The sequence below is a fragment of the Salvelinus sp. IW2-2015 genome, linkage group LG1 (assembly GCF_002910315.2).
Source record: "Salvelinus sp. IW2-2015 linkage group LG1, ASM291031v2, whole genome shotgun sequence".
In the NCBI taxonomy this organism is placed as follows: domain Eukaryota; kingdom Metazoa; phylum Chordata; class Actinopteri; order Salmoniformes; family Salmonidae; genus Salvelinus; species Salvelinus sp. IW2-2015.
The window spans coordinates 50,690,008-50,762,096 of NC_036838.1; the positions used below are offsets into that span (position 1 = coordinate 50,690,008).

The 72,089-nt window shown below is 42.4% G+C and overlaps 1 pseudogene; it reads right to left on the reverse strand.

Moving 5' to 3' along the window:
* Positions 1-13,409: 13,409 nt before the first annotated feature.
* Positions 13,410-59,260, reverse strand: LOC111969492 (protein SHQ1 homolog; annotated as a pseudogene).
* Positions 59,261-72,089: the final 12,829 nt, after the last annotated feature.

Genomic DNA, 72,089 nt, shown 5'->3' on the forward strand with positions numbered 1-72,089 from the left:
GGCATCAACATGGAAGTCACACATACACCCAGGTAGTGAGCGGGCAAACAGGCCCAACCCCACTCTTACACTCGCCCAAGCCAACGGCATGTACCAGATGCTCAGCAGGCTCTGCTCACACTTACTGGCCTGAGGCCAAACCACGACAACAACATTGGACACTTTATGGAACAAAAAGCCTTCACTATATCATCCTGGAATATCCAAGGCCTGAGGTCATCTGCCTTCGGCCTAAAGAGCAGGAACCCGGACTTCACCAAAGAAATCGGTAATACAGACATTGTCATCCTGCAAGAAACATGGTATAGAGGAGACGGACTCACTGGTTGCCCTCTAGGTTACAGAGAGCTGGTAGTCCCATCCATCCAGTGTAAACTTGGCAGTAGAAAATCTTACAGTATTATTGACCTCTCAGCTTCCCTATCAAATCTAAAAATCTCAAATAGAAAACCGAAGAAAATAAACAATGACAAATGGTTTGATGAAGAATGCAAAAATCTAAGAAAGAAATTGAGAAACCTGTCCAACCAAAAACATAGAGACCCGGAAACCTGAGTCTACGCCTTCACTATGGTGAATCACTAAAACAATACAGAAATACACTACGGAAAAAGAAGGAACAGCATGTCAGAAATCAGCTCAATGTAATTGAAGAATCCATAGACTCTAACCAATTCTGGAAAATTGGAAAACACTAAACAACAACAACACGAAGAATTATCTATCCAAAATGGAGATGTATGGGTAAACCACTTCTCCAATCTTTTTGGCTCTATAACAAAGAATAAAGAGCAAAAACATATACATGATCAAATACAAATCCTAGAATCAACTATTAAAGACTACAAGAACCCACTGGATTCTCCAATTACTTGAATGAGTTACAGGACAAAAATAAAAACCCTCCAACCCAAAAAGGCCTGTGGTGTTGATGGTATCCTTAATGAAATGATCAAATATACAGACAACAAATTCCAATTGGCTATACTAAAACTCTTTAACATCGTCCTTAGCTCTGGCATCTTCCCCAATATTTGGACCAAGGACTGATCACCCCAATCCACAAAAGTGGAGACAAATTTGACCCCAATACTACCGTGGAATATGCGTCAACAGCACCTTGGGAAATACTCTGCATTATCATTAACAGCAGACTCGTACATTTCCTCAATGAAAACAATGTACTGAGCAAATGTCAATTGGCTTTTTACCAAATTACCGTACAACAGACCACGTATTCACCCTACACACCCTAATTGACAACCAAACAAACAAAACAAAGGCAAAGTCTTCTCATGCTTTGTTGATTTCAAAAAAGCCTTCGACTCAATTTGGCATGAGGGTCTGCTTTTCAAATTGATGGAAAGTGGTGTTGGGGGAAAACATACGACATTTTAAATCCATGTACACAAACACCAAGTGTGCGGTTAAAATTGGCAAAAAACACACACATTTCTTCACACAGGGTCGTGGGTGAGACAGGGATGCAGCTTAAGCCCACCCTCTTCAACATATATATAACGAATTGGCGCGGGCACTAGAACAGTCTGCAGCACCGGCCTCACCCTACTAGAATCCGAAGTCAAATGTCTATGTTTGCTGTGATCTGGTGCTTCTGTCACAACCAAGGAGGGCCTACAGCAGCACCTAGATCTTCTGCACAGATTCTGTCAGACCTGGGCCCTGACAGTAAATCTCAGTAAGACAAAATATGGTGTTCAAAAAAGGTCCAGTCGCCAGGACCACAAATTCCATCTAGACACTGTTGCGCTAGAGCACACAAAAAACTATACATACCTCGGCCTAAACATCAGCGCCACAGGTAACTTCCACAAAGCTGTGAACGATCTGAGAGACAAGGCAAGAAGGGCGTTCTATGCCATCAAAAGGAACATAAATTTCAACATACAATTAGGATCTGGCTAAAATACTTGAATCAGTCATAGAGCCCATTGCCCTTTATGGTTGTGAGGTCTGGGGTCCGCTCACCAACCAAGACTTCACAAAATGGGACAAACACCAATTGAGACCTCTGCATGCAGAATTCTGCAAAAATATCCTCTGTGTACAACGTAGAACACCAAATAATGCATGCACAGCAGAATAGGCCGATACCCCATAATTATCAAAATCCAGAAAAGAGCCGTTAAATTCTACAACCACCTAAAAGGAGCGATTCCCAAACCTTCCATAACAAAGCCATCACCTACGAGAGATGAACCTGGAGAAGAGTCCCCTAAGCAAGCTGGTCTAGGGCTCTGTTCACAACACAAACACACCCACAGAGCCCCAGGACAACAGCACAATTAGACCCAACAAATCATGAGAAAACAAAAGATAATTACTTGACACATTGGAAATAATTAACAAAAAAACAGAGCAAACTAGAATGCTATTTGGCCCTAAACGAAGAGTACACAGTGGCAGAATACCTGACAATGTGACTGACCAAACTTAAGGAAAGCTTTGACTATGTACAGACTCAGTGAGCATAGCCTTGCTATTGAGAAAGGCCGCCGTAGGCAGACATGGCTCTCAAGAGAAGACAGGCTATGTGCTCACTGCCCACAAAATGAGGTGGAAACTGAGCTGCACTTCCTAACCTCCTGCCCAATGTATGACCATATTAGAGAGACATATTTCCCTCAGATCACACAGATCCACAAAGAATTCGAAAACAAATCCAATTTTGATAACTCCCATATCTACTGGGTGAAATTCCACAGTGTGCCATCACAGCAGCAAGATTTGTGACCTGTTGCCACAAGAAAAGGGCAACCAGTGAAAGACAAACACCATTGTAAATACAACCCATATTTATGCTTATTTTTTTCCCTTGTGTACTTTAACCATTTGTACATTGTTCAAAACACTGTAATATATATATATATGACATTTGTAATGTCTTTATCGTTTTGAAACTTCTGTATGTGTAATGTTTACTGTTAATTTTTATTGTTTATTTCACTTTTGTATATTATCTACCTCACTTGCTTTGGCAATGTTAACACATGTTTCCCATGCCAATAAAGCCCCTTGAATTGAATTGAGAGAGAGAGAGGGAGGGGTGAGAGAAAGTGAGAGACATTGAGAAAGAGCGAGCATAAGAGAAAGAGAGAGAGAYAGCTCATGGGCTCCTGAGTTCTTCTGCAAAAAAAGATTGAATTAGAGTTGGATAAATGTAGATAAACTAGATTTTTTTCGTAAGGACTTGTACAGGATACTAACCTCAWCATTAAAACCTTCAATCGAAATCAAAATTCCATACCTGAAACTTTGGTTTTGGACTAAATTACTTGAATGGACTATTACTACTAAGAACTATCAAGAGAAAACTTCTAACAAACCAACACTTTTGCAGAAGAAACACAGCGGAACCTGGAAATACCATCCAACACAAAACTGAGTGAGTAATATTCAGTCTGATGCTACTTCTGAAGCCAAAAAGTAAAAGACAATATCTAGGTAATTTTGTTATATAAAGCTAAGTAAATAAGCATACTAAGCTACCCAGCTGCTATTACAGAACCGACCTGGAGGCACTTTCAATTAGCACCGAAGTGTGAAGTCAGATGTGTGAAAACTCTTGAGCCCAACAATGGCAGGAGAGTTTCACAGGGTAGAAACTCAGAATACTAGACATTGAGGAAATTGAAACAAGTCTGGGACAGAAATGTGCAGGGCATCCTCACGCAGTTTCAGAAGGACTTTTACCAGATCAAAGAGCAAGCACAGCAGGAAAAGAGCTCTCTCTGTGACAACTCCCCCATCCTGAGTCAGTCAGATCACACCTCTTCAAACTGTTCCGCAGACGAGGATAGTCACCCCCAGCACTGAACACACACAGACACCACAACTGCACTGCTCCTCCATAACTGAGGGATACATTCACAGAGCTGGAGAGAGACATTGTGGAGCTCAGAGAGCTAGTCCACACAATCCAGACAGAACATACCCACAAAACAGACCAGCACAACAACACCCCCCCAACAAGACCCGGGGGGCAGAAGGTGGCAATGGACGACAGTCTGAGAGAGCTGGCTGCTCTATGGACTGAGGTGAGAGAACCTAAAGAGGCACACATGGCACTGAAGGACGAGGTCAGGAAGCTGAGGTGTGACAGAGATCAGGACACCCCCAGACAAGCCAGAAGAACAGCCCACCTCAGACCCGGACCACAACGGGACAGACAACAAAGGACCCACCAACCCAACAGACCCCACCCCCTCCTACCAGCTCTCCTGACAACCCCCCCCCTGAGGACACACAAAAGCCAGAGATTGTGCTCCTCATTGACTCAAATGGCCAATACCACGCCAGAACCCACGCCAAGAGGACCTACACCCAGAGCACAGCATCACCAGCCACACCCCAAGCAAACCCTGGCCACACCTTATAAAGACCCCCCCATATCAGACTTATGTCCCTTCTGCCCACACCATGCCCCCCGCCCCTGCGACAAGGACCTCAACACGACAGCAGGATATATGCCCAGGGTGTGAGCAGAACAGGCCCAACCCCCGCTATTACACCCACCCAAGCCCCATCCTGCAACCTAAGAGGTATGTATCAGATGCTCAACATGCTCTGCTCACACCTACTGTGATTGTCCTATACCACAAAAAAACACTAGACACTATGGAACACAAAGATTTTACTATCTCATCCTGCAATTTACAAGATCTGAGGTCATCTGCCTTTGGCCTAAAGAGCAGAAACCCAGACTTTATAAAAGAAATTGGAAATACAGACATTGTAATCTTACAAGAAACATGGTATAAAGGAGACGGACCCACTGGTTGCCCTCTAGGTTACAGAGAGCTGGTAGTCCCATCCACCAAACTACCAGGTGTGAAACAGGGAAGAGACTCAAGGGGTATGCTAATTTGGTATAGAGCAGACCTAACCCACTCTATTAAATTAGTCAAAACAGGTACATTTTACATCTGTGTATCCCCCCCAATAGAATCCCAATACTTTAACGATGACCTCAACCCAGAGTCTCTTAGGGGTGTCAGTGGACTGACTGTGAACGCTCTATCAGATCACTGCAAAATCACACTCTACTTGAACAGAGTTATGCTCAATCTTTAGGCAGCAAAGCCAAAATAACTGAATAATATTAAGAAATCCTATAGATGGAAGGAACATAGTGTGGAAATCTACCAAAAAACAATTAGGCAACAACAAASTCAATCCCTTCTAAACAATTTCCTGGACAACAGGTTTCACTGTAATAAGGAAAGTGTAAACCTGGCAGTAGAAAACCTAAACAGTTTATTTAACCTCTCAGCTCAAAAAATTTCAAGTTGACAACCTAAGAAAATGAACAACAATGACAAATGGTTTAATGAAGAATGCAAAAACCCTAGAAAGAAATTTAGAAACCTATCCAACCAAAAACTACAGGACAAAATACAAACCCTCCAACCCAAAAAGGCCTGTGGGGTTGATGGTATCCTAAATTAAATGATTAAATATACCAGACCACAAATTCCAATTGGCTATACTTAAACTCTTTAACATCATCCTCAGCTCTGGCATCTTTCCCAATATTTGGAACCAATGACTGATCACCCCAATCCACAAAAGTGGAGACAAATTTGACCCCAGTAACTACAGCAATCTTGGGGAAATCATATGCATTATCATTAACAGCAGACTTGTACATTTCCTCAGCGAAAACAATGTACTGAGCAAATGTCAAATTGGCTTTTTACCAAATTACCGTACGACAGACCACGTATTCACCCTGCACACCCTAATTGACAAACAAACAAACCAAAATAAAGGCAAAGTCTTCTCATGCTTTGTTGATTTCAAAAAAGCTTTTGACTCAATTTGGCATGAGGGTCTGCTATACAAATTGATGGAAAGTGGTTGGGGGAAAAACATGACATCTTCCCCGCGGGCGCTCGAGGGCCGGGCTCCCCAGCATTACGCACTCCTGCCACCATCACTACGCACAACTGCCTTCCCTCGTCACGTGCATCAGCGATTTATTGGACTCAATCACCTGTTTATTACCTCCCCTATATTTGTCAGTTCTCCAGCTCTGTTCCCTGCTGCTGCATTGATTGTCATGTGTCATTGTGTACCCCTGTACCGACGCTGTTCCTGTCTTGTTACATGTCTGTTCCTAACTAAATGTTGACTCCCCGTACCTGCTTCTCGACTCCAGCGTCGGTCCTTACATGACATTATAAAATCCATGTACAAAAACAAGTGTGCGGTTAAAATTGGCAAAAACCACACACATTTCTTTCTACAGGGCCGGGGGTGAGACAGGTATGCAGCTTAAACTCCACCCTCTTCAACATATATATCAACGAATTTGCGAGGGCACTAGAACAGTCTACAGAACCCTACTAGAATCTGAAGTCAAATGTATACTGTTTGCTGATGATCTGGTGCTTCTGTCCCCAACCAAGGAGGCCCTACAGCAGCACCTAGATCTTCTGCACAGATTCTGTCGGACCTGGGCCCTGACAGTAAATCTCAGTAAGACAAAAAGAATGGTGTTCCAAAAAAGGTCTAGTTGCCAGGACCACGAATACAAATTCCACACTATTGCCCTAGACCACACAGAAAAACGATACATACCTCGGCCTAAACATCAGCGCCACAGGTAACTTCCACAAAGCTGTGAACGATCTGAGAGACAAGGCAAGGGCCTTTCTATGCCATCAAAAGGAACATACATTTCAACATACCAATTAGGATCTGGCTAAAAATACTTGAATCAGTTATAGAACCCATTGCCCTTTATGGTTGTGAGGTCTGGGGTCCGCTCACCAACCAAGAATTCACAAAATGGGACAAACACCAAATTGGGACTCTGCATGCAGAATTCTGCAAAAATATCTTCTGTGTACTGTACAATGTAAAATACCAAATAATGCATGCAGAATTAGGCCGATACCCGCTGATTATCAAAATCCAGAAAAGAGCCGTTAAATTCTACAACCACCTAAAAGGAAGCGATTCCCAAACCTTCTATAACAAAGCTATCACCTACAGAGAAATTAACCATGAGAAGAGCACCCTAAGCCAGCTGGTCCTGGGGCTCTGTTCACAAACACCCACAGAGCCCCAGGACAGCAACACAATTACACCCAACCAAATCATGAGAAAACAAAAAGATAACTACTTGAATTTACAAAAAAAGAGGAAACTACAATGCTATTTGGCCTAAACAGAGAGTACACATTAGCAGAATACCTGACCACTATGACTGACCCAAAATGAAGGAAATCTTTGATTATGTACAGACTCAGTGAGCATAGCCGTACTATTGAGAAAGGCTGCCGAAGGCAGACCTGGCTCTCAAGAGAAGACAGGCTATGTGCWCACTGCCCACAAAATMAYGTGGAAACTGWGCTGRACTTCCTATCCTCCTGCCAAATATTAGAGACACATATTTCCCTCAGATTATACAGACCCACAAAGAATTCAAAAACAAATCCAATTTTGATAAAGTCCCATATCTATTGTGTGAAATACCACAGTGTGCAATCACAGCAGCAACATGTGTGATCTGTTGCCCCAAGAAAAGGGCAACCAGTGAAGAACAAACACCTTTGTAAATACAACCTATATTTATGTTTATTTATCTTCCCTTTTGTACTTTAAGTATTTGCACATCATTACAACACTGTATATAGACATAATGACATTTGACATTTCTTTATTCTTTTGGAACTTTTGTGAGTGTAATGTTTACTGTTACTTTTTTATTGTTTATTTCACGTTTGTTTATCTATTACACTTGCTTTGGCAATGTAAACATATGTTTCCCATGCCAAAAAAGCCCCTTAAATTGAAATTGAGAGAGGCTAATAAAAGGGAGAGAGACTGGGAGAGCGAGAGACAGCCTGAGTTTAGAGTGAGGTACTAGAGACACAGCACTCATGTTATACTGAATGTGGATTATTATCAGAGTGAGATAAGCTCTTAGAGACTTACACAGAAAAACTCACAGCTGTAATCGCTGCCAAAGGTGATTCTAACATGTATTGACTCAGGGGTGTGAATAATTATGCAAATTAGATATTTCTGTATTTAATTTTCAGTAAATTAGCAAAAATGTCTAAAAACATGTTTTCACTTTGTCATTATGGGGTATTGTATGTATGTGGGTGTTAATCCATTTTTAATTCAGGKTGTAACACTTTCTGAAGGCACCATATATTTTTTGATACATATTTCACCACTTTTATAGGTACTAAACTACTTCCATATATACAAAACGTTGTGTTCGAGAGAGTCTCATCTGTCCATAGAGGGGTCATATTAGTTTGTTCGGACACTACAGGCGTTCGGACGCTAGACATTTTTGTGAGAAGACTGATTTTCGGAATTTTTTAGACATGGACTCTACTGTAGAGCTGATTTACAGTGTGCATGTGTGTAGAATCCGCTATCAACGCCAAAAGCCTGTGTTTAGAGTGTCAAGGGATCTCGTTTGCAGAACGCGTAGGGATACGTGTGTGTGTGGAGAGCCTTTGTTCCTGGTCTGTTAGCTACATGCTCACGTTCGTGAGGCATCATTAGAGTGCAGGCTGGTCTGTGCTGAGCGCAGAGTGTAGGGGAGAACAGACACGGGCACTTCAGAGTGGTCAGAGGTCACACCAGCCACAGAACAAACACAGCTCCTGCTATGCTGGCTGCCTCTGAAGCTGACATGTGACATGACCGCCCGCTCTTGCTCAGTGCTACAGCACAGAGTTTTTGCTTTGAGGGAGAAATATGTGTTGAAACATGTAAGCACCTTTATGATGATTGTAAATCTGGCGCTCGGCTTAAAATTAAGTGATACATCAAGAGCTCTTTAAAAAAAATAATATATATATATATATACGGCGCTAGTTCATTTCAGGACTCATAAAAGAAGCACTCTGTTCAATGAAAAATCAGAGAGGAGAAGAGAGAGAACATCGGAACAGCTTTGGTTTGTTGTTTCCACCTCAACACTTACTGGCTCCCCCAGCAGTATCTCATGCTAAAATATGACAGCTGTTTAAAACTATAAAAACAAATAAAGGATTGTAGTATTTCAGATAAAACACAGTGTCATCACCATTTATAGACTGGCTAAGATAAGGACTGGGAATATCAAAAATAGAAACAAGAGGGATATTATATTCAGTGGGGCAATATTTAAAACACTCCAGGTAGAATGTTAATGACCTATGACCTATCCTGGAGAAAAATAACTTAGCTTGCACCTCCATCTCATGTCTGTTTCTCTGGAACAGCCAGACAAAACATGGTGTTAAAGGAGACTGACAGTGTTGAAGGGGTATAATGATGAGAGAGGAGTGAGATGCTGTGCAAGTGCAAACCCGACGCAAGGCAGAGGTAATTTGCTGCATTAAGCGGCCTGATGAATCACTCCCCACTCTCAATGGAAGAGTGCTAACAGACATTGCTCACACAAATTAGGGTGAATCAGTGAGGCAATGCTGCGGAAGACGAGTGTATGCAGGCCCTGTCAAAACACACACACACACAGGATAGGGGTATCCTGTTTCCAACATTCCATATTAATCAAAATAAGTGCAATAAACATTACTTGTAGAAAGCCAACAGTTCAGTGCTATATCATGGCCTATACTGTATATCAACATTGAAGTATAGCATATTGGTATCACAGTGAAAACCTTGTGAAAGGCTACAGAATGGCTGAGGGACAGACACCTCACTTTCCTGAGGTCACATATGCTCATGTCAGTCATGTCTTGTGGGAATACAAAGCATGACAGAACGAGGTAGTTGACTGGACACCTGACTCCTTTCCTGTGCTCTGAAGCTGGAGCTGCACTTAGTTTCAGCGCCATGCAGCCTGGGGAAACATAATACAGTAGGCCAGGGTCACAAAGGGAGAACGGAGCCGCATGCCTGCCTGCCCACGCCACATAGCACCAAGTGAGCACAAAATAAATTATATTTGCACACCCATTGGAGGAGTCAAGCCCTGGAGACCACCTGATTCATTTCTTCTTGAGGGCTATTCATCTTTTCAAGCACCAGAATCACTTTGCCTCTCAGGAAGGGGAGACAAGATTGAGTTTTATATTAGTATGAACCAAGAGCCGCTGCTCTGTGTGTGGGAGAGAAGGACTGTGACTATACTGTCCTTGCCCCCCTGCCCTCCCATTGAAAAAAAGTGCTTTCTGTCAGGATAATACTTATAAGGTCGATTTCATGTAGGAATATCCACCTTTGCAGTGTGCTTAGTACTGAGGAGCAACAAGGTCTCAGCAAATAAGCTTTAGCAGTGACAGTAAGATGCTTCATCTGTAAGTATCCACCATTGGCAAAACATGTCTTCAGAGACATTTGACCCAAGACATCCATGATACTGTAGATCCTCTGTTCAAGCCCTGTTGACCACATACTCACACAAAGCCAACTCAGTGGCCTTGTGGTTAGAGTGTCTGCCCTGAGGTTGGAGTTCAAATCCTCGGCCGTGTCATACCAAAGACAAAGAATTGGACCCAATATGTCTCTGCTTGGCACTTAGCATTAAGTAGATAGATTGGGGGTAAGGCCCTGCGATAGACTAGCGTCCTGTCCTGGGGATGTAGGCTACTTGTACATTAAGCTGCCTCACACTACAGAAACAGGAGATAGACTCCTGCTCTGATGTGCCATTCTGGTTCGCCCAAGGCTTGTGTAAGGCTACTTACTCGCCAACTACATTCGGGTCTAATCCTATCTATCTTCAGCAGTGATGGATAAGTGGCAGGCAGCTACAGAGGGAAATCTCTGTCATTAGCCCAGAGAAGAGAGTAATTACTGGGGTGTGTTGACCTCTGGGGTCAAAGGGCAAGCACACTGCCACAGAAGGGGAAAGGGGACACCTAGTCAGTCGCACAACTGAATGCATTCAACAAAAATGTATCTTCTGCATTTAACCCCACGGCTGGCTGCCTTAATCGATGTCCAGGTCATCGGCACCTGGGGAGAAGTTGTTGTTGGTTGTTAACTGCCTTGCTCAAGGGCAGAACAGCAGATCTTAACAGCTCAGGGATTCGAACCAGAGATCTTTTGATTACCGAGAAGTAGGCCTAGTAATTAAATCTCTGTCAAAACACAGCATACACATTCAATTAATTAATGCCTTGTATAATTTATAAGACACATGACTTATACTGCCGGGGTAGTCCTTTGAAAAACTCCTGGGTGAACAGTATGAATTTCAGAATAACAATTCATCGAGCTCTGAGAAGGCTGCGGTTATGGGGGACACGCAAGCCACTTTAAGATGAAAAACAGCTATTGTCACTTAATCAATGTGTCACTTAATCAATGTGAAGCCCCAGTGGGGAGAAGCAGCCCGCAGGGCCCCACAGTCCCCAGAATGGAGGTGTCTTTAAAAATGGGCCGTAGTCTCATCCCAGTCACTGTGCATCGGTATGTATGGAGTGGTGGTTTGTCTCTGCCTGCTCTCTGCTCTCCGGCCCTCTGCTTCTCCATCTGTGCGCTGGCTCGGGGAGCTCTTTTCTCTCAAACTAACAGCTACCGTGCTCCGCTCCACACAGAGCCCTCATCCATCTGCCTGACATGTGCTTCCTTGTTTGTTTTCGCTCCACGCCCCCGAGACGCAGGCAGCTGATGGTATTGAGCTGTGTTGACGGCACTCCTCCATTCATGCCAGATGAATCAATCACTCCTCCTGCACGCTGCGGTGAGTCCCTCGTTTAGCCACCAATCTCCTCTTCTCCAATCAATATGGAGTTTCTGCAGGGGCTTACTGTACTGCTGCCTCTACGAGCAAAAATATAAAATCTCTTCCCTGCAAGTCACCCCAGCAGCTAAACGGTACACATGAATGAACAATGACAAGTACTCAATAAGTGCCTTAAAAAGCAAATAAGATCTAACTTTGGACATTTGATTTCAGACAGTAACAATGTGTGAACATATCTGAGTTGAACCCAAAGGTTTCTTAGTGATGACAGGGTACTAACTTTTTTGGGCGGGAAAGACACTGCATACATGAAAACTCAATGTCTCAAGATACATTTTAAAGCAGCAGCTGATATTTCCTGTTGGCGTCTGTTCAGTTTTGTTATCTCCCAACAACCACCACTATCTCTTTCCTTGAGAGGAAATGGCTGTGTGAATTGCATGTGCTAATCTAACAGCCTGCAAACAAAGTGCAACGCAATGACCGCGTCACCTTGAAGACACTTGAGTGATCTGCATAATTAAACACATACGTTGTATTATCAAAATGCTTAGCTTGGTATGAAAAGCCTTCATCAAAGAAACACCTGCACAGAGGCACAAAGTACAGAAGCTTTTTGAAACTCCTCAAGTAAGCTATGACACAACTAAAATGCCATGTATTCAATACAAAAAATGCAACATTTCCATGTTTGATGAAATGTCTGCATGAAGATAGAAAATACAAAATTAAGAATCAAATCAAATCATCAAATCTAATGTTAATGGTCACATACACATGGTTAGCAGATGTTAATGGTCACATACACATGGTTAGCAGATGTTAATGCGTTCACATACACAGGTCAGCAATTATGGTAACATAATGGATAGAGTTTTAATGTCACATACACATGGTTAGCAGATTTAATGTCACATACACAGGTTAGCAGATGTTATATGGTCACATACACATGGTTAGCAGATGTTAATGGTCACATACACATGGTTAGCAGAGTGTTATTGGTCACATACACATGGTTAGCAGATGTTATTGGTCACATACACATGGTTAGCAGATGTTATTGTCACATACACATGGTTAACAATGTTAATTGGTCACATACACATGGTTAGCAGATGTTATTGGTCGCATACACAGGTTAGCAGATGTTATTGGTCACATACACATGGTTAGCAGATGTTAATGGTCACATACACATGGTTAGCAGATTGTATGTTAATGGTCGCATACACATGGTTAGCAGATGTTATGGTCCATACACATGGTTACAATGTTAAGTGTCACATACACATGGTTTAGCAGATGTTAATGTCACCATACAACATGGTTAGCAGATGTATGTCACATACACATGTGTTAGCAGATGTTAATGGTCACATACACATGGTTAGCAGATGTTAATGTCACATACCATGGTTAGCAGATGTTTTTGCTCACATACACATGGTTAGCATATGTTAATGGTCACATACACATGTTAGCGTATTTTATGCGTCACATACACATGTTAGCAGATGTTAATTGCGAGTTTGTAGTGAAAGCCTTTGTGCTTCTGGTTCAGACAGTGCAGTAATATCTAACAAGTAATCGAACAATTCCCCTACAACTGCCTAATACACACAAATCTAAAAAGGTGAATGAGGATATGTACATATAAATATATGGAGGAGCGATGGCCGAGCAGCATAGGCAAGGTGTAATAGATGGTATAATATACAGTATATACATATGATGTAAGTAATGTAAGATATGTAAACATTATTACAGTYTCATTGTTTAAAGTGACTAGTGATCCATTTGTTAAAGTTACCAGTGATTGGGTCTCCATGTAGGCAGCAGCCTCTCTGAGTTAATGATTGCTGTTTAGCAGTTTGATGGCCTTGCGATAGAAGCTGTTCTTCAGTCTCTCGGTCCCAGCTTTAGAGAAGTCATCATCATTGATTGAATGCAAACAAGCTGTCATTCATGTACAGTACATAGAGGTAATTATGGCATATTCTCCYGGACGCCCATCTAATGATCATCATCGATATCATCCTCATCAAGATCATCACCAGTATCTGGTTTGACGATCAGCAGCGGGTTTCTGCAAGGACACTGCTCTAGGAATGTCCCTGTGCGGTTAGTAGCTGTGGCAGTAGCAGTATTGACTGTGACTGTAGCAGGCTGTGAACAGTCTCTCTCCGCCTCTCCCTGTGTTCTGCTCCTGGAATGCCTGCTGCCCATAGGCTGTGCAGAGATCCACAGCCCCTCCTTTGCCCTCTCTCCCAGCTCCTGGATCAGCTTGCTGGGGCTGTCAGCAGCAGAGGGGAGGGCACTGGTTTTCCTCTCGGCTGACATGAGAGCAGCARAGGACTCCTGGGAGAGTAGGGGGGAGGCAAGCTGGAGGAGGCTGGCCTCGGCACACTCTCCTCCTCTTCCCCCCTCTGTCAGCACAGTCACGCTCTTGGGTTCTGTAAGACTCCTCTCTGCTGTGTGACTGGGGAGTTCTACTGGAGCCTTTCTCCTCTTCCTCTACCAGCACCACAGTTTCCAGAACCTCCAGCTCCAGGTCAATTTTCCTTTGGGACATTTTCTGTAGGGGATCAGCCAGAGGGGTCACCTTCCTGGACATGACAKAGAGAGAGAGGACGGGATGAGACAGTCAGGCAAGTACATCAAAGATGGATCAGTTTGTCTTATTCAAATATTTAGAAATCCCAAAACCCCAACTGAAACCATTTGAAGAGCTGCTTTTCCAACACTGAGTTGTGTGTATTATGACTAATGCTGTATGTCTGACTGCATTTCCTACAAAAAACACAGCAACGAGATCTCAATCTACAAATCTAATATCCATTACCCAAATCCCAGCCTCATCTGAATGCTAAGTAGACAGCAATTCACTGAGGCCTGAGCTCAATGAAATATTGAAATAATGTTTAATAATCATGTAGGAAGATGAGTGTGTCTGATATGCAGGTTCTGCCCCCTGAGTCTCCGCCTGAAGGTCTCCCTGCGGGAGGTGATAAGAGAGCGAGGAGGATTACAGAGTTTACAGGACTCCATCCAGCACTGCCATCTCCTTCCCCCCACCCCCACACAGACAGACTGACACAATACAAAAAGCTGCTGCTGCTGGTACTGCATGGAGCTACTGCACTCTGACTTCTGGAGGGATAAGAGTAAGGCATTCTGAAGAATCTGRCAAGACCCATTCTGTATTCCGACAGTGGATTTTTCATCTAGATAGGAGCAGAATGTTTATTTTTCCAGACACCAGAAAAACTGATGAAGACATCTTGTTCTTGTGTTTCAGTAATTCCCATTCTGGTACATCAAAGAGACATTTTTAATATCTCAATGGCCAGCAGGGATTGCTTTTAGTGATGATGTTGGTATTCTGTAAAGAATGCTGCTTGTCATGAGGAGAGACTCCCATTAGCATCTATATTATATACAGGTAACTGCCAAAATAAAGGAAACACCAACAAAGTGTCTTAATAGGGTGTTGGACCACCACAAGCCATAACACCTTCAATGCACCATGGCATAGATATTTCAATTGCCRGGAACTCTAATGGAGGGATGCAGCACCATTCTTCCACAAGAAATTACGTAATTTGGTGTTTTGTTGATGGTGGTGGAAAACACTCAGGCGCCACTCCAGAATCTCCCATAAGTGTTCAATTGGGTTGCGATCTGGTGACAGACGGCCATTGCATATGGTTTACATCATTTTCATGCTCATCAAACCACTTAAGCCCTGTGGATGGGGGAATTGTCATCCTATGGGGTCATAGCCATGGTAGCCAAAATAATGCCCTGCCCTAAGCATTATGGGATGTTAATTGCTTAATTAAATCAGGAACCACACCTGTGTMGAAGCACCTGCTTTCAATATACTTTGTATCCCTGTGTTAGAATTATTTTGGCAGTTATATTGTATATTAAGAGGTACTTCTAATAATAATACAATAAATAATTTATATTCCAAATGTTTTTTGCCATCTATATTCACATTCTATACCAAAGTCAACTTTCCGACTGCAGAATAAAAAGGAGACCAACAAGCTATAGAACACGGCAATAATAAATTCAAGGGTTGGATAGAGTAAACGTGTCAAGTAACCTTGAGAATGGTCAAATAGACACCTGGCACACAACCAGCATTTACTGTGTCAATAAATGTTGGGTCAAAAAAGTCAAATTCAGACTCCTTTGAATAGATAGATGCAAATGTAGAGAGAATGGACTCATCAACTAGCACATTGAAGCATGTTGATATCATGCATCTTCTATCCCAAGGAGAGCATCCACATAACATTGGATTTCTATAAAAGAGTAGTTTRATCCCTAATAAAAGGTCTACTCCAACACCCATAATGTAAAGCCACTGGGGAATTGGGAGTCCCGGGCCTTATACATTATTCTTGAAGCTAAACCAGCGCAGGATGTTGCCAAAACTCAAGTGGCAGCTATTTTTCCACAGTGCAGCCGTGGTGATTAATAGCTGACCTTCTGCGGGTCGGCCTTCTGCAGGTCGATGTCCAGCGGGCCAGCCTCCCGCGGGTCAGCCTCCCGCTCCATTCAGGGCGAGATAAAGGACGAGCCTGCAGTTCTCCACAGCCATTGAGCTCCTTACACCTCAGCCACACTGAGGCCCCTGCTGCCCTCCTCAGCCCAATTAACCCACCGCTGAGAGCCAAGACAGCTCCTTATAACCGCAAAAGCTTAATGATCTTCCACTCCGGGGAGGAAACCATTTACACAGCAAACATTTWTTTWTATTTTTTATTTCACCTTTATTTAACCAGGTAGGCTAGTTGAGAACAAGTTCTCATTTGCAACTGCGACCTGGCCAAGATAAAGCATAGCAGTGTGAACAGACAACACAGAGTTACACATGGAGTAAACAATAAACAAGTCAATAACATGGTAGAAAGAAAGAGAATCTATATACAATGTGTGCAAAAGGCATGAGGTAGGCAATAAATCGAATAATTACAATTTAGCAGATTAACACTGGAGTGATAAATCATCAGATGATCATGTGCAAGAAGAGATACTGGTGTGCAAAAAGAGCAGAAAAGTAAATAAATAAAAGCAGTATGGGGGGTGAGGTAGGTAAATTGGGTGGGTAGCTGTCTCTTATACACATCTAGATGTGTATAAGAGACAGCCATTTACACAGCAAACATTTTTTTATATTTTTTATTTCACCTTTATTTAACCAGGTAGGCTAGTTGAGAACAAGTTCTCATTTGCAACTGCGACCTGGCCAAGATAAAGCATAGCAGTGTGAACAGACAACACAGAGTCACACTCTTATACACATCTAGATGTGTATAAGAGACAGGTGGTGGGTCGTATAAGGTGCTTTAGTAACAAAACGAATGGCACTGTGATAAACTGCATCCAGTTTGCTGAGTAGAGTYTTGGAAGCTATTTTGTAGATGACATCGCCGAAGTCGAGGATCGGTAGGATAGTCAGTTTTACTAGGGTAAGTTTGGCGGCGTGAGTGAAGGAGGCTTTGTTGCGGAATAGAAAGCCSATTCTTGATTTGATTTTGGATTGGAGATGTTTGATATGAGTCTGGAAGGAGAGTTTGCAGTCTAGCCAGACACCTAGGTACTTATAGATGTCCACATATTCTAGGTCGGAACCGTCCTAGAATATGGAGGGATGTGTACTCATTTAGGACCTCGGAAGAGACTGTGTTAACAGATCTTATAGCTAGTGGTGGTGCTATATCAAATTAAACAAAATGTCCATTCAGGAAATGAGTGTAAGAGTATGGAGAAAGAAAGGACAAAGAAAACATGACTGACCCATGACTCAAGTCCTACAAAAAAAACAAGGAATTGAAGGAGAACAATTACTCTGACAGTGAGTAACGGATGGTTATGCATGCATATGACCCATAATAACACCCCCACCAGTGTGTGCAGAGAGTCAGACCCCACATGGAGACTGTAGACGATGGGTCTATAAAAGCCCTTCCTGGAGTAGAGCAGGCTGGCTGACTGGTTCTGGCTGGAGAGCCTCCTATAGCACTGCCACTTCAAAGCAGCACCCCCSTCTTTTACCCCCCCTCCTCCTGTGATCTTTTCCCCCTGTGGGAAGTCATTATTGAGTTAACATTGTAGGCTCTGTGCTTGTTTTCTCGCCTCCCTCCCTCACTCTGTGCTGCGGTGGGAAAAGCCCGGCTTGCGGTGAATACAAAGGCTGCTTTTGGAGAGAGGGAATAATGTTGTACACAGTTCAGTCATTACTAAACCACTGTTGTGGGTTGCCCTTATTAACTGAGGAAGGGCGGCTTTTTAAGGTTGGAAAACTTCTGTAGAGAAAAACATTCTTCCATCTATCAGACACAAAAGTTCTTGGATGAGGACGGGAACAGGGTGGTAGGGAGAAGGACAGCTAGACTGAGGCAATTACAGACATGCATTTCTTTCATCGGCCTCATGTTCAATGACGTCATAAAACATTCAACACATGTCCCTACTCAGTCTCCTTAGGCTTGGATTTCCTGACTTCCTGAGTTTGATGGAGTGTGTGAAGGAGAGTGTGAGTAACACTGAAGACCTGTGTCAGAGGCATTATGCTGTATAACGAGGTGTTTGGAGTCCTATCAGTTGGGTTACACAGTCAGTCACTTCCCTCCAGCCATGTGTTGGTACCCTGCTATGCTGCCCACCTTTACCTCCACACTGATCTCATAACATCCCTCTCACAGGACTGTTGACAGTCACTGATCTCACAACACCCCTCTCACAGGACAGTCATCACATTCATAGTAGGGATTGTAATCTTAGAGTGCTGTATAGTAAGGAACTGTATAGAGAGTCAATTAGTTGATGTGCAACATGAAGAGAGTTGGTAGAAGCTAGTTGTAGAGTTTGTTGTTTACCTAACTCCTATTCAAAACGAGGACTCAAGGAGAGGAAGTTCCTTCATACATTATTAGTATAGCATTGATGCAACAGCACCGTCAGTGTTTCTCTCTCCCTCTGTGTGTCGGGCTTCCTGTGTAAGTACACAAAAGCTGGACGTCATGCAGAGAGGAAATCTGAAGTACTTATCCCTGTTAGCTGTGAGACAGTCTTGGCTTTGTTTATCCCAGCGGGACACAGAGAGGATCTGCTGTCTCTGTGGTGGGGAGGGCTCAAATCAGACAGACTAGATACAATATCTATCTACTACCTCACAGACAAGGCCCAGGACAGGACAAGCTCCTGACAGAGACATGTCTGTAGTGTAGTTACAGTACATACCCAGAGAGTGACTGTCACACTAGCTGCATCATGGAAAGTAGTACAACCAAAAATCTGCAAAGAGAAAATAAAGCTCACCTGTATTCCATTTCCAACATTTCTACCATTTCATGAAAATAATTGTCAATGCGGCCAAAGCCCTCCAATTAGCTAGCTTCCGAATMTAACAAGAGACACATTTCTAGGAATTTCTCAAGAGCAATTTAACATTTCTAAACTAACCTCCCACTGGGCACCACAGTGTAAATTCTTGCCACTGCTGCAAATTTTAAAACTGACCCAATTATGTACAGTACCAGTCAAAAGTTTGGACACACCTACTCATTCAAGGGTTTTTCTTTATTTTTTAAACTATTTTCTACATTGTAGAATAACGGTGAAGACATAAAAACTATGAAATAACACATATGGAATCATGTAGTAACCAAAAAAGTGTTAAATAAATCAAAATATATTTTACCCTTTGCATTGATGACAGCTTTGCACTCTTGGCATTCTCTCAACCAGCTTCACGAGGTAGTAACCTGGCATGCATTTGAATTAACAGGTGTGCCTTGCCTTAATTTGTGGAATTTCTTTCCTTCTTAATGCATTTGAGCCAATCAGTTGTGTTGTGACAAGGTAAGGGTGGTATACAGAAGATAGCCCTATTTGGTAAAAGACCAAGTCCATATTATGGCGAGAACAGCTCAAATAAGCAAAGAGAAATGACAGTCCATCATTACTTTAAGACATGAAAGTCAGTCAATACGGAAAATTTCAAGAACTTTGAACGTTTCTTCAAGTGCAGTCTCAAAAACCATCAAATGCTATGATGAAACTGGCTCTCATGACCGCCACAGGAAAGGAAGACCCAGAGTTACCTCTGCTGCAAAGGATAAGTTCATTAGAGTTACCAGCCTCAGAAATTGCAGCCCAAATAAACGCTTCACATAGTTCAAGTAACAGATACATCTCAACATCAAATCAAACATTGTCACATGCGCCGAATACAACTAGTTTTTACCGTGAAATGCTTACTTACAAGCCCTTAACCAACAGTGCAGTTCAAGAAGAGTTAACTAAATATTTTCCAAATAGACTTAAGTAAAAAATTATAATAAAAAGTAACACAATAAGAATAACGAGGCCATATACAGGGGGTACCGGTACCGAGTCAGTGTGCGGGGGTACAGGTTAGTTGAGGTAATTTGTACATGTAGGTAGGGGTGAAGCGACTATGCATAGATAATAAACGAGTAGCAGCAGTCTACAAAAGGMAGGGGGCAATGTAAATAGTCCAGTGGCGATTTTATTAATTGTTTAGCAGTCTAATTAATGYCTTCGGGGTAGAAGCTGTTGAGGGGCCTTTTGGTCCTAGACTTGGAGCTCCGCTACCGCTCCCCGTGCGGTAGCAGAGAGAACAGTCTATGACTTGGGTGACTGGAGTCTGACAATTTTATGGGCTTTCCTCTGACATTGCCTATTATATAGGTCCTGGATGGCAGGAAGCTTCGCCCCACGCACTACCCTCTGTAGCGCCTTATGGTCAGATGCCGAGCAGTTGCCATACCAGGCGTTGATGGTGCAGTTGTAGAACCTTTTGAGGATCTGGGGACCCATGCCAAATCTTTTCAGTCTCCTGATGGGGAAAGGGGTTTGTCATGCTTTCTTCACGACTGTCTTGGTGTGTTTGGACCATGATAGTTCATTGGTGATGTGGACACCAAGGAACTTGAAACTCTCAACCCGCTCCACTACAGCCCCGTCGATGTTAATGGGGGCCTGTTCGGCCCGCCTTTTCCTGTAGTCCACGATCAGGTCCTTTGTCTTGCTCACATCCTTTGTCTTGCTCACCACACTGCCAGGAAGTCCAGGATCCAGTTGCAGAGGGAGGTGTTAGTTCCAGAGWCCTTAGSTTAGTGATGAGCTTTGCGGGGCACTATGGTGTTGAACGCTGATCTGTTGTCAATGAACAGCATTCTCATAGAGGTGTTCCTTTTGTCCACATGGGAAAGGGCAGTGTGGAGCGAGATTGAGATTGCGTCATCTGTGGATCTGTTGGGGCGGTATGTGAATTGGAGTGGATCTAGGGTGTCAGGGAGGATGCTGTTGATGTGACCCATGACCAGCCTTTCAAAGCACTTCATGGCTACCGACGTGAGTGCTACGGGACAGTAATCATTTAGGCAGGTTATCTTCTCTTCCTTGGGCACAGGGACTATGGTGGTCTGCTTGAAACATGTAGGTATTACAGACTCGGTTGGGGAGGGGTTGAACATGTCAGTGAAGACACTTGACAGTTGGTCCGCACATGCTTTGAGTACAAGTCCTGGTAATCCGTCTGGCCCAAAAGCTTTGTGAAAGTTGACCTGTTTAAAGGTTTTGTTCACATCGGCTACCGAGAGTGTGATCACAGAGTTATCCAGAACAGCTGGTGCTCTCGTGCATGCTTCAGTGTTGCTTGCCTCGATGCGAGCATAAAAGGCATTTAGCTCGTCTGGTAGGCTTGAGTCACTGGGCAGCTTGAGTCTGGGTTTCCCTTTGTAGTTCGTAATAGTTTTCAAGCCCTACCACATCAGAGCCGGTGTAGCAGGATTCAATCTTAATCCTGTATTGACGCTTTGCTTGTTTGATGGRTTGTCTGAGGGCATAGCGGGATTTCTTATAAGCGTCTAGATTAGTCTCGCACTCCTTGAAAGAGGCAGCTCTAGCCTTTAGCTCAATATGGATGTTGCCTGTAATCCATGGCTTCTGGTTGGGATATGTACGTAAGGTCACTGTGGGGACAACGTTGTCGATGCACTTATTGATGAACCCGAAGTCTGAGGTGGTGTACTCCTCAATGCCATTGGATGAATCCCGGAACATATTCCAGTCTGTGCTAGCAAAACAGTCCTGTAGTGTAGCATCRGCGTCATCTGACCACTTCCGTATTGAGCGAGTCACTGGTACTTCCTGCTTTAGTTTTTGCTTGTAAGCAGGAATCAGGGGGATATAATTATGGTCAGATTTGCCAAATGGAGGGCGGAGGAGAGCTTTGTATGCATCTCTGTGTGTGGAGAAAAGGTGGTCTTGGATTTTTTCCCCTCTGGTTGCACGTGACATGCTGGTAAAAATTTGGTCAAACGGATTTAAGTTTGCCTGCATTAAAATCTCCGGCCACTGCTTCTGGGTGAGCATTTTCTTCTTTGCTTATGGCCTTATAGAGTTGGTTGAGAGCGTTCTTGGTGCCAGCTTCGTTCTGTGGTGGTAAATAGATGGCTACAAATAATATGGTCTACAGCTCATCATAAGGTACTCTACCTCAGGCGAGCAATACCTTGAGACTTCTTTAATATTAGACATCGTGCACCAGCTGTTATTGACAAATAGACACACACCCACACCCCTCGTCTTACCAGACGTAGCTTCTCTGTCCTGCCGGTGCATGGAAAATCCTGCCAGCTCTATATTATCCATATCGTTGTTCAGCCACGTCTCGGTGAAGCATAAGATATTACAGTTTTTAATGTCCCGTTGGTAGGATAATCTTAATCGTAGGTCATCAATTAAATTTTCCAATGATTGCACATTAGCAAGAACAATGGATGACAGCGGGAGTTTACTCGCTCGCCTACGGATTCTCAGAAGGCAGCCCGATCTGCGGCCCCTTTTCCTGCGTCGTCAAGCAATTTACAGAGATCTGGGCCTGTTCCAGTGAAGGCATGATATATCCTTTTCGTCTGACTCGTTTAAGGAAAAAGTMTCTTCCAGTCCGCGGTGAGTAATCGCTGTTCTGAAGTCATTTTTGGTCAAAAGAGACGATAGCAGCAACATTATGTACAAAATAAGTGTTAAAAAAGAAGTTACACAAAACGCCAAAAAACAAAATAGCACCATTCGTTGGGAGACTGTAAAACGTCAGCCATGTTCTTAGGCACCATCTTGTACAGAGGAGACTACGTGAATCAGGCCTTCATGGTCGAATTGCTGCAAAGAAACCACTACTAAAGGACACCAATAAGAAGAAGAGACTTGCTTGGGCCAAGAAACACGAGTAATGGACATTAGACCGGTGGAAATCTGTCCTTTGGTCTGATGAGATCATATTTGAGATTTTTGGTTCCAACAGCCATTTCTTTGTGAGACGCAGAGTAGGTGAACGGATGATCTCCGCATGTGTGGTTCCCACCGTGAATCATGGAGGAGGAAGTGTGATGGTGTGGGGATGCTTTGCTGGTGACACTGTCGTTGATTTACTTAGAATTCAAAGCATACTTAACCAGCATGGCTACCACGGCATTCTGCAGCGAAACGCCATCCCATCTGGTCTGGACTATCATTTGTTTTTCAACAGGACAATGACCCAACAGTGTAAGGCTGTGTAAGGTCTATTTGACCAAGAAGGAGAGTGATGGAGTGATGCATCAGATGACCTGGCCTCCACAATCACCCGACCTCAACCCAATTGAGATGGTTTGGGACGAGTTGGACCGCAGAGTGAAGGAAAAGCAGCCATCAAGTGCTCAACATATGTGGGAACTCTTTCAAGACTGTTGGAAAAGCATTCCTCATGAAGCTGTTTGAGAGAATGCCAAGAGTGTGCAAAGCTGTCAAGGAAAAGGGTGGCTACTTTGAAGAATCTCAAATATATTTTGATTTGTTTAACACTTTTTTGGTTACTACATGATTCCATATGTGTTATTTCATAGTTTTGATGTCTTCACTATTATCCTACAATGTAGAAAATAGTAAAAATAAAGAAAAACCCTTGAATAAGTAGGTGTCCAAACTTTTGACTGGTACTGTATATATATATTTCTGTAGAGACTCGCTGAAAAAAAATCATAGGGAAACCACTGCTGACAACATACAATTACATTCCCCAGGCGTCTGGCCGTGGCTTGACTGGCCCACTGAACCCCCCTTAACCCAGTGGCCTGGGGTGGTCAGTCTGGTTCTTGCAGCAGCTGGTTGTCCCCCAAGGGCCTCCTGGGGCTGTGGAGAAGAGAGCTCTCCTCTGGGCATTGTCATACACACAATGTGTGTAGAGGCTGAATGGACGGCAGCGAGAGAGAGACAAAGACAGAGAGAGAGAGAGAGAGACTAAAGGGAGAGAAAGATCCTCACTTTCTCCTCCTAGACTAGCGAGCCCTTGAGCTAGACACCCACAGGTTGCCATGGTTTTTGCTCTAGGATTTAATTTACCCAATTAATTGATTGTGCGGCAGACAGTGGGTAAAGAGGGGGAGGAATGTGCGAATGCTGAAAGAGCAAGGGGAAGTTAGAGCCCTGCTGATTTAACTGAGGTACAGTAGCACAACACTGATCCTATGGGCTTTGGTAGACTGGCCTCAGTCAATCTACATTGGAATCCTTCCAAGCCTTTTGATGAGAGAACAGATACATAAAATGAGGACTAGGTTTTCATTTCAGTCTAACAACACTGCAGGAGTTGGGCATCAGAGGATCATCAAAACAAACCAGTGAAACAAATGGTAAAGAGGTGCTTTAATTTGTTAGTGGCAGATCATTGGAGGAAATGTTCAATGTATCTGACAATTCAAAGATATGTGAATGAAAGAATGTCCCTCTGTAATATAGAATATGTTGTAAGCAACATTAATTATCCACTTTAAACACCTTTTATCAGGACAAATACGAAATGGTGTTAGAATGATTTTCTCCACCCTGATAGTACTGATCTGAGAGTGGACTGCCCACTTGTTTGTCTGTGTGTGAGTTTGTGGAACGAGAGAGTTTCACTGGTCTAAATCACTGAAGTTTTTATGATACTGTAAATTTGAGGCCGATGTCTCTGCTGTCGGAGGGACTTTAAGAGCATGAACGCATGTGGGACAGCCCAGAGAGACAGACAGTATGAATCAACCCACGGAGCAACGCATTCATTAATCACTATGTCCATCATGAACGGCTGATCGTGTCTGGGAGTCGACTGTGGGGAGGACTGACAAGATACAGGGGATTACAGCTCATCTCATCTTACCACCGGAATCACAGAGAAAGAAAGACAACTCACTTAGCAGGAATGACAAATCCTTCACGGGGGAATATCTAACCGTGAGGAGTAGAACAATGCTTATACAATCTGTCATCAAACCTGTCACTGGGACAAAGGGCTGTCACAACTAACCATATGTGATAACAGAGCGCTGTCTATGGCATGCAAACCACAGCTGGTTGCTGCTCGAGGCCTGCCTGCCTGCCTAAAGAACAGACAGCTCTCCTCTCGCTGCTGCTTTGCATGGCAAGTGGACTGCGCTATTTAATTCCACATTCAGAAAGGAATGAAATGCAGTCTGAGGCACAACAATGTAGAACAGTTATGAAATGTCTACCTGGGAATAGATTGGCAGCAAGACAATGGAATGGAATGCCTGGGCTATGGAGATTTTCGAGCCAGGTGCCCTGAGGCAACCGCTACAACAGGAGGGTTAATACCTCAGTCTGGACTCAGCCGCTCTCTGGCTGTCTCTACTCTCACTGTGTCGGTCTCTGCTGACACCACAGCTGAAATGAGCCAGGTCTCAGGGCAGAAAGACAAAAAAGCTTTGCTTTGTTAATTACCTGAAAAATTTTACCGGAAAAGGGAAATGTAACAATTCAATCACAGGTCAATGCGGCAAGCACGAGGACTAATCCATTTAATGATCGATGCAGGGTTGCAACGTGTTGTTAGGTCAAGCTGACATTTAGCGCCGATGCACAGCGGGGGAGAGGAGGAGAGGGAGGCGGATGGGAAAGCACTCAAACGCCTTTCTGTCGTTTCATCTCCTTGACTCTGACTGAGGTGAGACTGATTGAGTTTTCCAGTGACTTGACAGAGCTGCTCCAAGCATACGCTCTGAGAGCTAGCGAGAGAGAGAGAGAGAGCGAGTGCGAGAGAGAGAGAGTGCGAGAGAGCTCAGGACAAAAACTCTCTCTGTACTCTCTTTTCCCTGTCTGCTGCAGTGTAACAGACAGATCGAAACGGACTCCAACTCTAATCTCCACCATTGATTTATTATTAATTGGCCGTCGAGGTATTTTCTTTTCCAGAGAGAATGGGACTTCGTTGGCAAAATATGAACCAGAGAAAGCTCCAGTAAACTCCCGGCTGTCTGCATCTGGACGAGGGGCCTACAACGTCAGGAGCACATTTCACTGTTATTTTACAGACGAGCACACCACTTGGCTAAACCCTCACCAAGAGTAAAACAGAGCTCATTATGGAGTGATGTGCTTGTAAAATATGTACAAGGGTGAGGAGAGAGCCGTGCATTCTACATCAATTAAGGAAGAAACTACAAAGATCTTTCTTGAGTTAACATACAAGCACAGATCTTGTACTACACAGTGCACTGTCAATCTGCTTCTTCTCATCCTAGTACTGTCACTGAGAGAGGCCTGAGTCTCAGTATGATCTACTGAGACTCCACTGCAGCACGGAGGGAGACTGTATAGACCACACACTCGCCAACAGCACCTTTGACACAGGAACACGGATACAGGTAGATTGCATCTCACAATAGCTCTGTCCGTCAAGTGGCCGTGCTGTGACAAATGACTAATCCGCATCATGGGAGCTGGGAGCCACTTTCCTTGGCCCTGGGAGGTAATTTTCTTGCTGAGGGAGGGGGGGTGGACTTACTTGACCCTCTGAATCAAGACACAGTAGTCTGTGATGTAGAGGTCATTCAGTAGGTAGGCCGGCTCATTCTCCTGGAAGACTTTGTGAATATCCAACAGGCACTTCAGGACGCATGCTTTCCCTGAACAAGGACAACAGAAAGACTAGAAAAACAGTGTTAATCGATGGCCGTGTGAGGAATGGTAATATATATATGTGTGCTTGGACACACCTACTCATTCAAAGGTTTTTGTTTGTTTTTACTATTTTCTACATTGAAGGATAATAGTGAAGACATCAAAACTAAGAAAGAACACATGGAATCATGTAGTAAGCAAAAAATTAAAACAAATCAAAATATATTTTATATTTGAGATTCTTCAAAGTAGCCACCCTTTGCCTTGATGKCAGCTTTGCACACTCTTGGCATTCTCTCAACCTGCTTCATGCGGTAGTCACATGGAATTCATTTCAATTAACAGGTGTGCCTTGTTAAAAGTACATTTTTGGAATTTATTTTTCTTAATGCGTTTAAGCCAATCAGTTGTGTTGTGACAAGGTAAGGGTGGTATACAGAAGATAGCCCTATTTGGTAAAAGACCAAGTCCATATTATGGCAAGAACAGCTCAAATAAGCAAAGAGAAACAACAGTCCATCATTACATTAAGGTCAGTCAATCCAGAACATTTCAAGAACATTGAAAGTTTCTTTAAGTGCAGTCGCAAAAACCATCAAGCGCTATGATGAAACTGGCTCTCATTAGGACCACCACAGGAAAGGAAGACCCAGAGTTGTCTCTGCTGCAGAGGATAAATTAATTAGAGTTAACTGCACCTCAGATTGCAGCCCAAATAAAATGCTTCAGAGTTCAAGTAACAGACACATCTTAACATCAACTGTTCAGAGGAGACTGTGTGAATCAGGCCTTCYTGGTCAAATTGCTGCAAAGAAACCACTACTAAAGGACACCAATAAGAAGAAGAGACTTGCTTGGGCCAAGAAACATGAGCAACGGACATCAGACTGGTGGAAATCTGTCCTTTGGTCTGATGAGTGTGGTGGAAATTCTACCCTTAATCAATAATGAGGAAAGGCTAAATGAATAATCAATCAAGGTATTACTTTTATTAAAAGACTTGTTACAACAAGGAGGCTCGTCGCCCCACCCCGCAGGTGGTGGAGTGAGAGCCCACTGAGTGGAATTAACTTCTGGGTTACATACTATGTCAGGATAGGTGCAACTTCAGATATGACGTACAATGGTTCCAAACACTAACCCCACACATCCTGTGCCAGACCTTGGGCCCCAAATACAAATAACTTGTTGTTTTGTTCAGTACTAAGAACTTAGGACATTTGTTGTTACTTTGTTCTCTCCCCTAGTTCAAGGTGGAAACCGTCTCCCCCTAGGAGGTGACTGACACACAGACACTGAGGAGACAAGTGATTGGTTCCCCATTACTCACATCCCTTCACATGGTTTGCAATAAAGACACACAGTTCACATATGGAAACAATGTTTCCTTCTGACCTCCTTTTCCATACTCCTTGCTGATATTCTGCATAGCAACAGGGACATGTGAAAGATAAGACTGACTTCTCCCCTCTCTGGACCCAAGGTTACTGAGGCCCATTTGAGGGAGGAAGGGCAGCTGCCAACACCAGAGTCCGAAAGGAGACATTCTAATAACAGAGTTTCAACAGTTCAATCATATAAGCATATTCTGTAGATAAGACATCTTAATTATATTTGTTACTTAGCTTGTATGAGTTAGTTTCTTTAACTATCTCAAGCCCAATGCCTAGGCTTAAAGAAGGATATTTTAGTACACAAACATTAGTAGGGTTAATCTCAGATAATCTCTGCATGTGTGGTTGCCACAGTGAAGCATAGAGAAGGTGTGATGGTGCTTTGCTGGTGACACTGTCGGTAATTTATTTAGAATTCAAGGCACACTTAACCAGCATGGCTACCACAGCATTCTGCAGTGATACACCATCCCATCTGGTTTGCACTTAATGGAACTATCATTTGTTTTTCAACAGGACAATGAGCCAACACACCTCCAGGCTGTGTAAGGGCTATTTGACCAAGAAGGAGATTGATGGAGTGCTGCATCAYATGACCTGGCCTCCACAATCACCCGACCTCAACCCAATTGAGATGGTTTGGGATGAGTTGGACCAAAGAAAAGAAGCCAACAAGTGCTCAGCATATGTGGGAACTCCTTCAAAACTGTTGGAAAAGCATTCCAGGTGAAGCTGGTTGAGAGAATGCCAAGTGTGCAAAGCTGTCATCAAGGCAAAGGGTAGCTACTTTGAAGACTAACAAATATATTCATATTTATATTCTTCACTATTATGCTACAAAATAGAAAATAGTAAAAATAAGGAAAAACCCTTGAATGAGTGGGTGTGTCCCAAACTTTTGACTGCTACTGTATATTATTACACAATAGGGGAGTTGCTGGCAGAGACTGTGGTTCCTAAAGGCTTAAAGTCTCATTGTCATTGTTCCACACATCCTTTCTTCAAATTATAGGCTAAACAGGCTACGGGAGATCATGGGACCATTGCAAGTTCATACTATTGCAGACAACTCATGACAGAGTGAGCAATTAATCAACTTTCAGGTCCACTATATCTAGTCCAGAAAGACAACTCAAGTGGGTCTAGATAATCAAAACGGTTCATTTCATAACAGTTTAGGAACTCATTTATTTGGCCTGATTTCCCGCAAAGTGTACCATTACAAAAAGACACACACCTGGAGGGAGCCAAGTTAGATCCTTTACATTCGCTGCCACAAAACGCCTTTCTCAACCCAGGCATATAAATAGCCCCTTGGTGGGACGCAATTGGCTTGTTGCAGAGCACTGAAGTCTAGATACAATCCTCCTGTCCAGCATCCACCTCCAGGATTGGCTCACAGTAACCAGAGACATTCTGTTCTTTTCAAAACAAACAGAACACTCACTCTGAGGAAAACCTTACACAAACATTTTAGTTTTCATTTAGATTATGAGCTGTCTTACAGAGGGAGCAGAGAGAGAGAGCTCAGCTTCCAACTCCAGGGCCAGGACACAGAGTACAGAGACACAGCTCTACTCTCCCTGCTCCAAAACTCACGGTTTTACTTTTCTCTCCAGCCTGAAGAGCTAGCCTGGGAGGGAGAGCGCCTGGGAGGGAGAGAGCCGTGTGACACAATGAATCCTGCACTCGTCTGTTTTACACTCTGATGACAAGTTCAGCCAGTTGATCATGTTGGTGGCGAGCCCAGTGGTTGAGCCCTGGAGCGGGTCAGACAGACAGGCAGGCAGGCCCGGGAGGGAGGTGCATGGGCACAGCAACACAGCTGCCACAGGGGCACCCCCCCCTGCCCCCTAACATCCATCATGGCAAAGTGACAAGAGAGCATAGGCAACACACAGCTGCACATACTGTATAAGATAACTGCAGACTTATGGTTTCAACTACTAGTAGGGTCGTGTGCACTTCTACAACAGCATACATAGACTACTARATGAGCTCATCCTCCAGTGGAGACTCCAACCTTTTCTAGTGCCATATTGAAATAGAGTGACMGCTAAATTTCAGCTAAATGTTAAAAAGCCAAGGGAAAAGGCTKAATTAAAAACATGACAGAGAAATGTGAGTTTAGCTACACTGAGGAACAGCAATTACGGAACATTTCCAGCTCAGTATAGGCTAGCGCGACAGTCAACTCCAGTGGGTCCTTCTGTCAGCTACACGACAGCAGTCGTGCTAAACCCTCGCTACCCAGCTCTCCCTGCCTGGCGGCCCATTGGTTGCAGCCACTTAGCAGGCAGCTGGATGAGTTCCTTGAGAATAAGCGTCCGTGCTGCCAGAAGGACCATCTTTCATTTGTTATTTGGGTTGGGTGGTCGAAATTGACCAAAACCATATATAAATACAAAAATAATGTACACAGCCGGCAGCCCATGGCCATGTTCTTTCTATGACCTTTGCACCTTTTCTCTGTCATAATCATCTACACTGAGTGTACAAAACATTAAGAACATCTGCTCTTTCCATTACTTAGACTGACCAGGTAAATCCAGGTGAAACTTATGATCCCTTATTGATGTCACTTGTTAAATCCACTTCAATCAGTGTAGATGAAGGGGAGTATAGGGTAGGGGAGGAGGATTTTTAAGCCTCGAGACAATTGAGACCTGGATTGTGTATGTGTGCCATTCAGAGGGTGAATGGGCAAGACTACAGATTTAAGTGCCTTTGAACGGGGTATGGTAGTAGGTGCCAGGCGCACCGGTTGTGTCAAGAACTGCAAKGCTACTGGGTTTTTCATGCTCAACAGTTTACCGTGTGTATCAAGAATAGTCCACCACCCAAAGGACATCCAGCCAATCTGACACAACTGTGGGAAGCATTGGAGTCAAACATGGTCCAGCATCCCTGTGGGACGCTTTCTACACCTTGTAGAGTCCATACCCTGACGAATTGAGGCTTTTCTGAGGGCAAAAGGGGGGTGTGGGGGTCCTTAATGTTTTGTACACTCAGTGTATATTGAGGATTTGGCTGGCTAGTGGGCAACGGCCGGCCCCACTCCCAAGATGGGTCGGCCCAGTTTCCTGATTGGCTGAGCTGAGGTGGCGCAAATTCACATTACAATTTAAACGCGCATCATCAAAGAGTGTGAGAACCGCTCTGACTCTCTGCCAGTCACTCAGTCAAAACAGAAACAAGGAATGGAGACCAGAAAAGGCTTGATGTGTGAAATMAACCTACTTATTTGCAAAATGTTCTGGCTCTGCTGGTCCATGTACTTTGTCTGTGAGACATGGCAGATCAGCTGCTGTGGTGCAGTCGAGGTAGGAAGAAAACAGACGGACACACTCACTAACGCACACTGACAGGCCTAATATTTTGGTTGTATATTGTATGAAATATAGGCTAATTAGGGAAGGGGGATTTGGGGGAACATTTACACACTAGGCTACTTGCAATACAGCCTAACAAGTAGTGAGATTGGCTTTTATAACACATACAGTAGGTACATACAGTAGGCCATCTACTAGACATTTATACAGTGCTTTTTACTAAACACAAATATTTTTTACTTAACACATGTATTACAATGATGGTCAATTCGGGGACTGTCTGTGTATTTTCATTGTTTGATCAATGTTTAATCGCTTCTGAATCTCAGTCTCTTCAGGGTTTATGAGCTGAAGTAACAAGTGACTTTGGTGTCGGATTARATTACATAGCCACCGCCACTGAAGGCTGGAAAGTCCCGCCTATCTCCAGCTTATTTAATTTGCTGAAAGGTCCGTCACTTCTTGGCAGAAAGATATGCATACACGCGCAGAACTGCCAAACTAAGCACAAAGCTGTAAATCCATTCACATAAACTAGTCCCGGCTTCATTCTTTGGCAAACACAGAAGGTTGTATACTAAATTCAATAGAAGAAAACAGAGAGAGTGAAGGAGAGAGAGACTGACTGTTCCTTAATGTAGCCAATGACTATATTATATAGCCAAACCATTAAGGAACTGTCAGTCTCTCTTTCTCCTTCTCTCTCTATTGAATTATATGTAGCCTAATATTTAAACACTAAGTGGGCAGGAGGGAACACTTGAKATYCACTAATTTGAAATATGTAGTTAGGCTGTTATAAGGTATTATATACAGTAAGCCAATGGTCATCTATAAGGCATTTATTCCGTGATTTTGTTCTTTGTCAAATATATGTGTTTATTCTTTTACAACTAGGATGGGTAACACTTTAAGAATCCGTAATAAACCATAAGGCATTTATAAATTGTATGTTCACCATTTATTAATCATTACTCTCACATTAATAAACCATTTACTAATCATTTGTAAGGTCTTTTTGCAGTCCCTAAAGTGAGTCTATTTATATTTTATAAATACTTTATAAATGCTTTGTGACCAGTGTAATTTCTCACAGAAGCAAACACAGGATATTTAAGGAAATATATATATACAAGTGTGAATAACTAGCTTACTAACATTTACAAATGTGGGAGTAATGATTAATAAATGGTGAGCAAACGGTGTGTAATATATAATACTGAGACAAAATATCAATCAACTCGCAGGTAGGGGGTTGCTGGGCCCAGCACAGGCAGTGTGGTTCCCTGGTCTTCTGGTCCCAGTGATGATAGGCACAGCAGCACAGACAGCTGCTGCAGTCGTCAAGTATAGTGGACGTAGGGAAAAAACAGAGACCGAGTGAGAGACACACACACGTTTGTAATAATAATTAACCGTTAGGATAGGGGGGACATGTATGATAGCCAGGCACTTATATTTGCAATATAAGTAGTTAGGCTTTCATAAGGTACTATGAGCCAATGATCATCTTTTAGGCATTTATCGAGTCATCTTTCTTCATTCACAACTAGGATGTTGCTGGGCCCAGCAGAGGTAATGTGATCCCCTGGTCTGTGGGAATGGATGCTAGGCTTAGCAGAGACAGCTCAGAGGTGAGTGTAGTGGAGTTGATGTACTGCCAGTTCCTCAATATGTTGGCTCTATATATAATAGCAATTAACACTTAGGAGTGACAGACAGAGTGACTGACACAGACAGAGTACCAACAGAGGAGAACAAGGAAAAGTAGACAGACAACAGTGACAGACAGACACCGCGCGCAGTGTGGCTGAAATGCCAGGGCTGAATTTTTATCCCAGTCTGCCCTGGCAGAGGGCAGTTCAAATATTTACCCCCAGGATAACATTTCTTTCAAGGTCTTAACCTGCCGCTCCCCCAAGACATTAATGAGTTTGTTTTCCTAATATCTACCAAAGTTTGCTTTCACGGCCGTTTAAATTAAGTGCATCACATTAGAGCACACATTTTCATTTGCCTTATCCTGACAAATMAATTAGCTGTGCGCAGTAATGCTGGGAGGAAACGTGTGGCGCCCTCTCAGACGTACACCAGCCAGGCTGCATTGCTGGAGTTTTACAGTTCATTAACGTGGGCCCTATTACCCACACTCACTCTCTCGCCTGATGCTGCTGCACGGAAATAAAGACAATTACAAGCCTGAACAAAATGTTGTTGAACTTGCAGAGGGAAACTCATTCAAATGAAGAGACGCATTTGCTGTTGTTGGCCTAATATCATCAGTTAGGCTTGGTTGCATTTTCCAGCACAGAAACAACTGGGTAGGCTGAAGAAATTCGGCTTGTKACCAAAAGCACTCACAAACTTCTACAGATGCACAATCGAGAGCATCCTGTCGGGCTGTATCACCGCCTGGTACGGCAACTGCTCCGCCCACAACCGTAAGGCTCTCCAGAGGGTAGTGAAGGTCTGCAGAAAGCATCACCGGGGCAAACTACCTCCTCCAGGACACCTACACACCCGATGTCACAGGAAGCCATAAAGATCATCAAGGACAACAACCACCCAAGCCACTGCTTGTCATCCTATCATTCCAAAGGCGAGTCAGTACAGGTGCATCAAGCAGGGACCGAGAGACCTGAAAAACAGCTTCTATCTCAAGGCCATCAGACTGTTAAACAGCCACCACTAACATTTAGCGGCGCTGCCCAACATACTCAAACTCCAGCCACTTTTAAAAATGGGAATTGATGGAAATTATGTAAAATATGTACCACTAGCCACTTTAAACCAATGCCACTTAATTAATGTTTTACATACCCTACATTCACCCATCTATATGTATATGTAATATACTGTACTCTATATCATCTACTGCATCTTGCATTCTGTATGTAATTACATGTACCACTAGCCACTTTAAACTATGCCACTTTATGTTTACATACCCTACAGTACTCATCTCATATGTATATACCGTACTCTATACCATCTACTGTATCTTGCCTATGCCGTTCTGTACCATCACTCATTCATATATCTTTATGTACATATTCTTTATCCCTTTACACTTGTGTGTATAAGGTAGTAGTTGTGGAATTGTTAGGTTAGATTACTTGTTGTTATTACTGCATTGTCGGAACTAGAAGCACAAGCATTTCGCTACACTCGCATTAACATCTGCTAACCATGTGTATGTGACTAATAAAATTTGATTTGATTTGATGTGACTGTTTATTAACTAATGTCCAGCGTCAGGAGAGAGAGTGAAACGGTCCATTATAACAGGTGAAGTTGTGTGTTTGTTTCTAGAGAATTAAGGTAGATAGTGTAGTCTAGTACAAGGAGGCTTCCTTCACGGTGACTAAGTGGGATTCTCCCAGTCATCTGATCAACTCATCTCCTTACCTAATGAGGCACGGAAAAATTCTAATCTGGAGCTTAAAATAACCTTTAATTTGCAGACATTGACGAGCGTTCAAATCATCACAAACTGGATCATCTCACCCCACAGACATCCTAAATGTGTTGACACGGCAGAGCCTTCATCTACCTACCTGCGGGGCTTTGATTTAAAGATTACTTTGWGCTGGGCAATATCAAAGTCAACAGTTTGAGTCCATATGGAACAAAAACACACTTTCTGCTTGGAGAGGTTAAATCAGACAGACAACTCTGTTGGAGAGGTTTCTTTTACACATATGCTATACTGCAGCACGAATGAGAGGCCTTTCTCTAGATACTTTATTCAGTGCATTGTTTTGAGCAGGAAATATTCTGCTTGTATGCGGGCTGCTCTGCTCTGCTTGTGGTGCTGTGGTGATGTATGAATGTTGGTGCATGTTGGCTGTAAAGCAGTCTTTCTGTCAGTCTCCAAAGCATTGAACAGAGAAGCTGCAGCCCACAGCTACCAGGCAGGCTTTGCCTCCTGACAGAAATGCATTAAACCACAATTTCCCATCAAAACATTGGTCAGAGTAAAGAGAGTGGTACTAAATCAATGCTTTCAAATTAAGCATAACTATGCTGTCACATTAATTGGGGATAGACGAGGCCATWTTGAGGGCTTTATTATTTGGGCACGACACTGAGGCCGCCAATACTGCTCTAACCAGCATGCACAAACAGGCCACTAAGGTGTGGAGGTGCCCGGCAGCCTCAGGGCAGGGTTGAGTGGTCACAGAGGGCATCATCTAGTCTAGACTCACCTGACTGGAAGAACCGAGCTGCATCCTGCATGTCTGTAGAGACCAAGGCAAAGTGCCTGTAAAGCAGGTAACAACACCCTCCTCCCGAAGGCCACCAGGACCTTCTGCAATGAGCTGTACGTCTGAAAGAAAACAAACAAAAAAAGACATGCTGCATTTTCATCATGGCCAGACACTAGACATTCAAAAAGGGAAACCTTACAAAAGAAGAGTAAGGGACTTCATCTTAAAAAGTTTGGCTCAGCAGCCTCTTTCTTTCCTCCTTCCCTCCAGCACTAAGCAGGCTTGCCCACTCCTAATTGCAGTCTTTGGTAAACTAACGACTTCCCTTTTATAGAGGGGGAAATAGGCAAGGAACTCTTAAACACCTTCTGCAGCCGCAGCCTTTAATTGTTGGTGGTCCTTAATCACTTTTTCAGCTCAAGGCTTTTCTCTGCATCGGTGGACAAAAGAGCTGAGAGAGAACCCTCTGCTTTCCTTTTTTATTCATCCTCTCTGGTTTGTTAAGACTGCGCTCAGAGAGAGAGACTGTCTCCTTGCATGTCATCAGGGCTCATCCCCTCTCCCTCCGGGCTGTTTAGCAGCTTGGCTGTAAATAAGACTCAGCTGCACACCAACCACCAGGAGGCTGGTTAACAGCTACGCCAACCCTGTCTGAATGGTTAGGAGGCTGGTTAACAGCTACGCCAACCCTGTCTGAATGGTTAGGAGGTGCGTAACAGCTACGCCAACCCTGTCTGAATGGTTAGGAGGCTGGTTAACAGCTACGCCAACCCTGTCTGAATGGTTAGGACTGGTTAACAGCTACGCCAACCCTGTCTGAATGGTTAGGAGGCTGGTTAACAGCTACGCCAACCCTGTCTGAATGGTTAGGAGGCTGGTTAACAGCTACGCCACCCTGTCTGAATGGTTAGGGGGCTGGTTAACCCTTTACGCTCGTAGGAATTGGCCTATATGGACAGGGATAAACTGAAATGTTTATTACGGAAGAAATATGAAATGCATAACCATGGTAGCAATTGAAAGAGAACAGTTTGGAGATAATGGGGAAATTGTGAGGACACAACAGTTCACCTGCCGCAGACTGAATCGAAAAGATAACACTTGATTTTATGTGCACTTTACATTTATTGTAATTTGTTGATAACAAAATCTGAAAATACTCTGGATACATTCAGTAACATGATAAGACTATTCCTGAAGAATGTGGATAGGTGCAACATAAGACATAAAAAATTACAACGTTTAAGTGAGAGGTCTAACTGGTGTCTACAAGTGGCCACACACCTCTTCAAAGTGTGCACAGTTCCTAAGAAATTTCAATGTACTTTAATGACTCAAAGAAGTCTTCAACTATAAAGTACTTTTTTGAGCTCTCCTAGCTGTGTCGTTGAGGAACTAGAACAAGCACACTTTTAGTTGCTTAGTTTGGAACAAAACCCTGCATCCCCGTCGTCACACGATTACTGWTGTTTACACAATCCAAAAACGGTCCATTATAAATCGCAATCTGGGTCAAGTGGGCATGATTTTAAAGCTTGTTCTATTGCCAGCATGACTAGCTAAGTAATAAAATATGATCTTACAGTGTTAAGCTTTCACAAGGTATTTCAGAGAAACCGATAGTAATTTTGTTGCGGATAGAAAGGAGTCATGAAGTTGACGGAAATAGGCTACACCAATGGTCTGCAATCTTTTCCATTTGGAGTGTCAAGTTATCGTACAAATTTTACTGATCTGCGTGCCAGTTATTATTTTCATATGCACATTTGTGCTACAGATTAATTTCATGTATAATAAAGTCTTCATATCTACAAAATCAATGTCATGTGGTTCATCAAAATTCTATCTAAATGAAAATGTTACAAATCTAAAAGTAACTTCTATTGCCATTGGCAACATGTAAAAATAGCCTACATAGCGGCAACAAATAAAAACCTTGCAGCCCGCCAGTAGAAAATGTATTGATTAAAATAAATATCCTATAAATCACATAGGCTACGCATGGCCTGTCTGCAAAGAACTTGAAATATTGTATCAACTATTAACTTAGTCTGACTGAAGCTTGTGCTAGCAAACTTGCAACATTGTCCAAGATATTCTGGGCCCTCAGAGTTTCCTGTGCCAGTGAGCTCCTGACAGACAGACACAGGTGTAAGCTATTTGCGTAAGGGATAAGAAGTAATCATATAGGCCTTTTTTATGAAGTTTCCACCGGATCAGAGCATGACCTTTTTTTCCAAATTCCCTGCTGAGTGGACTATTGTCATTCTCAATGGATGTAAAAACAGATTTTGTTTACTTGCCGTTTGAGGCGAACACAAAACTACTTTCAGAAGTTACACAGTGATGGAGAGTTAAGACAATCAGAAAAAGTATCCGATCCACAGATGGCCACATTTAAGCCTACATTTGCGCAAGATTGACAGGAGCGCTCTAAACAAACGGTAATGAATAAATTGACAACTCCTAAATGGAACGAAATTAACCAAAACTTCTCACAAGTACAGGCTAGGTTGTGCGCTCTGCAAAACGTGTCCACTCGTACAACGAGAACGGTAAGACTGTAATAATAATAATATATTGAATGCATTAACAGAAATCACCGTAACCAAACAAACATTGTAGATGATAAATGATGGTAATTAACGATAAATGTACTTACTACTGGTGATACTGGTGTGCCATCTTCGCGGTCTCCGCAACGGCTTAGTCTACTCAGACAGGCATGAATCAGATGGGTCTCATGTACCATAACCTTTTTTTAAATATATTTGCCACTGCTGGATCAAAAAAATCTTGGTTGACCAACAGCCTAACAACCAACCAAACAAACAAACAATCAACCAGTCGACTAAATGTGGTCAGGCCTAAAACAGTTACTAGAGGGTACAAGATACACTGAGTATACAAAACATTAAGAACATCTAATCTTTTCAGGTGATAGCTTTCACCTGGTCAGTCTATGATTCCTTATTGATGTAACTTGTTAAATTCACTTCAAATCAGTGTAATTGAAGGGGAGGAAACAGGTTAAATAATTATAAATATTTTTAAGCCTTGAGACATTGTGATTGTGTGTCATTCAGAGGGTGAATGGGCAAMACAAAAGTTTTAAGTGTCTTTGAACAAGGTATGGTAGTAGGTGCCAGGCGCACCGGTTTGTGTCAAGAACAGCAACGCTGTTGGGTTTTTCATGCTCAACAGTTTCCCATGTGTATCAAGAATGGTCCACCACCCAAAGGACATCCAGCCAACTTGACACAACTGTGGGAAGCATTGGTGTCAACATGAACCAGTACCCTCTTGAACACTTTTGACACCTTGTAGAGACATTCCCCAATGAATTCAGGCTGTTCTGAGGGCAAAAGGGAGTTCAACTCAATATTAGGGAAGGTGTTCCTAATGTTTGCTATACTCAGTTTATGTTTTGAACTGGCTACCTAGTTAGTCTGTTCTCGATCATATTTTATAGGCTAAGCATACCTGCTGCTGCAATGTCTGTCTCTTCTTGAGCAACAGCTGTCTCGCACACATGCAGGTGACGCGCGCAAACACAGACGTGCTAAAGTGTCATTCCAATCCTGGCTGATATGAAGATTTGTATTTGATTGAACAAATACTTAAAAACTGTGCCTAAAGAAATTACATTAACAGAAATTATTAAATTAATTTCCATTACTTTTCAGACTATATCATTTTCCAAAACTTTTCCAGGCCTGGAAAACACAKATTTTTAAATTCCATTACTTTTCCAGGACTTTCATAATCGTAAAAACCCTACAGGAGGGATTGTTGCAACTTCTTGTCGTGCGGTACTAAATTTCAGAACGGCTGTCAGTCAAAACCCATACAGCGCTGTGAAGCACAGAGCCAGAGCTACGAGTGTAAAGGGTTAACGGCTCCACCAACCCTGTCTGTCCGGTTATGAGGCTGGTTAACAGCTAGCAGATGGAGGTAGTGGGGAAAGAGAGAAGGGTGAGAGTTAGACAGGGGGAGGACGAGAATAAAAGGGAAAGACAAAAAAGGGGAAACAGTGAAAAGATTGAGAGAAATGGAGAAAAGAGAGATATAGAAAGGGAGGGGATAGTTAAATAGAGAAATGGGAAAAGAGAGAGAGATCTAGAAAGGGAGGGGATAGTTAAATAGAGAGACGGGAAAAGAGACTTGGTAAAGTAGAGGGTTAGAACGACAGAGCATGAGGATGAGAGAGAGTGAGTGACAGAGCGGCTGAGAGACAGACTGGATGAGCGACAGAGCGGATGAGAGATGGGGTCCCGTCAGTCTCTCCCAGGCAGACAGCTCTACTGACGAGGGCTTTCAGGCAGCTGCAGGATGTCATTAGATTACCACTTCCTCCATTATCACCATTATGGCCAAACTGCTATCTCTCAGGCGTKCGATTACCAGCCCTCACTGTCAGGTTCACAGAGAAAGGTTTAAGATGCGCCGCACACACTCGTCCTTCTTCGTCCTCTGGTGCCTTCACACACACGCCATCGATCAGGGAGCAGACAGCCACCTCGCACCCCACTCGTCTGTTTGCCAGTTGGGAAAAAACACCTGGGCTTGTTCACAGCCCCGGGGCACACCCTAATACTCCTACTGTACCTACACTCTGATGCACGCAAGCCACACATGCACACACACAGGTCTAAGAGGAACCAATCTGTCGTCATAGCTTTAACCTGGCCGCCTCTTCTTCTCCTAAAACAATGCGCTACCAGTGTACCAGTAGGAGATGACAATCAGTGGATATATACAGTGCCTTCGGAAAGTACTCAGACCCCTTAACTTTTTTCACATTTTGTTACGTTATAGCCTTATTCTAAAATGTATAAAAATTTTAAAAACTCAGCAATCCACACACAATGCCCCATAATGACAAACCGAAAACAGTTTTTTTGAAATTTTAGCAAATGTATTAAAAATAAAAACACTGATATACCTTATTTACATAATTCTTCAGGCTAGGGTCTATTTTTCTCCACTCCCTGTCTAACTGATGTGCCCAAAGTAAACTGACTAAACTGTTACTCAGGCCCAGAAGCCAGGATATGCATATAATTGGTACCATTGGATAGAAAACACTTTGAAGTCTGTATGAATGTTAAAATAATGTATGAGACTATAACACAATTGATATGGCAGGAGAAAATCCTAAGAWWTTTTTTTTTTTTGAGAGCCCATGCTCTTTATATGGAATATAGCTGCAGAAGGTGTTCCATCTCCCAGATTGCAATTCCTATGGCTTCCACTAGATGTCAACAGTCTTTGTTTGTTTCAGGCTTGTTTCTTCCCAAACGAGGAAGAATTTTGAGTTTTAGTACTGGAAGTCAGAGTTGGAAATCAGTCTGTGCGCGTGCCACAAAGAGGACACACACCTGCTAATTTTACTTTCCTATTGAACATACTTATTTCCGTATTAAATATTATAGTTTAATTACATTTTAGGGTACCTGAGGATTAAATAGAAACGTATTTTGACTTGTTTTAACCTCTCTTGGGTATGTGAGACGTTAGCGTCCCACCTCTTCAACAGCCAGTGAAACTGCTGGGCGCCAAATTCAAATACAGAAATACTCATTATAAAAATTCAGAAAACAAAACATATTTTACATAGGTTTAAAGATTAACTTCTTGTGAATCCAACCACGGTGTCAGATTTAAAAAATGCTTTACGGCGAAAGCATACCGTARGATTATTTGAGAACATAGCCCACTAGACAAATCATTACAAACAGTAACCAGCCAAGTAGAAGAGTTACACAAGTCAGAAATAGAGATAAAATTAATCCCTTACCTTTGATGATCTTCATATGGTTGCACTCAGCAGACATTAATTTACTCAATCAATGTTCCTTTTGTTCGATAAAGTCTCTTTATATCCAAAAACCTCAGTTTTGTTCGCGCGTTTTCTTCAGTAATCCACAGGCTCAGACGCAGTCAAAACAGGCAAACAAAAAAATCTAAATTGTATCCGTAAAGTTGATATAAACATGTCAAACGATGTTTATATTCAATCCTCAGGTTGTTTTTAGCCTAAATAATCGATAATATTTAAACCGGACAATAACGTTGTCAATTTAAAAGGTAAACAAGAAAGGCACTCTCTCGGTCTCGCGCATGAAAAAGCTCTGTGACACTTTAGGGTCCACTCATTCAGACTGCTCTTACTTCCTCATTTTTCAGAATAAAGCCTGAAACAATTTCTAAAGACTGTTGACATCTAGTGGAAGGCATAGAAACTGCAATTTGAGTCCTAAGTCAATGGATACTGTAATGGCATTGAATAGAAAACTACAAAACCAACAAAAACACTACTTCCTGAATGGATTTTTCTCAGGTTTTCGCCTGCCAAATCAGTTCTGTTATACTTACTGACACTATTTTAACAGTTTTGGAAACTTTAGAGTGTTTTCTATCCAAATCCAAATCAAATCCAGTTATATGCATATAATATCTTCTGGGCCCGAGAAGCAGGCAGTTTAATTTGGGCATGCATTTCATCCAAAATTCCAAATGCTGCCCCCTACCCTAGAGAAGTTAAGAAAGTTTAACGGTAGCTTTTTGGATTCCTTTCTCTGCACGTTGAACGAGTGCATTACTCAAATCGATGGCGCCAACTAAACAGACTTTCAAAAAGTAAGTGACTATTTAATCGCTATTTGTGATTTTATGAAGCCTGTGCTGGTTGAAAAATATTTTGATGTGGGGCGCCATCCTCAAACAATCGCATGGCATGCTTTCGCTGTAAAGCCTATTGTAAATCGTACAATGCAGTTAGATTAACAAGAATTTAAGCTTCTTAAGACACTTGTATGTACCTAGATGTTTAATATCCATAATGTTTATGATGATTTTTTTGAATTGTGCGCCCTCCAATTTCACCAGAAGCTGMCGACAGGTGTCCCGCTGGCGGGACACGATTTGGAAAGGCACACACCTGTCTATATAAGGTCCAACAGTTGACAGTGCATGTCAGAGCAAAAAACAAGGAATTAATTAAGGAATTGTACGTAGAGCTCCAAGGCAGGATTGGGTCGAGGCACAGATCTGGGAAAGGGTACCAAAACATTTCTGCAGCATTCAAGTTCCCCAAGAACACAGTGGCCTACATCATTCTTAAATGGAAGAAGTTTGGAACCACCAAGACTCTTCGAGAGCTGGCGGCCGGCCAAACTGAGCAATCGGGGCGAAGGGCCTTGGTCAGGGAGGTGAGCAAGAACCCGATGGTCACTCTGACAGAGCTCCTCTGTGGAGATGGGGAACCTTCCAGAATGACAACCATCTCTGCAGCACTTTATGGTAGAGTGGCCATACGGAAGCCACTCCTCAGTAAAAGGCACATGACAGCCCACTTGGAGTTTGCCAAAAGGCACCTAAAGACTCTCAGACCATGAGAAACAAGATCTCTGGTCTGATGAAACCAAGATTGAACTCTTTGGCCTGAATGCCAAGCGTCACGTCTGGAGGAAACCTGGCACCATCCCTACGCTGAAGCATGGTGGTGGCAGCATCATGCTGTGTGGGGATGTTTTTCAGCGGCAGGGACTGGGAGACTAGTCAGGATCGAGGCAAAGATGAACGGAGCAAAGTACAGAGAGATCCTTGATGAAAACCTGCTCCAGAGTGCTCAGGACCTCAGACTGGGTCAAAGATTCACATTCAAACAGGACACCGACCCTAAGTACATAGCCAAGACAACGCAGGTGTGGCTTTGGGACAAGTCTCTGAATGTCCCTTTGCAGAGTTAATTTTTCCAAGGTAATGTACAGAACAGAGGCGTTTATCCCTCTTATACCACAGTTGCCAAAGAAAACAATATGAAATCACAAATTTARAGGTAGAAATACTTTGTTGATATTTTCATTTTTATAAGCAAATTCATACTTTCTCTTCTTTTGGTTGATAGAGACACGACCCAGTCGTTTGTTCGATTATGTCTCTGCAAAAACAAATAAATGCTAGTTAGCTAGGTTTTTCCTTGTTGGACCTGCGTTTACAATGTATCCAATTTCAGTTTGTGCGGTTGTTGGTTTAGCTTTCTGTAACTTTGTAGCAGGTACGATCTGCATGTGTAGGCGCATATTATTGCAAGGTGTCCCGATATATTTTCCAACTGTCCCATTATCTGYTTTTAATGTCCATTCTAGAATGCCCTTATAGCCAATCAGAAACAAGTATTAAACAATGCTGTGGTATAATCAATGATAATTACGGACTGCCCCCCTAATACTTACCTCAAGCCAGCAGAGAGTGCCACTGAGTTTTCCAATGTTCCACGGTGATTCAACCTACAGTCATACATTGAGAGATCAATGTCAATGTCAATGTCAAGAGAATCAAGGTGTCAAACAAACGGCATGGATCTACAACACGCGAGGACGCTATGATACCAAGAACAGGCAGGTCCAGGTCACACACTCAGTCTCCAGTGTCCATTATAGATACTTTATTTTAGATGAACACGATCTCTGGAAAAGTATACTTTGTTCCAGAATCTCTATGGAGTATCTGGCCATAACACCCCAGATGTTAATAGAACGTTCATAGATGACTTCACAGGTAGCTGTCTAAAGTATCTGTTCATGGCAGTACTAAGAATTACAGCTCTGGGTCTGACCCAATTATGTACAGTACCAGTCAAAAGTTTGGACACACCTACTCATTCAAGGGTTTTTCCTTTATTTGTTTTACTATTTTCTACATTGTAGAATAATAGTGAAGACATCAAAACTATGAAATAACACATATGCAATCATGTTGTAACCAAAAAAGTATTAAACAAATCAAAATATATTTTAGATTCTTCAAAGTAGCCGCCATCATATATTTTTATACATTGAATGTTAATATTGTGAACCTATGTTATACATTTTTTACCCCCTGTTTCCTCCTGCCCCTARATATAAGACCGTCCACCCCCACCTGTGATATGGATGCCTGATGAAGGGACGAAACGTTATGTCATGACGTGGCCCTCTTTGGGTATAGCGAGTGCCTTCCCCCGCTCTCCCTCTTACACCCAGGTTCTGTTATCTCAGGTCYTAAATTCCTGGAGGAAACTCTCTCCCTCATGCAGTATAGAGAGAGGGTTCACAGTAGAACAAATGAACTTCTTCTACCTCATAGAACTTGAGAACTGAACAATATCCATGTTTTGGAGAATGTGTAAACGGTCGGTGGAGAATCCAGCTATGACCGGTCCATTTTGTCTAATGTTTGTGACCTCATGAGAGACAATACAGCCACATTACCATAACTCTGTTTATACAAGAGTCTCCGTTATGAGATTTGCATCTAATTATTTTTGTATAAAATGAATGAGTAAATATGAAACTATTTGTGAAATTATGTAATGTGAGAATCCAATTCCCTTTCAAATTTAACTAAGTCATTGGCCCGCCCCATGAGCACAGACATTGATCTGGCGTCATTGGACAGCCCTTTTCTGCTGTTACGAATATAAACCCCACCTGGAGAAGTCCACTCCAGACCAAGCGTACCTCGATTACCAAGAGGGCTAAGGTTTGGAGTAGAGACCATGCATTCCTCGGTTGTTGAATTCCTAACCAAACCACGTGGAACATTGGCTACACTGGTGGAAATGGTTAAACTCTGAGACTATCGATACCGACAGAATAAGAGCAAATCTTCTATACTAATTACTAGTCTGCAGCTAGAATTTGTCGACTGAATGTGAAGTCCGACAACCGCCGAAAGATCTATTCTATAAGAACATTTCTGAATGGGACTCTGAAGTATCCATTCTAACAATGAAAGACTTCATGGGAGAGAGAAGTTCAGATGAACTTTCCAACAGAAAGACGGACGATTCCAACAGAGATCATGACGACACACTGAGCGTAAATATATATATATATATTGATTGCAATTATTCCCGAATGAGTGAGSGTTCATGTGCAAAGGATTAGCATTTCAYTTATTATAATTATCAACTGTGTAGTGTCTTTTGTCTTTCGCGCCCTTCTCAGTCCCTTTGTCTACACGTGTCATATCGGTTTAGCCCACTAGGGCACATCCCCTATCATTTCCTTGTAACCATATCTACTTTGTTTGTTTGTTTATGCATTTCTGTGATTATTTAGTTAGTTAGTAAATAAATGATTAAGACAATTGATGTATGGATGATTCATAGTGAAGGCTGGGTTCGTGCAGATAACCAACAATTTACGGCGTTTGGAATGAGACTAACYTGAGGTAAAGAATAATTCATTAATTAGAAGACTAATTGATCAGATATTAAAATATCTGAAAAGTTATATTAGGAAAATTATAACTTTGTAATCTGAAGATTTTCCTTGGTGCCCCGACTTCCTAGTTAATTACATTTACATGATTAGTTTAATCACGTAATAATAATTACAGAGAATTGATTTGATAAAATAACAGTCTTCACTTTAATGATCCCAAAGACACGACAGTTATTATAAATAAATATCACCTTGGAGCATGGGCAGCAGTGTGCAGAATTTCATAGTAGACCTTTACTCTCTTACATCTACCTCCATCTGTGCCGCAAAGGACTGTAGTAGGGGTTAGTGACATTAAGACAACATTGAGCTCTCAAGATCCCTACAGGATATTGGTGTAAGCCCATGTTAAAGCTTTGACATGGTGGAGGATGTAGAGATTTGCCACTCAAGTCCAACTGCAATGTGACGATCTCTTGTCGGTCGTTGACTCACATTGTGCTCTCCCTCTGTAGTGCGCACTTCGTAGCAGTATGCTAGGATGATGTCCACCAGGCTGAGCCACACCTGGACACAGGCCTTCTTGTCCAGGAAGTAGGAACAGTTGGTGAACTTCCTCAGTTGCTCTCTCTCATCATCAGTGAAGGACACTGCTGCAAAACAACAGTCCACACTTACACTCACTGGGTTTTACACAGGCCTAATCATCCTGACCTGTTTTACAAATGCATTCATTTGGAAGCCCATGTCCTGTAGTGTAAGAGGAGAACACTACAATGTTGTCAGTTCATTTGGAGAGAATCAAGTCCCTAATGAGTTTCTTCCTCAGTAACTGATCAAGATACCCTTRGACCAAATTATATTGGTAAAGTTTTATCTGCAACTTTCAGTGCTYAAAACCAAGCTGAAAATCTGCAAGAACAGATTCAAGTCAGCACTTTCTCTGCAGCTTATGGAACAGCTGAAAGCAATCCTTCCCTTTGCCTGTTGAGTGGGGTGCATGTGGGGAGGGGGGACAGCCCCTATGTTGAGCCCCTGATGTGAGAGGGGCGCTGGGTGTGTGGGCTAGCGCGCAGGCATGCAGAGACCCACACACCGCAGCAGCAGTTTCAAATGATCCTCTTGGCTGCACTGGGCTCTTGGCTCTGCTGGGAACTGGATTCCTGCTGCATTACGTCAGGGCTTAGATCCCTGCAGACGGTACCGGAGTCCCTCGCCAGTGCAGCTGCAGCATCTCAGCCTGGCCAAGCAGAGCACACGCACACACACCTCCCCCCCACCACACCTCCCCTACCGCCCGGGAGATCAGCCAGGACCCTGGGGAGAAACTCAGTGCCCCACTGGCCCACATCCAGCTGTCTGCCTCAGTGTAGAAAACAAACACTGACTGGTCCATTTAAATGATCAGGGAAAAGGATAGGGCTGCTGGCAAACAGGTTCCTTTGTCTATTTATTAGAACAGCATTAATACAGTCCAGCATTTATATGCAATAAAAAGTGTATACATCGTCATTCAGTGATATCTAGCCTAAGACTTAAGAGGGCATCAGCGGCTATAATTCCTGTTTTTCCCCCACATGTAACTGAACTAAAGAGTTACGTATTTAAAACAGGATGAATGTGTGATTACTGCTGACCATTAAACTGTCAAATCACAAGCTAACTAGGCCTGCATAATGCAGCCGCAGCGCTCCATCCATCCAAGAGACATCATATGTCCCATTAGATCTTCCATCCAATCTCCACGGCACTCACTAATCTCAACTTTGATCCTAGCCAATCAAGTGTGAGGGAGGGTGGGGTAAGATGAATGGAGATGAATTTGTGACATAGTTCCTCCAGTCTTCTGAGCAGTCTGCCCCATAGCATGTCCCTAACCCGAAGTCCAGATGGTGTCAGCGACAAGGAGTAAATATGCCTCTGCTAATTTTGCAGGAGGCTGGAAATGACCTCATATACAACTCTACATCACTGAGGAGCTTCTGACGTATGACTTTGGTAGTTCAGAAAAATGTGGGGCACACAGTGTCCTCAGAAACTTTAATAAAGCTTATGACGATTGCCTTATATTCAAACATCATGCCTTGAAATGTAACTGAAAACGCAATTGTTTGAGATTTTCATTTTCTGCAGTGAACCTGCGAGTCAATGCAATGAATATAGTGATGAATCACTAAACCAGCCATAAGAAGTGCTGCAGGTCGTGACAGGGCTGTCATGTCCGATCAGCCCTGGCCACTCAGGTCATTTGGACACAGTGGACAGCTGTGGCCTGTCAGTGCTCTGGCCTCGACACAGGGGAGAGAGAGGGGGCACACAGGCCCAGGGTGGGGGTTTCTACTTCATTAGCACTAGTGTCTACACCCATCTGTCAGCTGACATATACAGGTAACTGTCTCATTACTCAAATGAGGCATTCAAAGTATAATYAAAACAGGTGCTTCCACACAGGTGTGGTTCCTGAGTTAATTAAGCAATTAACATCCCATCATGCTTAGGGTCATGTGTAAAAKATTATTTGGGGCATTATTTTGGKTACCATGGCTATGCCCCAATAGGATGACAATGCCCCCATCCACGGGGCAGGAGTGGTCCCTGAATGGTTAGATGAGCATGAAAACAATGTAAACCATATGCCATGGCTGTCTCAGTCACCAGATCTCAACCCAATTGAACACTTATGGGATATTCTGCCACAATCAACAAAACAACAAATTATGGAATTTCTCATGGAAGAATGGTGTCACATTCTTCCAATAGAGTTCCAGACTTGTAGAATCTATGCCAAGGTGCATTGAAGCTGTTCTGGCTTGTTGTGGCCCAACGCCCTATTAAGACACTATGTTGGTGCTTCCTTTATTTTGGCAGTTACCTGTATATCTTTGTCTTAGGGGAGGTGAGGGAGGGAAAAAAGCTGAATACGGTCAACATGTGAAAGCATAAGAATTTAGCCTTCCCACATGACATGTGATCAAACATTTAAAATCATAAGCATGCTATCAAGATTTTACTGCAAACAGCAACATTGGCTGACCAACACTCYACAGGCAGGGGAAGGCTGAGTGCTCCATCTCAGAATGCAGAATGAGAAGAGGGAGTCCACAGAGTWGCAGGGAAATGTAATGTTCTTTAGAGGGCTGGATTCCTCCTGCTTGCCTGCCGCTAATGGGCTGTGTATCAGTGCTGCGTAGCATTGACTGATGGCTGTTGGTCATTATGTGATCTCTCCAGAGCTAGGCAGACAGGGATCCTGGCACTCTCAACCCAACGCACCCTCCTGTCATAATGCTATCTGTTTTTTATCTAAATCCTTTCCCGAGTGTACCGTACGACATCCTGCACTAACATAAGCTGTGGCTACTGGCCATGTGTTTGTTGAGGCGATGGGAGCAGAGGAATTAGTAGGCTGTTAGGAGAGCTGGATGGCACAACTGAATTGTCTCACAGTGGAGCAGTGAGGCTCCATACACCCTTATCGCTCTCATCTGAGAAAGAAGAGAAAACAAACAAACCTGGGGGCCTAGCCAGCCAGCCAGACCTGGATCACACCTTTTAAATGACTCATAGATTTCATATGTCATGGACTGACAGAGAAAGAATAAAGAGAAAGAGGATTTGTGGGGGAGTGAGGKAATGGCGATATATACTATTTGCCAGATTCCCACTCGACCTATGTCACAACTCTCCTTCCCTGGCAATATATACGAGTCTGGATAGAGGGATGGCTGGGAAGAAAAGGGCAATTGTGTTGAAATATAAATTTTAAGGAAAACAGTTGAGTACTGAAATGAGGATCTATTCTAGACAGAATACATTCTATAAACAAAGGCAACCAAATGAACCAATACAACAGGGACACATGTCCAAATTACCTTTAAAGAACCAACTCTGTAGTCTTAATGTCAATCTCYTCATCAATCCAGTGAAATGTTATCACCTACTGTGAAACCACAACCTCACAACTGACAGTACCCAGAACAACTATTTAGAATACTGAATATACAATGTTTAGTACTAACAGTACTAATTACGTATACATTAACATACTTTATCAAGTTAAGTTCCTTCTTTGTTGTCTGTATTTTTACACCACCTGCTGGTGGGAATCTTACTTTGTCTGAGCTGAGCTACAACTATAGGTTACTACATTAATTACAGCATACCACAGATATAAGATCAAATTAATGTAAAGTGTTAGCACCTGATTTGGGGATGAACTATCCCTTTACATGTAGTGCTTTTTGAGGAGAGAGAAAGGATGAGCTCACCTGCCTCTCCCTGCAGGGTGGAGTCTGGGCTCAGACCAGACCACCACGGGCAGAACTTTAGCTGACCCTGGATCATTTCATCTTCAAACAGGTCAACACTACAGAGACAAACAGGTCGGTGTCATGACAGATTATAATGTAATAAAACGTATATAATCCGTGCAGTAGTTAAATGTCATAGAATTACTAAATTATGGGGTACTATTCTTTGGATAACTCACAGGTAGGTAATGGTCATGGCAGAATATGGACGTCTCGGCGTCTAGCCTTTCCTGTCTCCTCTCTGATGCTGTGGTCCTATCTSGGTTTCAGACACTGATGACATCACTCAACTCCTCCTGATTGGACAATCCTCCATCAGATTTTCACATGCTGTACTTGATGTAAKGTTTTCCTGCTTATATGATCAGGAAGAACTCCTGGCCTTTCTTATGTGAACTATAACAATCACATTCTAAACCTACTAGCAGTGATTCCAAAAGAAACCATTCCACTACTCATTTCTAGTCAWTGTCTTCAATAATAAAAAAGTATTATTAAAAAAAATATATATAATAATTATTGGCCCATCCACCTCTTCAGAGGACAAAGGTAACTTTCTTTTCCATTTTTTTTATTATTTTTTTTACAGCTATTTTGTTACATATACATTATTCATACAAGCCAATGACCTTACCTGCAGTCCAGTGAACACTCCGGACCTCTGATTCCCAAAGCCATACTTCTGCAGTTCTATCAGCTACTCCTTCGAGGTCTCCATGTCCACCTGCTGCTCAACCTGCCAGTCAAACCCATCTTCATCATCCTCTTCCTCACCTTTCATACTCCCACTGCACGCCTCTGTAATGTAAAGCATCAATGTCTTCCTGAGAAACCAAACCATTCAGCCAAATTGTATTACTAAAATCACCAATGACTAAATCCAGTGGGGTTTTCTGTTCTCAGTCCTTACTCAAGCAGTTTCATTGGGCTTAATTTAAACATCAATAAGGCTTCCAACCACATCCTGCTAAATTAATCTAATCTAACAGTATCATCAACCAGGGCACAGTTTTTAGAAAGTTATCTATTGGGATTTCTCCTATTGCATAAGATTAAATGCATAGCATTAGAATTAATAAAACAGGGGTCCCCATTCAAGTCAATGATTCGRCCATTCAATCTATTTCTATGCATTTAATCCTATCCGATAGAAGAAATTCAGATAGATACCTTATGAAAAACTGGGGGCAGGATACTCTTCAACATACCCAGGTCTTCCAACAGAGACTTGGGTGAGTGGGAGCCATTGGGACCCAGGAGACTGGTCAGCATCTGGAGCCCTTCAAAGTGCTCCCCTGCAGTCTCCTTGGGGAGCACCTGAGACATATCACAGAGAGAACATCAGGGAGCAGGTGAAACAAGTGGCACCAATAGAATGTTTAGCTGTACAAGGTGTATAGATGTAGACAATGTGGAAGCAAATGGGATAGAATTGTCTTCCTCCAAACTGTCCTGAAGTGTCAGATAATATGGCTCTTACATGTACTGTAGTACAATAAATGTTAATGATAAATGCATGATTGAATCTCTGCAGAACAGACACCTAACCAGTCTAAAGCAGAGGTTTAGTTCTAAAGCAGAGGTTTAGTTAAAAAGAGCAATTAAAAAAAGAGAGACACGACACAATCTTTAAATATGTGACCATTCCTTCACGTCTAGCCAAGGAGATCATTTTTAACATTTTAAATAACTCATAAAACTTTCAACACGTTGGAGTATTTATCTTAAAAATGCTTTACGCTAGTTGGCTAATTGCCTTGGCTGTGTGCCCCTAAAGAGGCATCTTAATGATTTCTAATTGCGAGTGCAAACGGGGATACCCATTAGAGAAGGTTTATTAGCAGCAGTTAGTGGCTTATTTAGACAGTTTGTCAAACAGGGCATCGCTGATCGAGGGCCAATGAGGTGTAAGTGTACAAAAGGCTAACACTCCACCAACCCAACATAATTAAGAGATCATTGGAAATGAAACTCATTAAAGAGAGACAGAAGTGTTCCATTCCTAACTGATAAAATTGCTTTGCCACTTACACTAGTAACAAATACTTAGAATCAAAGTAGCCTCACGAGCTGGTAAATAAAATAAATACATGAATAAAAAAAAGGCCAAGTCTCACTAAGTAGACATTCATTATTACATCACTGACAGCTCAAATTGCCCTTCACATCTAATAGTATAGCCAGCGATTAAGCCTGGGTGACTGACTGACTTTAGTAATACTTAAAGAGCACCAGGGATCAATCCCACTGACTGCTATCAGCCCCATGACTCCGGGTCCTGCTAGAGTATCTCTGACTAGCTGTAGTACTAACCGCACACTGTGGAGTCTAGTGAGAAAAGAGAACATCCTCCTAATCACCAGTAAAGCAGATCTGATTACTAGGAGGTCAAACGCACTGACAGGGATAGGGTCACATCGCTTTTTAATGTTTGTTAGTTTTCCCCCTATATTCAATTAGCAGCTAAATTGTTTCCAATGCCCCCAAAAATATAATCATATATATAATATAATATATATATATATATATATATATATATATATATATATATATATACACACACACTGCTCAAAAAAATAAAGGGAACACTTAAACTACACAATGTAACTCCAAGTCAATCACACTTCTGTGAAATCAAACTGTCCACTTAGGAAGCAACACTGATTGACAATACATTTCAGCATGCTGTTGTGCAATGGAAAAACAAAAGGTGGAAATTATAGGCAATTAGCAAGACACCCCAATAAAGGAGTGGTTCTGCAGGTGGTGACACACAGACCACTTCTCAGCTCCTATGCTTCCTGGCTGATGTTTTGGTCACTTTTGAATGCTGGCGGTGCTTTCACTCTAGTGTAGCATGAGACGGAGTCTACAACCACACAAGTGGCTCAGGTAGTGCAGCCATCACGATGGCACATCAATCGAGCTGTGGCAAGAAGGTTTGCTGTGTCTGCAGCGTAGTGTCCAGAGCATGGAGGCGCTACCAGGAGACAGCCAGTACATCAGGAGACATGGAGGAGGAGGCAACAACCCCAGCAGGACCGCTACCTCCGCCTTTGTGCAAGGAGGAGCAGGTGGAGCACTGCCAGAGCCCTGCAAAATTACCTCCAGCAGGCCACAAATGTGCATGTGTTCGTCTCAAACGGTCAGAAACAGACTCCATGAGGGTGGTATGAGGCCCGACGTCCACAGGTGGGTTGTGCTTACAGCCCAACACCGTGCAGGACGTTTGGCATTTGCCAGAGAACACAAAATTGGCAAATTCGCCACTGGCGCCCTGTGCTCTCCACAGATGTAAGCAGGTTCACACTGAGCACATGTGACAGACGTGACAGAGTCTGAAGACGACGTGGAGAACGTTCTCTGCCTGCAACATCCTCTAGCATGACCAGTTTGGCGGTGGTCAGTCATGGTGTGGGTGGCATTTCTTTGGGGGCCACAGCCCTCCATGTGCTCGCCAGAGGTAGCCTGACTGCCATTAGGTACCGAGATGAGATCCTCAGACCCCTTGTGAGACCAATGCGTGCGGTTGCCCTGGTTCCTCCTAATGCAAGACAATGCCAGACTCATTGTGGCTGGAGTGTGTCAGCAGTTCCTGCAAGAGGAAGGCATTGATGCATGGACTGGCCGCCCGTTCCCAGACCTGAATCCAATTGAGCACATCTGTGACATCATGTCTCGCTCCATCCACCAACACCACGTTGCACCACAGACTGTCCAGGAGTTGGAGCACCTCATCAGGAGCATGCCCAGGCGTGTAGGGAGGTCATACAGGCACGTGAGGCCAACACACTACTGAGCCTCATTTTGACTTGTTTTAAGGACATTACATAAAAGTTGGATCAGCCGGTAGTGTGTTTTCCATTTTAATTTGAGTGTGACTCCAAATCCAGACCTCCATGGGTTGATAAATTTGATTTACATTGATCATTTTTGTGTGATTTTTGTTGTAAGCACATTCAACTATGTAAGAAAAAAGTATTTAATAAGAATATTTAATTCATTCAGGTCTAGGATGTGTTATTTAGTGTTCCCTTATTTTTTGGACAGTATATACATGGGGGAACAAGTATTTGATACACTGCCGATTTTGCAGGTTTTCCTACTTACAAAGCATTAGAGGTCTGTAATTTTATCATAGTACACTTCAACTTGAGAGACGGAATCTAAAACAAAAATCCGAAAATCACATTGTAGATTTTTAAGTAATTAATTTGCATTTTTATGCATGACATAAGTATTTGATACATCAGAAAAGCAGACTAATATATTGGTACAGAAACTTTGTTTGCAATTACAAGAATCATACGTTTCCTGTAGTTCTTGACTAGGTTGCACACACTGCAGCAGGGATTTTGGCCCATCCTCCCTACAGATCTTCTCCAGATCCTTCAGGTTTCGGGGCTGTCGCTGGGCAATACGGACTTTCAGCTCCCTCCAAAGATTTTCTATTGGGTTCAGGTCTGGAGACTGGCTAGGCACTCCAGGACCTTGAGATGCTTCTTACGAGCCACTCCTTAGTTGCCAGGGCTGTGTTGGTAGTGAGTATAATATTTGGAAACAATTTAGCTGGATCGAGGCAAAGATGAATGGTGCAAAGTACAGAGAGATCCTTGATGAAAACCTGCTCCAGAGCGCTCAGGACCTCAGACTGGGGCGAAGGTTCACCTTCCAACAGGACAACGACCCTAAGCACACAGCCAAGACAACGCAGGAATGTTTCCGGAACAAGTCTCTGAATGTCCTTGAGTGGCCCAGCCAGAGCCCGGACTTGAACCCGATCGAAGTCTCTGGAGACCTGAAAATAGCTGTGCAGCGACACCCCCCCCCCATCCAATCTGACAAAGCTTGAGAGGATCTGCAGAGAATAATGGGACGAACTCCCCGAATACAGGTGTGCCAAGCTTGTAGCGTCATACCCAAGAAGATTTGAGGCAGTAATCGCTGCCAAAGGTGCTTCAACAAAGTACTGAGTAAAGGGTCTGAATACCTACGTAAATGTGTTATGACCGTTTTTTGTTGTTGTAGAAAAGACAAAGGAGCTAAATATCATCTTTGAGATCATCTTTGAGAACTAACAATCACCAAAATCTAAAATTCCAGAAATGTCATTGGGCCCTCATTTATTTTATTAAAAATGTTTGAGTCACTCAGATTCCATAAGATCACGGCTTAAGCCATGGCAAAACGTGTAAAATTGCAGGAAATTCGCTTTAAAACTGCCCTTTTTTTTTTTTTATCTCAGCCCTATGGCAATATGTGTATAATTTTGGGATGTGCAGATTTCCCTAGCAAGAAGATTCGATATGTATCTAACTATATACATGGGCTCCGATAAGACTCAGGAACAACACGTTTTAGTTTGAAACGATTCGGTGCGATACGATTTGATGCACTAACAATTGTTGCATAAACACACTCATTTTCCATTTTAAATTAAAATCTGCTGCCGATTGAGCTCATAAACTGTGTCTCTCTGAGCTGGATCTGTCTGAGCTGACTTCTCTGTGTGTGTGTTTCGAAAAACATAATTCCACTTTGACATTATTGGGTATGTGTGTAGGCCAGTGACACAAAATCTTAATTTAATCCATTTTGAAATGAAGGCTATAACACAACAAAAATGGGAGGGGAAATCAAGGGGCGTGAATACTTTCTGAAGACATGTACACTCACCAGCCAGTTTATTAGGTACACCCATCTTAGTGTACCCCTGAATTCCTTCGGGGTATGGATTCTACAAGGTGTCGGAAATGTTCCACAGGGATGTTGGGCCATGCTGCTGTGATGGCATCATGCAGTTCCTGTGGATTGGACAGCGGTACACTAATGCTTTGAACAGCCCATTCCATCACATCGCAAAAATTCTATATTGGGTTTGGTCAGCAACAATGTAGCCTAGTGGTTAAGAGCATTGGGCCAGTAACCAAAAGGTCAAATGTCAGCTCAGGGTTCGAATCCCTGAGCTGACTAGGTGAAAGATCGGTCGATGTTCCCTTGAGATAGGCAGTTAACCCTAATTGCTCCTAGAAGTCACTCTGGATAACAGCGTCTGCTAAATTACTAAAATGTCAATGTAAAATGATACGCTGTGGCATTCATGTTGCTCAATTGGTATCAAGAGACCTAACGTGTGCCAGGAAAACATTCCCCACACCATTCCACCACAAGCCTGTACAGTTGACAGCAGGCAGGATGGGTCCATTGACTCATGCTGCTTAAACCAAATCAACAGGAACTTGGATTCCTCAGACCAGGCAATGTTTTTCCACTCCTCAATTGRCCAGTGTTGGTGATTGCGTTCCCACTGGAGCCACTTCTTGTTTTTAGCTGACAGGAGTAGTACCCGGTGGATCGCTAATTTATGCGTTCTGAGATGCCGTTCTGCACACCACTGTTGTACTGTGCCGTTATTTGTCAGTTTGTGGCCCGCCTGCTAGCTTGCACGAATCTTGCAATTCTCCTTCAACATCTCTCATCAACGAGCTGTTTTCGCCCACAGGACTTGTTTGTCACACCATTCTCGTTAAACCCTAGACAATGTTGTGCGTAAAAAGCCCAGGAGGGCGTACGTTTCTGAGATATTGGATCCGTCATGCCTGGCACCAACGATCATACCACGCGCAAAGTTGCTTAGGTCACTTGTTTTTCCCATTCTAACATTTAATCAAACAGTAACTGGAAGCATCTATGCCCGGCTGCCTACTTTATATAGCAAGCCACATGACTCACTGTCTGTAGGAGTAATCCATTTTTGTGAACGGGGTGGTGTACCTAATAAAATGTCCGGTAAGTGTATGTAGGCACCTGAGTGGGCATCTACCACCCTACCATCAGATAAGGTGGGCAATGTTTGCTTTTTGATCTGAAATCATCATCACACACAAATGAATGTCATTTTTTGCAGATTCAAAGTGTTAGGGTTGCTATGGGGGAGAGAGAAAAATTAGCCGTTTTATAGCTAATCTCATGCTTTTCTACAAATTTTGCCATGAGGCTGAGAGAAAATTTAGCTGTTTTAGAGCTCAGGGATTCTTGAAAGATGGGACAATCTCAAATATTTATCGTAATATTAACAACATTTGAAATATATATATTTTGATTGACCAAAGTATCAAGGAATCAGCTAATACACATGTAATAAATGGTCCCTCAGATGGTAGAGCATGGCGCTTGCAACACCAGTGTTGTGGGTTTGATTTCTACAGGAAATATATGCACTCACTACTGTAAGTCGCTCTGGAAAAGAGCGCACACTAAATGACTAAAATAGTAAAGGATCAACCTCTTAATTTGTTAAATTTTTTCATGAAATGCAACTAACTGGATTTATGTAAACTCCGTCAGACACAATAGAAGGCATTTCATTTTTACAATTATTGTCCAACAAGTGTTTAAAGGCCTTGATTGTTTAATTCTAACAGATTATTCAAATATGTAATACAAATCTAAAAATATATTTTTGTTTTATTTTAGGCTATAGCACTATGCTCCAGGGCTAATTTCGTTAGCATTTCGGCATGTTAAAACAACATTTATAAAGCAAACTTAAGTCTAGCACCGCAAATACTTCAATTGTTTGAGGATTGTTTGAGGATGTTGCAGAACAGTGAAATAAATAAAAAATCTCGAATATATATATATTTTAAATTGAAAGGATTTTAAGGGGGTTAGCCATCAGTGACATTTTTGCCTCTAAAATATTAATTTGAAAATCCCCAATAAAAACAGAACAATTCTATCAAGTCTTTCACCACTCTGACGGAGAKATAAATGTGACAGTGTTTATGTTTTACCGAGTTGACAAATTTCTTTTTTTTTCTTCATCCATGTGGTATACAGTAGCAATTTAGTTTCTCCTCAGTTGCTTTATGACTCTAAAACCATATTAAATGTAACATATTTTAACCAAAATTCGTATTCTATTTTAATCTATCAAGCAGATGGAGTTGACAAGTTTATTGGTTGTGACCATGGTGATTCCAATATTGTTTGTTTAAATCAAAAGCAGAGAACTTCTCAGAATATGAGTGGTCGTTGCACTACAGTACATTTATGGTATAAATGACCCTCCTCATTAATTTAGGATTTTAGACAAATCTGACGCATTAAACCAAAACTCCAGACACATCTCTTCAAAGTTTTGAGAAAAATATTATTTAAATTCACAGAGGGCTATTGCAAGAAACTACATAATGTACTTTTTCAGTTAATATGATTTTTTTGGGAGAGTTTGAAATTGGGATCCTTTGCTCCGGACAAGGGCATTTCCAGGCATAGAGTAGACATGGAAATTAATAAAATAGAAAATATTAAGAAAATTCCAAAAACAAACTTTCCCTCATTAAAATTCCCCTAAATGTACATTTTAAGCTCAAATAATACAACAAAATAAAAAAAAATCCTACTTTAAAAATCAAGTTTCTCTGTCGGACAAGGACTGTCCCGACTTTCAAGAATCCCTGAGCCAATTTCCTGCTATTCTACACTATTTTCCTCAACTCTGAGATAACGTTTAGCAGTTTTAAAGCTAAGTTCCTGTAATTCAAAAAAAAAAATTCATGGCTTGTGATTTAAAAAAATATATGTTTTTATGGCTTTTGGGAAAATTTACAGAGCTTCCAGATATCCATGAACAAAACAAATATATTTTAGAAACATTACCTTTATCAATGTCAAAGGAGGCTTTTTCCCTCCCATCCTCCACTATTGTTTCCAGGTAAGGTCAGTCTTGATAAGAGATTAAAATTTTAGAAATCTGATATTAGAACTAAACATGAACGTATCCTATCAGCATTTTGACACACTTACAGCATATCATGGTGCATTTAATTACTATATACAGTGGACCTAATACTTTTTTAAAAATCCTTGAATTAAGTGACTTCAATACTGGCAGCACATAACTTTCACTGATGGTCAGTCACTCACCTGAGAAAGTAAGGCTCGGCGTAGAATTTGAAATAATCTCCATCGATGTAGAGATCGAACTCTGATGTTCTACTGCAGGGCACATGGAGGTTAGGATAAGGAAAGCTGGGTCCTGGCTTAACTCAAACGCTGAAGTCATCATAATGAGCAGAACACCCACAGGTATATGGACGTACAGAAGTCTCAGAGAGCTGTAGAAACGGTAGGGGAGTTAAATTAGCACACAAGATATTATACACATTTCACAATGTTTAGCACTGCTTGACATCATACTACTCTTGTCCTGTGGCCACTTATTTCTTCTTATATTTAACATTTACATTTAAGTCATTTAGCAGARGCTCTTATCCAGAGCGACTTACAAATTGGAAAGTTCATACATATTCATCCTGGTCCCCCCGTGGGGAATGAACCCACAACCCTGGCGTTGCANAAAGTTCATACATATTCATCCTGGTCCCCCCGTGGGGAATGAACCCACAACCCTGGCGTTGCAAGCGCCATGCTCTACCAACTGAGCCACACGGAATTGGGGACTCACAGAGCTTCAATACTTTTGAAGTATTGAAGCAACCAGTAACACACGCCAGGGTCTGGTTATCCTTATCATTTATTTTAAAATGTTCACGGCTTTAGCCACAGGTTGCGCACCTCTCTGTATCTGGTTCTCCCTCTTAGTGGGTGTTGTCATTGTTTATTGGAAATGTTCATGTTTGTGTTATAGCCTATTGTGTAGTGTGTTAAGTATGAATCATTACATGAAATGTGAATTAGTGCTATTGCTAATGAACAATTTACCTGTTTAAAAAGGTGTGAATAGTTTATGCCAGGTTAGGGCAGGTCTATTTGGATGCCCGTGCTCCTCATTCTAGGTCTTGGAGTCTGACAGCTGCTTGTCAAAGTAACATACGAGTTACTAGCTCTTTTTTATTCTATTGACACTGGCTGCTTTTACACAGGCAGCTCAATTCACGGCTGTTTTTTGTTATGCCTTTTTTTACTCTAGTAATTTTGGCTAAGTAGCTAAGTTTATTATTTTGTCATCAACTTTGTCAAGTATCATCATCTGTATATTCCGTAAATAATCTTTGGCTCCAGTCATCACCTGAACTATCATACCTATTTTTGCACCTGATCTATTGATTAACCCGAGCCTCCTAAATAGGCTGCCGGGTCCTCTTTAAGTCACTACTGGGCTGGAACAAAACCTGTGCTCCAGGCCTATGAATCCACAAGACCACGTTTGAAAAGTGGCAAACACCTCCACCGTGTGGTCGGTTTTGTAGCAGAGTGTGATGTTTACGTTCCACGTGCCAATGTGTCAGTTGCCTACAATGACCGTAGGTTAAATTACCTAACGTTACAAAGATCAAGTTGAACTGTTACAGTAGCACCCTGCTAAATATTTCAAATACATTTCAAATGAATGGCCAAAGACTGATTTAAATTGTGTAGAGGTAAGATTACAAGTATATTTGCGACTGGGTAAGCTAGCTGCCTAGCGTTATGTTTATTAAAACTGATGCTAGCTAACGTTAGTAYCTAACTAAGTTAGCTAATTTAGCCAATTTAATTTCTGTCCAGATAAAATTAAAACTTGTAGCTTTTAACAGTAACGTTAAAGTTACTCAAACGATAGCGATGTAGGCGGTTTACATGTATTAACAATTAAGTCACTTGCGGTAATTTCGTGTTCTTTTTTTAATGAGCCTCATAAGAAATTAAGCCTATGTCAGAATCCGAGAGTGAAATACTACACTAGTCTCTACTTAACATGTAGGCTCAACATTCCGGTGTTGTGCCGAAAAGCTCACCCCTGCCAGAATCCGCCCGCCCTTAACGTGAACGCGCACGCACTCAAATCTTCGTTGATGCGACTTGCTTGAACGCGCACGCACTCAATTCTTCATTGCTGCGACTTGCTTTCTAGTTGAGAGTTCTGATCATGTTCGGCTGCGTTTCATTTTATTTTWATGTCGGTTTGATAGCGGGGGAGGCACGAGCAATGTCTGAAGTTTTCGGTTTGGCTATTTGTTTCATGTGTATTAGTTTATAAATAAATCTCTTTGCCAAAATGCGTCATCTCTCCCATGTCTTATTCGACTAGTAGTTGTTCTGAAATGTTTATTGCTTGCCTACATTTGACTCCCTCTATGTTGAATATAACACATGAATTAATCATTTCGGTTGCCTATCCTGACGTGAAGTATGTTCTATATAAAGTATTTGGGGGGGGGGGGGTTTTTTTTTTCCCCCCCCCCCCCCCCCCCCCCCCCCCCCCCCTCTTTTGGGGCGGCAAGGCCGGGCACCCTTTTTAAAAATTTTTTTCTTTTTTTGGGCCGGGAGTGGGTCCCCAAGAAAGTTTTTTACTCTACCCAAAAAATTAAGGAAATTGGGGGGGGGGTTTTTTTTTGCCCCCCAAAACCCCCCCCCCCCCCCCCCCCCTATCTTGGGACCGCAAGGCCTGACACACTTCAGAATCATTTTTGGTGACCTATCATGCCCTCTGATGTGTGCCACAGGATGTATTTTTAAGAATGTAGGTACAGCAGTAATTAATAACAATAATAATAACAGTAATAAATAAATAGTACTCTGTGCAACAAAGAAAGTTCAAATATATAAGTCTACATGTGTGCATATCCATAATCACAGTAAACTTATAATAGAAGAAAGGAAAATAAAATGTATAATACACAGCGACGTCGTACACCGGAGGGAGGAGCAGGAGCAGACTTGACACAATAGGACACCCCCATCAACATTAAAAGACAATAATGATAATAATAATAGAAATTAAAATAAAATAAATGATATATATACACACACATACATAATACATATACATAAACATATTCACAGGACACTCAACATATCTCTTTTCCTACATCAGATATGCAGGTGACATTTCCACCTGGATGACAGCACATAATCAGCAAGACGGAGATGCTCTTCATCCGAGGGAATGCCTGCCCATTCTCAGATATTAGATAATCCGAGATGATCAAGTCATTCACATTCCAGCCCTTGTCAGCTCCAGATTTGACTACTTCAACTCACACCCTGCTGGAATCCCTGCATTCTCAGATTCCCCTCTGTTATTAATCTCTATATTGTAATCAAAGGGTTTCCAAATGCTGTACTCTTATTAACATATATGTTCTGATCATTCCTGAGAGAGAAGGGGTGTAATATCTCCAGATGGGTGTGTGGTACCCTTCCTCACCCATGCCAAAAAGATGTTACTTCTTGTGGGGTCTTTGCCTTGAAAGTAAGTATGAGAGTATAAGTAATGTACAATTAAACTACTGAAAGTATACTGACTAAAAGGAAAAACAGAACTGTCAAATTATATTATAGCTGTGTCGTTGTATACTTGTTAATTAGAATCTTAAGTGTAACAATTTTGTTGGGGAAAACTGAAATCCACATCAAATTTTTTCCCCCAGTTTGCTGAATGTGTTCTGAAGGAGGAATTGATTGTCTTTTCAAATACGGACAAATATGTTAACATCATGAGAGAAGAAATAGCAGTCACTCTCCTCCAAAACAGTGGCATGTTCAATTTCTAATTTAATATAATTGTAGATAAAATGTATATGGATCTTTCAAGGTTATCTTTGATCCACATTCTGACTAGATGGCCACTAAAATACATGTATTTAAATAAAATAATGTATTTAAATAATTCTGTTACAAGAAACCTATACTGTTCCCTGTTCGCTCAGAAAAATACATGTAAAGATGTATAGACTACTTGACATTATGTTTTGCTAGATGACCTGAGCCAACTGTGCCACTTCTGTGGGGAGATGGACAATAATGAGGAAGACACTAACTGGGTAATTGCTTGTTCACTTCAAAAGGCACATTTTTACAAATTTGTATAAGCAGTAATATTTCCAGAGGTAGTATCACCCGCTTTGTCAGATAATGAAATAATTGTAATTCAAGAATATGTATTTAAAGTTAAATATATTAACATTTCATCATAAATTTCAGATTGGTTGTCTGCTGCCCACGATGGTTCCACCAATCCTGTATGAAAACCATCCCATCATTGGAGGATTATGTCTGCGCTGCTTGTTAGGACTAGGTTAGGCTTGAGTTCCAGGTGAAGGTATTACCTAGAAAACTTTCCATAAAAAGTGGACTAAATGTTAATGTCATACCCTGATCTGATCTGTTTCACCTGTCTTTGTGATTATCTCCACCCACCTCCAGGTGTCACCCGTTTTCCCCATTAGTCCCTGGGTATTTATTCCGGTGTTCCTGGTGTCTCTGTTGCCAGTTCGTCTTGTCAAGTCAACCAGTTTTTTTTTTCTTATCTCTCTTTTGCTAGTCCTCCCGGTTTTGACTCTGAACCTGCCTTGACTCTGAACCTGCCTTGACTCTGAACCTGCCTTGACTCTGAACCTGCCTTGACTCTGAACCTGCCCTGACTCTGAACCTGCCCTGACTCTGAACCTGCCCTGACCTCGAGCCTGCCTGCCATTCTGTACCTCCTGGACTATGACACTTTTTTAATGATATTTTGCCTGTCCACGACCATTCTCTTGCCTGCCCCTTGGATTATAATAAATATCAGAGACCCGAACCGTCTGCATCTGGGTCTCGCCCTGTGCCCTTATAGTTCAGTTGAGCTGTTGCAGCTTTCCAATACTTGTTTATTTCTCTTTATATATTTGATTTGTCATTTCATATCTTATTATGCAAAGATTGAAATTTGTATTTTAATGTTRGTTAACAAACTTAACTTATGTGTTTTTGTGACTGTCTTATTTGTGTAATTAAACATTACAAAATGTATCTAAAAATCAATGTTTCTCTATACTCTAATTTTGCTTTCTGTGGCACACACTACTGGTTAACATGAGCTAAAAAAAATATTCTGAAGTGTGTCAGGCCTTGCAGTCCCAAGATACTTTCTGTGGCACACATCAGTCAAATACTTTCTATAGAACAAATTTCACATCAGGATAGGCCACCCAAATTAATAACTAATGTATGTGTGAGTAAAATGTAGGCAAGCAATACACATTTCAGAACTACTAGTCGAGTAAGACAATGGAGAGGTGACGAATTTTGGCAAATAGATTTATTTATAGACTAATACACTTGAAACAAATAGCCAAACCGAAAACTGGAGACATCACTAGTGCCTCCCCCACGATCAAACCGACATAAACATTTTAATTAAACGCAGCCTATTGTGATCAGAAATCTSAACTAGCAATCAAGTCGCAGCAATGAAGAATTGAGTGCGTGGGCGTTCCCGTGAAAGGCGGGGAGAGAATTCTGTCACAACACCGGAACAGTCCCATTACAAGTCAGAATGTCGAACACACTTAATTTCAATGTACTTTATCTGTTGACCGCCGATTTTGTCCGGATGTAGGAGGTAATACAGGAGGGGAGGATACAGCATATTAACAGGGAAGCATTATCAACCCGACATTCGGTTTGTATTTCTGCCAAATTAGAAATAATAATGACAAACTTGTGTACGAACCACTCCACGGGAATGCAGTTGTGATGCTTTTTTTTTAATTGTTGGAAAAATATTTAATTTTTGCAGATTCCTCAATGAAAGGGAACATTTGTAGTTTGAATATATTTTTATGTAGTCATAGYATATATTGTTTGTTCGGGGTTTTAGTGACGCCTGGGAGACTGCAGGGCTTATCCAACAGTTGCCACCAGTGTAGCAATTGAGAGGGTGCAGCTGAATCTGGGTTTGAACCATATTAATAGTGTGCCATACGGTCCAAACTACTTTGCAGAGGTATTTTTAGACCAATCACACTCATGGAGGTGTAACGGATGTGAAATGGCTAGCTAGTTAGCGGGTACGCGCTAATAGCATTTCAATCGGTTACGTCACTTGCTCTGAGACCTGAAGTAGGGTTTCCCCTTGCTCTGCAAGGGCCGCGGCTTTTGTGGAGCGATGGGTAACGATGCTTCGTGGGCGACCGTTGATGTGTGCAGAAGGTCCCTGGTTCGCGCCCGTGTCGGGGCGAGGGGACGGTTTAAAGTTATACTGTTACATTGATGCTGTTGACCCGGATCACTGGTTGCTGCGGAAAAGGAGGAGGTTGAAAGGGGGGTGAGTGTAACGGATGTGAAATGGCTAGCTAGTTAGCGGGTACGCGCTAGTAGCGTTTCAATCAGTCAGTTACGTCACTTGCTCTGAAACCTAGAAGTAGTGTTGCACCTTGCTCTGCAAGGGCCGCGGCTTTTGTGGAGCGATGGGTAACGACGCTTCGTGGGTGTCAGTTGTTGATGTGTGCAGAAGGTCCCTGGTTCGCGCCCGGGTATGGGCGAGGGGACGGTTTAAAGTTATACTGTTACAGAGGCTACAGTCACAGTATCACTGGTTGCTGCGGAAAAGGAGGAGGTTGAAAGGGGGGTGAGTGTAACGGATGTGAAATGGCTAGCTAGTTAGCGGGTACGCGCTACTAGCATTTCAATCAGTTACGTCACTTGCTCTGAGACTTAAGTAGGGTTTCCCCTTGCTCTGCAAGGGCCGCGGCTTTTGTGGAGCGATGGGTAACGACGCTTCGTGGGTGTCAGTTGTTGATGTGTGCAGAAGGTCCCTGGTTCGCGCCCGGGTATGGGCGAGGGGACGCCATAAAGCTATACTGTTACATTGATGCTGTTGACCCGGATCACTGGTTGCTGCGGAAAAGGAGGAGGTTGAAAGGGGGGTGAGTGTAACGGATGTGAAATGGCTAGCTAGTTAGCGGGTACACGCTAATAGCGTTTCAACCAGTTACGTCACTTGCTCTGAAACCTAGAAGTAGTGTTGCCCCTTGCTCTGCAAGGGCCGCGGCTTTTGTGGAGCGATGGGTAACGACGCTTCGTGGGTGTCAGTTGTTGATGTGTGCAGAAGGTCCCTGGTTCGCGCCCGGGTATGGGCGAGGGGACGGTTTAAAGTTATACTGTTACAGAGGCTACAGTCACAGTATTCCCCTGGGGTTGCACTGTTCCAGGACTGTCTCTTATACACATCTAGATGTGTATAAGAGACAGGCTCTACGCCATTAGAGCGAGACCAGCTGCGCTTGGCCCGCGACTGGAAAATGCTAGCTGACATTGGCCGGCAACTTGTGTTTCCTCCGGAGATCGCAACCACCACCCTAAGACCTGACATGGTGCTCTGGTCCCATTCGCTCAAGAAGGTCTTCATCATTGAGCTCACAGTACCCTGGGAGGACTCAGTAGATGAGGCTTATGAGCGAAAACATCTGCGCTATGCCGATCTAGCTGCCGAAGCACGGCATCATGGCTGGAACACAGAAGTCCGACCAGTGGAGGTGGGCTGCAGAGGTTTTGTGGCAACATCTACAACCAGACTGCTTAGAGACCTGGGAATTAAGGGCCAGAGCCAGCGTTCGGCAATCAAAGCTGTATCAGAGGCGGCAGAAGGCAGCAGTCAATGGCTCTGGATGAAGAGGAAAGACCCCAGCTGGGCCCCGAAATGAGAGGGCCAGGAGGTATGCGGTCAACAATGCTTGACTCAGGGAGGAAGACGCCCCTGCCATGCATAGTCCCATGGGATGTTGGCTATCAACAACAAGGCAACTCCTATGACTAATTGGGAATGGGACGCAAGCGTAGGATTGATCACCCTGTCGCTGGCCGCCTTTGGGGAGGGTGTATAGTGTGAAAGGCCGAAACACCCTAGGAACCAAAGGTACACTACTGACGATGCGCTCCCCAAATTTCACCAGTCTCACTGTTCATGAACTCTTGGAAGTGCTTGCACAAAGGATAGTAACATCTCATCCTGTGTTCTTGGAATCTATAATCCGAGAGTGAAATACTTACACTCTCTTCAATAACATTTAGCATTATCAACCCGACCTAAAGTATGCTGTTCTGTATATTGTTTGTATTTCCGGTTTTCAATTTTCAGTGTTGACAATTCCCATTAGACAAACACTTGAATATGGCTGAGCCTAACCGAATCACAGACCGAACATTGTCGCACACAATCAGATGCCAAATAATTAAACAAAGTTAAACTGATTGAGAGGAAACGCGCTTTGATCGACTACGTTCGATTACATTTGGCTATTGTTTAAATATTGTGCATCACGTGCAATGTGTAAGGAGATAATAAATAGACCGGTGCGCCAAAAGTCGCACAACAAAAAAATGGAAAAACACTTTCCTGTGGGTACCCTATCTCCACCTCCTATCACCAAAAGGACCTACAGCACGGACAAATCAAATGTATTTATATAGCCCTTCTTACATCAGCTGATATATCAAAGTGCTGTACAGAAACCCAGCCTAAAACCCCAAACAGCAAGCAATGCAGGTGTAGAAGCACGGTGGCTAGGAAAAACTCTCTAGAAAGGCCAAAACCTAGGAAGAAACCTAGAGAGGAACCAGGCTATGAGGGGTGGCCAGTCCTCTTCTGGCTGTGCCTGGTGGAGATTATAACAGAACATGGCCAAGATGTTCAAATGTTCATAAATGACCAGCATGGTCAAATAATAATAATCACAGTAGTTGTCGAGGGTGCAACAAGTCAGCACCTCAGGAGTAAATGTTCGTTGGCTTTTCATAGKCAATCATTGAGAGTATCTCTACCGCTCCTGCTGTCTCTAGGGAGTTGAAAACAGCAGGTCTAGGACAGGTAGCACGTCCGGTGAACAGGTCAGGGTTCCATAGCCGCAACCGGTAAACAACCGGTAAAGTAAGTGTAAATATAATTTTATTCAACATTTCGGCTTGTAGAGACTCTTGCGTTCTTTGTAGTCAGACTTCTTTCAAAATGAATAGCCAGCCATGGGATAACCATGGTAACAGCCTGGTGTTTAGGTAAGTGGGGAATGTGATGTCAACACTTAACTATGAAGCTCCACTCCACATTTAATGCTACAGTGCCTTCAGAAAGTATTCACACCCCTTGACTTTTTCCACATTTTGTTACAGCCTGAATTTAAAATATATTAAATGTAGATTTTGTGTCACTGGTCTGTGTCATGTAAAACATCTTCCCAGCGTGAAATAGTTCCCAATCGTTCTGATTATGTGTTGATTGTGACGTCATGTTGTATATTTCTCCCAGCTTGAAAACGTCCCCGTTTCAATAATTGCACGCGCATCTCTTTAGGTGGAAGGCTGAGCTTGTGTGGCTGTTTCAGCATATAAACACCCGACTCGCGCGTCAAGATGCTGAGGATTGATGTGAGGAGAGATTTTTGCGATTGCAAAAACATTGGCGCTACGAGAGGGTGTGAGAGAAACATCAGCACGAGCTCAGCCATCCACATAAAGAGACGCACGTGCATTTATTTAATAACTGGGAACATTTTCACGCTGTGAGAAATTTTACAACACACGTCATAATCAGAACACAATCAGAACGATTGGGAACTACTCAACGCTGGGAATATTTTTTACATGAGAGCCTGCACACAATACCCCATAATTCCAGTGAAATTATGTTTAGAGAAATGTTTACAAATTAATAAAATCTAATTATTTATCTTGAGCCAATAAGTATTCAACTCCCTTGTTATGGCAAGCCTAAATAAGTTCAGCAGTAAATATTTGCTTATCTGTCACAAATTGAATGGACTCTGTATGCTATAATAGTGTAACATTAAAAAAAATATATGCCTGTCATCTCTGTAGCTCACACATAATTATCTGGAAGGTCCTTCAGTTCAGCAGTGAATTTCAAACAGAAACTGAACCACAAAGACCAGGGATGTTTTCCAATGGGTTTATGAATACTGTCAGGTCATTGGGTGGCAGATGGGTTTATAAAAAAGCAGACATTGAATATCTCTTTGTGCATGGTGAAGTTATTAATTACACGTTGGATGGTGTATCAATACACCCAGTCATTACAAAGATACAGGCCTAACTCAAATGCCAGAGAGGAAGGAAACCACTCAGGGATTTCACAATGAGGCCAATGGTGACTTTAAAACAATTACAGAGTTTACGGCAGTCATGCATTAAGTGTAAAACTTATAATGACTCAATAATCTACGCTTTCTGGGAATGCTATGAAGTCCACAAATTTTGGGCGGAGCTAGAAAGTTGTCTGTCAGAAGTACTATGATGTAAACTTACTTTTAATTTGTCTGTTTGTATATTTCAAGACATGGCATATTGGGGTGTAGTGGGCTGGACGATTCTCTTCTCATCACTCATCTTGAAAAAACAAATACTAAAAACTTGGAAATCAATCAATCCACCATCATGAACGGAATGGAAAAATCTAATAATTTATTATTTAAATATTGAAAGAGCATGGGCGACCAAGTAAAAACAAATTGGTACAATTTATGGTAAAGTGGCAAACAATAATACAGGCACTAGGGATGGGGGTGTGAGCTTGCGGGTCTGAGCAGATGAGATGTAGTCATTGTTTGTGTGAATCTGTAAGATGTTGTTTGTATGTATACATGTGTTTGGAGTAAAACATTTTTACAAACAGTTAGAGTTTAATGGCTGTGATAGGAGAAAACTGAGGATGGATCAACAACATTGTAGTTACTCCACAATACTAACCTAAATGACAGGAAAAAGAAGGAAGCCTGTACAGAATACAAATATTCCAAAACATGCATCCTGTTTGCAATAAGGCACAAAAGTAAAACTGCAAAAAATGTGGCAAAGTAATTAACTTCATGTCCTGAATACAAAGCATTGTGTTTGGGGAAAATCCAACACATCACTGAGTACCACTCTTCATATTTTCAAGCATGGTGGTGGCTGCATCATGTTATGGGWATGCTTGTCATCGGCAAGGACCAGGGAGTTTATGATAAAAAATAAATGGAATAGAGCTAAGCATAGGCCAAAGCCTAGAGGAAAACCTGTTTTAGTCTGCTTTCCACCAGACACTGGGAGACAAATTCACCTTTCAGCAGGACAATTACCTAAAGCACAAGGCCAAATATACACTGGAGTACCAAGATGACATTGAATGTTCCCGAGTGGCCTAGTTACAGTATTGCTTTAAAATCGTCTTGAAAATCCATGGTAAGACTTGAAAATMTATATCTAGTTATGATCAAAAACCAACTTCAGAGCTTAAATCATTTTTTTAAGAATCATGTGCAAATATTGTACAATCCAGGTGTGCAACGCTCTTAGAGACGTACCCAGAAAGACTCACAGCTGTAATCACTCTTAGAGACGTACCCAGAAAGACTCACAGCTGTAATCACTCTTAGAGACGTACCCAGAAAGACTCACAGCTGTAATCACTCTTAGAGATGTACCCAGAAAGACTCACAGCTGTAATCACTCTTAGAGACGTACCCAGAAAGACTCACAGCTGTAATCGTTGCCAAAGCTGATTCTACTATTTAATATTTAATCCATTTTGAATTCAGGCTGTAACACAACAAAATGTGGAATAAGTCAAGGGGTAAAAAACAAATACTAAACTTGGAAACTTTCTAAAGGCAATGTAAATGCCTACTGCCTCAAATATAAATAATGTACCTTTGGAGGATTCTTTTCAGTCCTGACTTTCAAGATTGTCTGAATTGCTTCGAATTGCTTTTCTGATAGGCTGAATGCAAGTTTCACCATTCAATTATTTCAGTCTACAGGAGTGCAAGTTTCACTATGGCACAGATCATGGCGATACGTTGGCACATGATAATTATTAGAATATGGCAAATAGAAGTTAATTCTTGCATTCTATCCATGTTGGCTTTCACGAGCAACCTGAGACAAGGAAGCATGGTGGTGGCAGCATCATGCTGTGGAGACGTTTTTCCGGACTTGAACCCGATCGAACATCTCTGCAAAGACCTGAAAATAGCTGTGCAGCAACGCTCCCCATCCAACCTGACAGAGCTTGAGGGGATCTGCAGAGAAGCATGGGAGAAACTCTCCAAATACAGGTGTGCCAAGCTTGTAGCGTCATACCCAAGAAGACGCTATGCTTTAATCGCTGCCAAAGGTGCTTCAACAAAGTAATGAGTGAAGGGTCTGAATACTTATGTAAATGAAATATTTTTAAGTAAATTAGCAAAAATGAGAAAAAAATACTGTTTTTGCTTTGTCATTATGGGATATTGTGTGTATATTGAGGGGGGAAAAACTTTAAATCAATTTTTAGAATAAGGCTGTAACGTAACAAAATGTGGAAAAAGTCAAGGGGTCTGAATACTTTCCGAAGGCACTCTATATTAACATGTCTAGTTAGACACTTTGCTTTGAAGTAGCCTACCTTATCCATTTAATCCCTGAGTCATTGAATGAGGGAATAATTTTATAAAGACAAAGATTGTTACGCACGCCTCTAAGAAGAGGGAATGCAACACCCTGCTACAACTCAACTCCCCGTGAAGTGAAAGAGGTATGGGACTGTAGGTGCGAGTAAGGATGACAAAAGGCAGAGAATTTACCGTTTACTAGGAATTTATTCAATCACACGGTAATATGGGGAAAAGGGGCTGGACAGAACCAAAGCAAAGAAAGTAAATATAAAGCCCCCTCTCCTACCTTACCTGCCTACCAACTACTTACCTAACTTAGCACCACCTGGTGCGCTAACCAAAATACAGGAGGTGGTCCACCCAGGTCTTACCTAGTGTGCCTAGACAGTGAATATACTACGGGTATATGTATGCCCGCTGGCCTCTTGCCTAAGCACTCCCTAGGTGCCTTCCCCTTCCCCCCTGGGAACAAACAAAACAGAATTTTACAAACAATTTCACAATGATCAAAACACTGCGTCCTATTGACACACAACAGACATAACCAATCAGCTCTCTCACTCAACCAATACAGGACACACTAATAATTTCCCTCTGAGAACAACCAACACAGTATATCACCCTCAGCCATCAGCCTCTACCTCAGCCATCAGCCTCCTCCCTCAGCCATCATGTTGACAATATGTGACTAACCGTGCGGTTCTACTTTGTGGGGGGTTAAGTGCCTGTATCAAGGACACAACAGCCCAACAGTAGCCCTACATGGGATCAGACACATCAGCCTTCCAGCCTTCCGTGTGGTTAAAAG